General features: G+C 43.3%; 4 protein-coding genes, 1 long non-coding RNA gene and 1 pseudogene across 5 annotated transcripts; 3 read left to right on the top strand and 3 right to left on the bottom strand.

Moving 5' to 3' along the window:
- Positions 1 to 9,598: 9,598 nt before the first annotated feature.
- On the top strand, positions 9,599 to 10,531 carry LOC100346789 (olfactory receptor 2A25). Its single transcript, XM_089329607.1, is given in 3 exon segments — positions 9,599 to 10,195; positions 10,197 to 10,401; positions 10,404 to 10,531. Coding segments are annotated over 3 exon segments (930 nt in total).
- A 21,298-nt stretch (positions 10,532 to 31,829) lies between these two features.
- On the top strand, positions 31,830 to 32,756 carry LOC100346530 (olfactory receptor 2A12). The gene has a single exon (XM_051849807.3). The coding sequence runs from the start codon at positions 31,830 to 31,832 to the stop codon at positions 32,754 to 32,756; it is 927 nt and encodes a 308-aa protein (XP_051705767.1).
- A 6,208-nt stretch (positions 32,757 to 38,964) lies between these two features.
- On the bottom strand, positions 38,965 to 47,390 carry LOC103348625 (NBPF family member NBPF6). The gene is made up of 5 exons (XM_070071368.2): positions 47,344 to 47,390; positions 46,104 to 46,273; positions 45,598 to 45,837; positions 42,465 to 42,669; positions 38,965 to 39,684 (listed from the first exon to the last, which is right to left on the bottom strand). The coding sequence occupies exons 1-5, from the start codon at positions 47,388 to 47,390 to the stop codon at positions 39,618 to 39,620; spliced, it is 729 nt and encodes a 242-aa protein (XP_069927469.2). The 3' UTR covers positions 38,965 to 39,617.
- A 1,574-nt stretch (positions 47,391 to 48,964) lies between these two features.
- LOC149127625 (uncharacterized) lies at positions 48,965 to 50,924 on the bottom strand. Its single transcript, XR_016231296.1, has 3 exons — positions 50,750 to 50,924; positions 49,899 to 49,953; positions 48,965 to 49,114 (listed from the first exon to the last, which is right to left on the bottom strand). It is a non-coding gene; the product is annotated as an uncharacterized LOC149127625 (long non-coding RNA).
- A 918-nt stretch (positions 50,925 to 51,842) lies between these two features.
- LOC149127624 (putative NBPF family member NBPF5) lies at positions 51,843 to 61,869 on the bottom strand. The gene is made up of 4 exons (XM_089328723.1): positions 61,779 to 61,869; positions 54,488 to 54,590; positions 53,522 to 53,727; positions 51,843 to 51,901 (listed from the first exon to the last, which is right to left on the bottom strand). Exons 1-4 carry the CDS (start codon positions 61,867 to 61,869, stop codon positions 51,843 to 51,845), a joined length of 459 nt encoding a protein of 152 aa, XP_089184849.1.
- A 3,915-nt stretch (positions 61,870 to 65,784) lies between these two features.
- On the top strand, positions 65,785 to 66,571 carry LOC138849083 (kinetochore protein Spc25 pseudogene; annotated as a pseudogene).
- The last annotated feature ends 5,037 nt before the right edge of the window (positions 66,572 to 71,608 follow it).

The raw sequence follows: 71,608 nt of genomic DNA, 5'->3' as shown, positions 1-71,608 counted from the left end.
AATGTGATTCACCACATTAACAAACTGCAAAAGAAAAACCATATGATTATCTAAATTGATGCAGAGAAAGCATTTGATAAAATTCAACACCCTTTCATGATGAAAACTCTAAGTAAATGGGGTATAGAAGGAACATTCCTCAATATAATCAAAGCAATTTATAAAAAACCCATGGCCAGCATCCTATTGAATGGGGAAAAGTTGGAAGCATTTCCACTGAGATCTGGCACCAGGCAGGGATGCCCACTCTCACCACTGCTATTTAACATAGTTCTGGAAGTTTTAGCCAGAGCCATCCGACAAGAAAAAGAAATCCAAGGAATACAAATTGAGAAGGAAGAAGTCAAACTATCCCTCTTTGCACATGATATGATTCTTTACTTAGAGGATCCAAAGAACTCTACTAAGAGACTATTGGAACTCATAGAGGAGTTTGGCAAAGTGTCAGGATATAAAAAAAAGCACAAAAATCAACAGCCTTTGTATATACAAGCAATGCCATGGCTGAGAAAGAACTGCTAAGATCAATCCCATTCACAATAGCTACAAAAACAATCAAATACCTTGGAATAAACTTAACCAAGGACGTAAAAAACTTCTACGATGAGAATTACAAAATCTTAAAGAAAGAAATAGAAGAGGATACCAAGAAATGGAAAAATCTTCCATGCTCATGGATTGGAAGAATCAACATCATCAAAATGCCCATTCTCCCAAAAGCAATTTATAGATTCAATGCAATTCCAATCAGGATACCAAAGACATTCTTCTTAGATCTAGAAAAAATGATGCTGAAATTCATATGGAGGCACAAGAGACCTCGAATAGCTAAAGCAATCTTGTACAACAAAAACAAAGCCGGAGGCATCACAATACCAGATTTCAGGACATACTACAGGGCAGTTGTAATCAAAACAGCATGGTACTAGTACAGAAACAGATGGATAGACCAATGGAACAGAATTGAAACACCAGAAATCAACCCAAACATCTACAGCCAACTTATATTTGACCAAGGATCTAAGCCAATTCCTGGAGCAAGGACAGTCTATTCAATAAATGGTGCTGGGAAAACTGGATTTCCACATGCAGAAGCATGAAGCAAGACCCCTACCTTACACCTTACACAAAAATCCACTCAACATGGATTAAAGACCTAAATCTACGACCTGACACCATCAAGGTATTAGAGAATATTGGAGAAACCCTTCAAGATATTGGCACAGGCAAAGAGTTTCTGGAAAAGACCCGGGAGGCACAGGCAGTTAAAGCCAAAATCAACTAATGGGATTGCATCAAATTGAGAAGTTTCTGTACTGAAAAAGAAACAGTCAGGAGAGTGAGGAGACAACTGACAGAATGGGAAAAAATATTTGCAAACTATGCAACAGATAAAGGGTTAATAACCAGAATCTACAAAGAGATCAAGAAACTCCTCAAAAACAAAACAAACAACCCACTTAAGAGATGGACCAAGGACTTAAACAGACGTTTTTCAAAGGAGGAAATCCAAATGGCCAACAGGCACGTGAAAAAATGTTCAAGGTCACTAGCCATTTAGGAAATGCAAATCAAAACCACAATGAGGTTTCACCTCACCCCGGTTAGAATGGCTCACATACAGAAATCTACCAACAACAGATGCTGGCGAGGATGCGGGGAAAAAGGGACACTAACCCACTGTTGGTGGGAATGCAAATTGGTGAAGCCACTATGGAAGTCAGTCTGGAGATTCCTCAGAAACCTGAATATAACCCTAACATTCGACCCAGCCATCCCACTCCTTGGAATTTATCCAAAGGAATTTAAATTGGCAAACAAAAAAGTGGTCTGTACCCTAATGTTTATCGCAGCACAATTCACAATATCCAAGACCTGGAACCAACCTAAATGCCCATCAACGGTAGACTGGATAAAGAAATTATGGGATATGTATTCTTTAGAATACTATACCGCAGTAAGAAACAACGAAATCCAGTCATTTGCAACAAAATGGAGGAATCTGGAACACATAATGCTGAGTGAAGTAAGCCAGTCCCAAAGGGACAAATACCATATGTTCTCCCTGATCGGTGACAACTGGCTGAACACCAAAAAGGAAACCTGTTGAAGTGAAATGGACACTATGAGAAATGGTGACTTGATTAGCATAGCCCTGACTGTTAATGAACAACTTAATACGTTATCCCTCTTAGTATTTTTTTTGTCTGTTCTACTTAATATGACTGGTTTAATTCTGTAATTATCACACAGTTATTCTTAAGTGTTGAAAATTAACTGAAATGTGATCCCTGTTAAACATAAGAGTGGGAATAAGAGAGGGAAGAGATGTATAATTTGGGACATGCTGAAGCTGACTTGCCCCAAATGGTAGAGTTAGAAACATACCAGGGGATTCCAATTCAATCCCATCAAGGTGGCATGTACCAATGCCATCTCACTATTCCAAGTGATCCATTTCAGTTCACAATTGATCATAATGAAAGGACTAAGAGTCAAAGGGAGCACATAAACAAGTCTAGTACCTGTTAACACTAACCGATAGAATAAATAGAGGGGAGAGTGACCCAACATGGGAAGGGAGATACTCAGCAGACTCATAGAATGGCAGATGTCCTAAACAGCACTCTGGCCTCAGAATCTGCCCTAAAGGCATTCGGATCTGGCTGAAAAGCCCATGAGAGTATTTCAGGCATGGAAAGCCAAGACACTCTGGCAAAAAGATCTCTGTGTGTGAGATCCCAGTGGAAAGAACAGGTCTTCAAAGAAGGAGGTACCTTTCTCTGAAGGGAGGAGAGAACCTCCACTTTGACTATGACCTTGTCTAAACAAGATAAGAGTCGGAGAACTCAGAGGGCTTCCATAGCCTTGGAAACTCATGACTGGAGCATAGGGAGATTACTGATGCCATAGACAGGAGTGTCAATTTGTAAAGTCAACAACAGGAGTCACTGTGCACTTACTCCTCATGTAGGATCTCTGTCCTTAGTGTGCTGTACATTGATATTTAATACTATAACGAGTACTCAAACAGTATATTTCACTTTGTGTTTCTATGGGGGTGCAAACTGTTGAAATCTTTACTTAATGCATACTAAACTGATCTTCTGTAAAAAAAAAAAAAGAAATTAGCAATTCCCAACTTGACTCTCACTGGGATTAAACATGACAATAGGTCTGATCTGATTTCATCATCATTTAAAAAATCATCTATCATTTTTCACTTTATGTTTCTGTGTGGGAGCAAACTGTTGAAATCCTTATTTAATGTATACTAAGCTGATCTTCTGTATATTAAGATAATCGAAAATGAATCTTGATGTGAATGGAAGGGGAGAGGGATTGGGAAAGGGGAGGGTTGTGGGTGGGAGGGACGTTATGGGGGGAAGCCATTGTAATCCATAAGCCATACTTTGGAAATTTATACTCATTAAATAAAAGTTAAAAAGAAAAAAGAAAAAAAAGCTATAACTAGTACTCAAACAGTATTTTACACTTTGTGTTTCTATTTGGTTGCAAACTGTTGCAATCTTTACTTAATATATGCTAAACTGATCTATGTATATAAAGAGAATTGAAAATGAATCTTGATGTGAATGGAAGAGGAGAGGGAGCTGGAAAGGGGAGGGTTGCGGGTGGGAGAGAAATTATGGGCGGGAAGCCATTGTAATCCATAAGCTGTACTTTGGAAATTTATATTCATTAAATAAAAGTTAAAAAAAAATATGTACACACAGCACTGTAGTCTTCTTTTTTTTTCTTCACAGGCAGGGTGGACAGTGAGAGACAGAGACAGAGAGAAAGGTCTTCCTTTGCCGTTGGTTCACCCTCCAATGGCCGCCACGGCTGGCGCGCTGCGGCCAGTGCACCGCTCTGATCCGATGGCAGGAGCCAGGTACTTATCCTGGTCTCCCATGGGGTGCAGGGCTCAAGCACTTGGGCCATCCTCCACTGCATTCCCTGGCCACAGCAGAGAGCTGGCCTGGAAGAGGGGCAACCGGGACAGAATCCGGCACCCCGACCGGGACTGGAATCCTGTGTGCCGGCGCTGCAAGGCGGAGGATTAGCCTAGTGAGCCGCGGCGCCGGCCCAAGCACTGTAGTCTTAATGCTGAATTTAAAAAAAAGCATTTAAATAAAAAGATTAGCAAGCCCAACTTTCACAGTGGGACATAGAAAAATGCTCTCTGCTTCCTATCATGTTTCTTGCCAATATATTTTATGAGGCAGCAGATAATGGCCCAAGTGCTTGGGCTCCTGGCACCGATGTGGGAGACCCAAATGAAGCTGTGGCTGCTGGTTTTTGCCTGGCCTAAGTTTGTCTGCTCAGGTATTTGTGGAGTGAACCAGTGGATGAAAGATGATATGTATGCGTGTGCGTCTGTTTCTCCCTCTATTCCCTCCTAGCTCTCTTTCCGATAAATGAACATTTTTTGAAAAGTGATGGCAATAAAATAGATGACTCACCAGACTAAAAGAGGAGAAAGGTCTGTAAATACAGTGCTAGTAACAAAAAGCTATATAACCGAAACATAGGGCTTTAAAAATAATAATAGAGGGGCCAGCGCCGTGGCTCACTTGGCTAATCCTCTGCCTGCGGCACGGAATCCCATATGGGCCCCAGGTTCTAGTCCTGGTTGCTCCTCTTCCAGTCCAGCTCTCTGCTGTGGCCCGGGAAGGCAGTGGATGATGGCCCAAGTGCTTGGGCACCTGCACCCACGTGGGAAACCAGGAAGAAGCACCTGGTTCCTGGCTTCAGATCGGTGTAGCTCCGGCCGTAGCCGCCATTTGGAGGGTGAACCAACGGAAGGAAGACCTTTCTCTCTGTCTCTCCTTCTCACTGTCTGTAACTCTACCTGTCAAATAAATAAATAAAAAATGTTTTAAAAATAATAATAGAATACTATGAATAAAATTTATCTCAAGATATTACTTACTGTTTATGATTTAATTTATTGTAAAGGCAGAGAGAGAGAGCAAGTGAGCTACCATCTGCTGGTTCATTCCCCAAATATTTGCAACAACGAGGGCTGGCTGAAACTGAAGCAAGCAGCTGGGACCTCCGTGTGGTTCTCCCACATAGGTAGCAGAGGCCTAACTACCCAGGCCATAATCTGCTGCCTTGCAGGGTGTACATTATTAGGAAATGGGAACTGAGAGTGGATCCAGCACTTGACCCAGGCAGTCTGATATGGGATGTAGGGGTCCCAAGTGGTATCTTAACCTCTAGGTTAAATGCCCACACCAGCACATATTAAACTTCCTTCTGAAAAATATAAAATCCAAATAATAATAAACATTCAAAAATATCAAATTGATGACCATAGTTCTCCTATAACCAGAGAACACCGAGCCATATATTTTTAGAGGAAATCTTATTGGTGTTCAAATGACTGCTAATTTTCATATTATGTAAAACCTTTTGAGAACAAAAGGGACAGCTATCTGGTTGGTTGTATAATACTGATACTAAGAGCATAAATGGAAAGAAGAAATATAATTCATTGTATAAGTCTGGAAGTAGACATAAATACAAACATTTCAATAAAAAACTAATAAACCAAATGTAGCATTTTAAATAGCAAATAAAACAGAAATTCAGGTAAAATATTATGAGATAAATGGGAACCTTATATACTTTAAAATGAGACATGGAAGAAAGTTTAGCCAATGGGTTTGTATGTTTAATAAGTTGGGACATCAGGTAATAGTAATGGTTCCTGTGAGGTCACCGTGCCCTTGGACATCAGTATGAAGGAGTAGCATCACTCCAGTACTTAAGAGTACAGTTTGAACTCTAACAATCATCCTACCCAATAGGTGGGAGAAGGAAAAGTTCATTTCAGATTGTCTGTGAGTGAACTCTCTCAGGGCAAAAAATAATTGATTTATTAATTCTCAACTGGTTGTTACATAAATTAAGATAGATAACTTTAGGAAATTACACTCTGCTTCCTTTATATTTGTATATGAAAATGGATTTAGATAAAAGAATTAAAAATCAATGCATAAAATGACCATCAAGTGATCTCAGTTGTAGTCCCTGAAATTAAAATACAGTGTCAGTTCTTTTCAGAAGGAAGAAAAAATAGTTGTAGTCATAGGCCTTAGGGGATCTTGAGCTCTCTTTGCCCCCTTGGGCTCAAAATCACTGGAAATTAAAGAACAGAGATTGTTTTCTGATGAGAATATTCCTTCTTTGTTTTGACTCTAGTTACATCCTACAAAATAGGACTTAACAAGCCCCTTTGGGACGACTGATCCACTTTTCTGACTTCTTAATCTGTTCCTACAACTTCTTGCTACCTGGTCTTATTTTGTGAATTGTATTTCTTAAGGAGACTTGATTTTCAAAAAAAAAATGTATCAGATACATGTTCAGGTAAGGTATAACAAAACTCAAACAAACCTGAGGAGGGTGGGAATAATGATTGGGCTACACCTACACTAAATACCAATTAATCTATCAAAGGGTTAGTAAGTGGGGAAATGTTGGAGTTCTTACAACTATAGTTAATCTGAGTTTGTGGCCACTATAATGCATGAAGAGGTTAATAGAAGTCATTCTACTGCTTCTTAAATTTGCAGACACGGCTCCTATGGTGAGTGAAGAAGTCATCAGCTTGGGTCTCTTTCTTTGAGTCTCCCTCCCAGGAAAATCAGAGGGAAGAATAGGGAGAGCCCCTTCTCCAGGGCAGGGGCAGGTAGCAGCGTGTATGTGGTGGAATTTCCTCCACCTCAGCCAGACTTTCAGGGCATTCTGAGAGGCATCTGAGCCAAGCAGAGGATAAAATCAACGTTCAGCCTCCGTTGGCCAATTTTCTTCCAAGGATTTTCTTGGAGAAGGGTTTCAACACTAACTTACAGGTGTTCTTTACATCTTCATGAAGTGTCACCCAACTCACATCATTTCTCATTTTTAGTTGTAAGCCACGAGTAAGTTTCCTGTCATATCCAATCTTTGTTCATCATGCATCTTCAGCTAGACTAAAACTACCATGCAAATTGCAGTTGTTCTTGTTTTTTAATGTCAAGTTTCTGTGATTTATAGACTGATGCTTTCATGATAATTTAAAATTACAATTTCCCTTAGATACACCTATTATGGATAATTTAATTCGATGCCTCTTGTGTTGAATTTCTTGTCTGGATTTTAGGATTAAGAACTGTTTGAGAGATTTGCTTAATAGTTTCTATTGCCTCATGATATTCAGATGTGATTTCATAAAGTAATTGGCCTAATCAGCTACAAAATGGATGTTTGTTTATGGAAGAATAATTTCCTGATGGCTTTACTTTTGAACATGAAATTCCTTTTTCTAAAATGAATATGAAAATTAACATATTTGTGAGCCCTTGAACAGTATTATCAATCCCAGCAAGTTAAATGTATCAGCAAGCATGAAGTGTTCTATACACACATATTTAGCAGGATAAAACATGTGTTCAGTAATACCTGTCTGTTTTGTCTTTTGTGTTTTAGCTTCCTGGAGATAGGAAGAAGGTGAGTGGATACTCATTGCCATTACTCTGTGCCTTTATCATATGAAATTCTAGAAATAGCATTACTATCTTCATTGGCCCCAGATACTGAAAGAATGCTGAATGGACATCAGAGCCCATTGAATCCTACACTGGGAAAGGACCTTAGAATTTTTCTAGATCAATTCTTCACCCAAGCAGGAATCACATGCTGAATAGATGGCTAATCAATTTATGATTTACAACATTTGCTGACATAAATTTCATTCCTATGAAAAGGATCAATTTTCAAGGAAGTGATTCCAGTTGTTAGAGTTGTTTCTTGGACAAAGATAATATAATTTATCAATAATTCCTGCTATCAATTCTGAAACCTCCTGTGGAGACTTACCTTCTGAAACCTTCCAAATATTCATTCATCAGAAAATTTGAATGAGGAATTCACTGATAGCAACACAAGTATAAATTTTTCTGACATTTTATTTTGATGAAATTCAAATGGATTCTGGAGTGAAGAAAGATATAGAGTGAAAGAGACAAGAAAACAAAATCAATAGTTTAAAAATTACAATGATTTGAGTCCCCAACATGCTTTGTTGGGGAAGCACTTTATAACATTGATAAGCCACAAAAAATCTAAAGATTCATCATAATTAATAACTATTTTACATTATGGCTAAGAAGCTATAAAACCTGTTAAACATTATATGAGTCTATACTTAGACATTGAGTTCTAACCTTGAATATAATATTGTTTAGATTACAGGCTATGACCCATCATGAAAACATTCCAGCATTTGTATTAATGAATTAGATTAAAATGGACCAGAGTAAAATAGAAAGTAACAGGGCATTATGCAGAGTAAACCTTTACATATTTAAAATATGTGTATATGTACTGGGTAGACATTTCTTCCTGTAGGATATGACCAAAAAAAATGGAAATTGCCAAGTATTGGGAAATTTTAAAAGTTTGTGGGAAAAAAATGGATTTAAAAGCCAGGCACTTCATGTTCTCTCTCATATGTGGAAGTTAAAAATAATAATAATTGTTGAACTGAAATTAAGATAGTTATTACCAGAGGCTAGGAATGAAATAAGCTGGATACTGGGCACTAAAACACACTCAAATAGAAGTAACATGTTCTGCTGTTCCCTAGCACAGTGGGGTAGTTGTGGTTCACAGCAGTGTATTTTATATTGTATAAAGAACTGGTGGAGAGAAGTTGATGGGCTCCAAACACAAATAAAAAATAAGGACTATGATTGGCTTATGATAGGTATATATGTATAAGCATTATATGTTTTTAAAAAGAAAGAAAATGAGAGAGACAATATTTTTTAAAAATCCACATTCCATGAATGTTTGTGGACCATTTGTGTAGATAAATAAATGGATATATGTAAAAATAAAAATGTACATACAAAGAATAAGTAGGTGGCCAAAAAGTACATTCAGGTCATGAGATAACACTAGTAAAGTAGAACAACTGTGGCACAAAAACTAAAAAAAAAAAAAAAAAACTCTTTAAGTCCAACCAAAGTTATGGCTAACTGTCATTGCTGTCATTGTATTATTCAAGATCAGTAAAGATCATAAGTCACACTCCTCTTCCCTCTTTTCATTCTTATATCTAGCTATAAAAAACCCCAGCACACATTCAAACCATGGACCCAGGATTGCAAGGCAGGAATACACACAGCAGAGGTCTGATACAACTATCACCAACTGAGAAAATTGTCCACTGCTATGAATGGCAATTTAACATTAACAAAGTTTGAACTGTGGTAAAAGTTGCTTTGAAAAAAGAAGTGAAATTTACTAAGCACTGTAATATATTAACATTTAATTTGTCATAGGTCACACAACTTCCTTCTATTTCATGTGTAAATCATTACTTTCACATAGTAAGTCATTAAGAGATCAAAATGTCTATATTTAATAATTTTAAATACTTTTAATATTTTAATGATTTTATAATAATCATTTGTAATATCAACATGAAAAGTGTTTTCTTAGGAAATATTCAAATAGTGTGACACATGGTTGTAGCATGTTTCAGCACTTGGTCCAGACGTTCTGACTTGGTGAGCTCCCTTGTGTCTTCCACAGGATAATGGCAGGAAATCAGACCATGATCACAGAGTTCATCCTACTGGGTTTTCCCCTTGGCCCAAGGACTCAGGTATGCCTCTTTGGGCTCTTCTTGCTGTTCTACACCCTCACGCTGCTAGGGAATGGGATCATTCTGGGACTCATCTGGCTGGACTCCAGACTGCACACCACCATGTACTTCTTCCTCTCACACTTGGCTGTTGTTGACATTGCCTACGCCTGCAACACGGTGCCCCAGATGCTGGCGAACCTCCTGAATCCAGCCAGGCCCATCTCCTTTGCTGGCTGCCTAACACAAACCTTTCTTGTTTTGACTTTCGCTCACACTGAATGTCTTCTCCTGGTACTGATGTCCTATGATCGGTATGTGGCCATCTGCCAGCCTCTCCGATATTCTGCCATCATGAGCTGGAGAGTGTGTGTCACCCTGGCTGTGACTTCCTGGATGTTAGGAGTCTTTTTGGCCCTGGTACATCTGGTGTTACTTCTACCATTGCCCTTCTGTGGACCGCAGAAAGTTCATCACTTTTTCTGTGAAATTAGAGCTGTTCTCAAACTTGCCTGTAAAGACACCCACATCAATGAGGTCATGGTTTTGGGCAGGGGCAGTCTCTGTGCTAGTGGGACCCTTTTCTGCAATTGTGGCATCCTACATTCATATTCTGTGGGCCATCCTATAGATACAGTCAGGGGAGGGGCGCCAGAAAGCCTTTTCCACCTGCTCCTCCCACCTCAGTGTGGTTGGGCTTTTTTATGGCACAGCCATTATTATGTATGTTGGGCCCCAACATGGGAATGCAAAGGAGAAAAGAAGTACCTGCTGCTATTCCACAGCCTCTTCAATCCCATGCTCAACCCCATGATCTATAGTCTACGGAATAAAGAAGTCAAAGTCGCACTGAAGAGAATGCTTGGAAATGAGAGAACTTCCTAAAAGCTTGATACAACAAAAAGATAACTTGGTTTACAGGGCTCTTACAAGCTTCTCATTCCATACTTACAAAGGATACAGACATGCTTTAGGGCATCCTTTCCCTCTTCTTGATATTTCCTGTTGAGCAGCTCCCAAGAAAGTCTGCTCGGTTCTCCTCACTCTAGCACTGAATGTCAATCCTGCACAAGTAACAAAAATATCTCCATACTAGATGTATTGTGGGCACAGTTTTAATGTGGTTATGTGAAATGTTATGAGTAAGAGGAAATAAATTTGTATAGTTTTATATCTGTACATAAGATGTGTTATCAAAATTATATGGACTAAAGCAAGTCATTGGTATAGTATTTATGATATAGGAATTGAGAGAGAAAGGGTTTTCAGATCACACCCATGGGGGCCAACTTTGTGGCCCGCAGGTTAAACTGCCATCCCTGTGCATGCATCACCCAGGAGCATGGGTTCAGATTCTGCTTGCTCCACTTCAAATCCAGCTCCCTGCTAATGGACCTGGGAACTCTGTCAATGATGACCCAAGTGTTTGGCCTCTTCAAGCCACATGGGAAACCTGGAGTAAGTTCCAGGCTCCTGGCATCAGGCTTGCCCAGCCCCACCTTTGCAGCAACATAGGAAATGAACGAGTGGATGGAAGATTCTCTCTCCATCTGTTGGTCTCTTCATCTTTTGGTATAACACTGCCTTTCAAATAAAATAAATAGACTTTTAAAATAAATAAAATATTAATTATACATATAATTAGGAGCCTAGATCCAGGTGTTGAATGAACACAGACAACTGACTCACAAGGGAAGAAATCAATTGTTTAAGTGTAGTGACTGATAAGGTGGGTGACAGGAGCAGCACTGAAGTTAGCATGTGGGGTTCCTGCATCCCATATCAGGATGCTTAGTGTTGTGTCCTAGTTTTGTTCCAGTTTCAGATTCCTGCCTAAGCACACTCTGGGAGGCCTTAGGTGAAATTCCAAGTACTCCTATGTGGGAGACCTGGACAGAATTCCAAGCACCTTGCTGTCAGCTACCAGCTGAAGCTTTTGTAGCCACCCAGGAGGTGACACAGGAGTTGGAAGATCACTGTCGGTCTCAGTCTCTTAGAATGAGTATTATCAGACATACCAGAGCTGACAAGACTTATGGAGATAGAGAGAGATTATAACCCTGGTATAAGGATGGGGTCAGGTAAATTAGTAAAACCATTACAGAAAATAACAAAAACAAATAGAATTACTACAGGATCATCAAACACCATTGCCTGGTAAAAGGAATATGAAATCCCAGGGAGGTGTGCATGGGATCCACAGTCACCGTTGCAAACACATCTGCAGTTCCACTTTCAACTTAAGCAGTGTCATTCAAAGAGTTCACACATATAATCCAGTTAAATTTTCATGGAAGAAGGAATCAGTAATGGAAGAAATGGACCAGGAACAAAGGAGACGTTGGATCAAGGTCAGAGTTTCAGTCTGACAGGATCCACATGTTGAAGGATCTACTGTACAGCACAGTGACAGCAGTTAAGAGAATGTTGTGTCTACAGAATTCCAAAACAGGAGACAAATGACATTCTACCATGGAAACGTGGATTTTGTGATGATAATGACAATAAGTCTGACTTCATCATTTAACTCAATATACATTTTTGTCAACACATATCATTGTACCTCATATGTCTATATACAATTATTATTTATCAAATATTTATGAAAATGAAATGGCAACAATGGAAATCATGAAGATTCAGTTCTCTGAATACTGGTGTTGTGTTTGCCAATGTTTTATGGAGATGATAAATAAAGGCCAGTGTACTTAAGGCTAGGCAGCTGAAACCCAGGAGCATGGAACTGCATCAGTGTTCCCACCTTGGTGACGGGGCCTCCTAACGGATCCATCATCTACTGTCCTCCAGGGTACATTGTCAGTTACAAGTAGGGGAAACTGTATAAAGCTGGCTCTATCCAGCAATCTGATATGCAGCCTGGTGTCTCCCTATCTAATACCGATGAAAGACTACAAATGGATTGATGACGCCAGTCAGCATAGACATGGAGTGAAGAGCAGGGACTCTGGACAAATGGTCTTTGGGACAGGCTCTTCATGCAGCTGTGATTCAGCCTTAGGACACTGGTCATCATGCTGGAGCCACAGATACATCTCCCCGTGAAGTGGACTCCAGTCCCAGGATGCACAGCCACTGAGTGTCCCACTTTCTGCTCTGCTGAACCACAGCAGGTGCAGAGGCTCCCACAAAACTCAAGCAAAACTAAATCACCTGGACGTGCACACCCAATACTTTCCATTCAATTATTACCTGACTGCTAATGTCCAGCGCATTTCCCTTCTGAGTTCAAGCAGGGAGCCCCACAGGAGGGCCCCAGGAGCTAGAGAATAAGGAAGTCCCTGTAGGCTTCCCAGGTGCCTGCTCAAGCTGAGACACAGCTGAGCTGCAAGTACATTCCTGAGTGCTGTGACATTCACCAGAGGAACCACAAACTGTTTCAGGATTAAAGGGAAAATGGAGATCTGGTACAATGTCTGTAGAAAGTGAGTCTGGATCATTCACAGTTTAAAATAAGACAGTTGGTTCAGTTTGGCACACAGGCTACTTTGACAAGAGGAGAGGGATGACTAAATAATTGAGGTTAACAAATCAAGACTCTGGCTCGGCTGTCTCTGGGTTTGAAGGGAAAACTAAAATTGTTCTAAAGTCAGCGGTGCCCTGAGAATGCTATCCTGGGTCAGGCTGGATATTATTTCTTTACATATAGTTGAACATAAGCATAGTATTTCAACTTACTGGCCCATGCAAGAATCTTAAATTGTGGGAGTATGAAACCACAGTCCTAGTTGTTGGAAAGTAAATAAAAAGATTTTAATTAGTGTTGGTACAAGATGGTTGGTGGGAGAGAAGATCAGCAGGAAGGCGTCTGGTGTTAGGTGACTGGCGCCCTTCACCCAAAAAGAATGAACAGCACAGGCCAAAGCCAGGTTGTACTGGATGTTGAAGGCCAGACTAAGAATCCAGAGACCATGATGTCACCAACACAGGGCCCTCTGGTGGCCTACAAAAATGGAATGGAGCACAGACCATCCACTATCTCATTTCTCCAGGGGAGACAAACTGAACCTAATAGTCTTCCCTGGTGGGGACAGATAAGCAGGAGGCCACAGCCTCCCCATGAACACTACAGACACCTGAAGTCCCAGCTGATAGAGAAGCTCACAATCCTCACAGACCCTCGGCTCAGTGGGACAATCTCTCAGGGGATCCTTGCCAAATATTTCACAGAAGCAGCAAAACCGTGAAATAGCTTGAAGGAAATTTAGCAATGGGGTGAGTGATGTCTACATGAAAATTCCAAATTGAGTTTCAAGATCCTGTCTCTGACCTGGCTTACTTGGGCATTGTGACCATTTGGGGGAGTGAACCAGCAGATGGAAGGTCACTCTCTGTCTCTCTGACTCATCCCCATGTCTTATTGCTTATGTACAATAAGGATGTTGAACCCATACAAGTGGGAAGTACAGTGGTGATCATCAGAGGCTGATCATGAAAAGGAAAAGGGGCGATGTTAGGGAAAGGTCCCCAGGTTTCAGGCTGAGAGCAGAAACTTGGTTAGTGACCTATTGCACAGTATAGTGACAATAGTTAAGACACACCATTGGCCCAACTACCAAAAAATTAAAGATGGTCATGGAAATGTAACAACAGACACAACAGAAATAAAAGGAATCACAAGAAACCACTACAAAGAGCTGTATGCCAACAAATTGGGAAACCTGGAAGAAATAGATTCCTGGACACATACAACCTTCTGAAACTGATCCATGAAAACATAGAAAACCTAAACAGAGCCATAACCAAGAAATAAATTGAATCAATAATAAACGCGCTACTGAAAAAGAAGAGCCTAGGACCGGATGGCTTCACCGCTGAATTCTACCAGATTCTACCAAATATTTAAAGAACAGCTAACCCCAGTTCCTCTCAAATTATTCAAAACAATTCAAAGAGAAGGAATCCTCCCAAATTCTTTATATGAAGCCAATATCTCCTTAATTCCTAAGCCTGGAAAAGATGCAGCAGAGAAAGAAAATTATAGACCTATCTCTCTGATGAATATAGATGCAAAAATACTCAACAAAATCCTGGCCAACTGAATCCAACTACACATCAGAAAGATCATTCACCAAGACCAAGGGGGATTTATCCCTGGTATGCAGAGATGGTTCAACATTCGAAAATCAATCAATGTGATACATCACATGAACAAATTGAGAAACAAAAATCATATGATTATCTCAATAGATGCAGAGAAAGCATTTGACAAAATACAACACTCTTTCATGATGAAAACTCTAAGCAAACTGGGTTTAGAAAGAACATTCCTCAACACAATTAAGGCAATTTTTGACAGGCCCATGGCCAGCATCATATTGAATGGGGGAAAGTTGGAGGCATTTCCATTGCAAACTGGCACCAGACAGGGATGCCCACTCTCACCATTGCTATTCAATATAGTCCTAGAAGTTTCAGCCAGAGCCATCAGGCAAGAAAAATTAAAGGGATACAAATATGGGAAAGGAGGAACTCAAACTGTCCCTATTTGCAGATGACATGATTCTATATTTAGAGGATCCAAAAGATTTCTCTAAGAAACTCTTGGAGCTCATAGAAGAGTTTGGTAAAGTAGAAGCATACAAAGTCAATGCACAGAAATCAACAGCCTTTGTATACACAGAAAATGCTATGGCCGAAGAAGAACTTCTAAGATCAATCCCATTCACAATAGCCACAAAAACAATCAAGTACCTTGGAATAAATTTAACCAAGGATGTCAAAGATCTCTATGATGAGAATTACAAAATATTAAAGAAAGAAATAAAAGAAGACACAAAAAAATTGAAAAATCTGCCACGTTCATGGATTGGAAGAATTAATATCATGAAAATGTCCATTCTTCTAAAAGCAATTTACAGGTTCAACGCCATAGCAATCAAAATACCAAACACATTCTTCACAGACCTGGAAAAAATGATGCTAAAATTTATATGGAGGATCAGGAGACCACGAATAGCTAAAGCAATCCTATACAATAAAAACAAACCAGAGGCATCACAATTCCAGACTTCAAGACATACTATAGGTCAGTTATAATCAAAACAGCGTGTACTGGTACAAAAACAGATGGATAGAGACATGGAACACAATAGAAACACCAGAAATCAATCCAAACATTTATAACCAACTCATATTTGACAAAGGAGCTAAAACCAACCGCTGGAACATGGACAGCCTCTTCAACAAATGGTGCTCGGAAAACTGGATGTGCACATGTCGAAGTATGAAACAACACCCCTATCTTACACCATATACAAAAATCCACTCAATATGGATTAAAGATCTAAATCCATGCCATGACACCATAAAATTAATCGAGAGTGTGGGGAGCAACTGAGACTAGACTAAGTTACTGGAATTAAGACTTATTCTGTGCATCTGCTCTCCCACTATATGGCGCTGAGAGAGACCAAACAACCTCTACGCAGTTGCCTCTCGCCAATTTGACTGATGAGCTGCAGGAGCTGATCCTGCTCCTGATTGGAGGAGAGCAGCGTACTCAGCGTGTGGGTAGCAGAGTTGGGATTGGTGGAAGAGGACTATAAAGGAGGAGAGAGACAACATGCACCAGGAACATCTGAAGGAACATCTGAGGAACCCCTGAGGAACCCCTGAGAGCCGGCCGGCGGTGTGCACTCCTCCGCGGAAGCGGGGAAAGTGGCAGGGGTACCGCCCCTCCATGGAGGTGGAGGGGTTGGCAGCCAACCCGGGAAGGACCAGCAGCAAACCCGGGAAGGGCAGAGCAGACAAAAGAACAGCGCAGGGTCCTGTGTCGTTCCTCCGCGAATGGGGGAGCGACAGAGAGCATAGGAGAAACCCTTCAAGACATTGGAACAGGCAAAGAATTCCTGGAAAAGACCCCAGAGACACGGGTAATCAAAGCCAAAATGAAGAATTGGGATTACCTCAAATTGAGAAGTTTCTTTATAGCAAAAGAAACAGTCAGGAAAGTGAAGAGGCAACCAACAGAATGGGAGAAATTATTTGCCAACTACACAACTGATAAAGGATTAACAACTAGAATACATAAAATGATCAAGAAACTCCACAGCAACAAAACAAACAACCCAATAAAAAGATGGGTCAAGGACCTTAACAGACATTTTTCAAAAGAGGAAATCCAAATGGCCAACATGCACATGAAAAAATGCTCAGGATCTCTAGCCATCAGGGAAATGCAAATCAAAACCACAATGAGGTTTCACCTTTTCCCAGTTAGAGTGACCCTCATACAGAAATCAACAAACAACAAATGCTGGAGAGGATGTGGGGAAAAGGGCACCCTAACCCACTGTTGGTGGGAATGTAAACTGGTAAAGCCACTGTGGAACACAGTATGGAGATACCTCAAAAACCTGAATATAAACCTACCATATGACCCAGCCATTTCACTACTGGGAGTTTACCCAAGGGAAAAGAAATCAGTAAACAAAAGAACTATCTGTACCTCCATGTTTATCGCAGCTCAATTCACAATAGCTAAGACATGGAAGCAATCTAAATGTCCATCAACCAAAGACTGCATAAAGAAATTGTGGGATATGTACACGATGGAATACTACAGTAAAAAAAAAAATGAAATCTGCTCCTTTGCAACAAAATGGAGCAAGCTGGAAAACCTCATACTTGGTGAAATAACCCAGTCCCAAAGAGAAAAACACCATATGTTCTCCCTGATTCAGGAGAATTAACAGCGTAGCTAAAATTAAAACTATAGAAGCGAAATAGTCACCTTCAGAACTAATGTCCTCAAGAACCCTTGACCTGATTGTTGAGAGACAGTTAACTATTGTTACTTTTGACTGTGTATATCCTTTTGGTTTGATTTTGTCAGTTTTTTTTTCTTTTTCTCTGTTTTCTTTCTCTCTCTCTCATCTCTCTACCTCACACTATAGGCTGAACTCTCTATGTAACACAGAATTAATTATATGTATTTTAAAGCACCAAACCCATAAGAATCAGTGGTATAAACACCATCTTCACTGTTACAATGAACAACTTAAATGTTAAAGGCAACAGATAAACCAGTTTCAATTTAAAAGGGATGACATAAATAACATCAAATACCCAGTTAAAATAATAGAATTAAAAAAAGGAAGGAAAGGACCAACAACATGGGAAGCAGTCCACAAAACAGACTCCTAGAATGACTTTCGCAGTAATAACAGGCCTAAGCACTTGTGCCATCTTTTGCTGATCTCGCAGGCACATTAACAGGGAGCTGGATCAGAAGCAGAGCATCCGGAAGTCAAACCAGTGCTCTGACATGGGATGCTGGCCTTGGTATAAACCATTGCCCCACAAGGCTGGCTCTACCATATGATTTTAATGTAACATTGAAATTCTTGGAATAAAAACTTAACAATATAGTCTGAAAGTAAATATATATTTGGGGAAGGAGGTGGCAAAGATATGCTTTTACTGTTTTTTTTTTTTTTTTGACAGGCAGAGTGGACAGTGAGACAGAGAGAGACAGAGAGAAAGGTCTTCCTTTTCCGTTGGTTCACACCCCAATGGCCAGTGTGGCCAGTGCACCGCGCTGATCCTAAGCCAGGAGCAGGTGCTTCTCCTGGTCTCCCATGCGGTTGCAGGGCCCAAGGACTTGAGCCATCCTCCACTGCACTCCCGGGCCACAGCAGAGAGCTGGACAGGAAGAGAAGTAACCAGGACAGAATCTGGCACCCCGACCGGGACTAGAACCTGGTGTGCTGGTGCCACAGGCAGAGGATTATCCTATTGAGCTGCAGCTCCAGCCAAAGATATGCTTTACAGTGGGAGAAGTATAGAGTGGCTTGCAATTGAAGAAGCCAGGATAGCGCTGAGTAAATAGTATTCAATTCCATGAGCTTCCAAATTAAACATTACATTTACAATGGAAATATTTGGTAACTCATTTCAGGAAAACAGTCTGTAATAGATCAACATTGTTTTCTCCCTAGGGAGGATAGAGCCTTGGAGGTTCTGCCTGAATAAATTCCATGGGGGTCAAATTGTCACATCATGAACGTTCAGCCATTCCAAGGGGGAGGGTGGAGACAGGCACAATTCCCAGATCAAGTACACAGTTGGTGCAAATCCTTGGATGCTGCACTCTGTGACATAATCCTTAATGTTGGGACATAGGACTGGAAGTTTCCCTGACCCCTGCTGTGGGGAGCAACTCGGACTATACTGTTACTGGAATTAAGACTTATTCTGTGCATCTGCTCTCCCACAATATGGCGCTGGGAGAGAAGAAAGAGGCTTCTACACAGCTGCCTCCAGTTCAGCCAATAAACTGTAGGACTTGCTCCTGATTGGAGAGCAGCGTACTCGGCGTGTGGGTAGCAGAGTTGGGATTGGTGGAAGAGGACTATAAAGGAGGAGAGAGACGGCATGCACCAGGAACATCTAAGGGGAACATCTAAGGGGAACACCTGTGCAGCCCCCGAGAGAACCGGCCGGCGGTGTGCTGCTCCCCTGCGGAAGTGGGGAATGTGGCCAGGGGGAACTGCCCTTCCACGGAGGTGGAAGGGACAGTAGCCAACCCGGGAAGAACCAGCAGCAAACCCGGGAAGGGCCGAGCAGACAGAAAGAACAGCGCAGGGTCCTGTGTTGCTCCTCCACGAAGAGGGGGAGCGACATAATGGTGCCGTGACTCGGATATGAAGCCTAGGCAGGGTTTAGTGTCGTTCCTCCACGAAGAGGGGGAGCGACACCCTGCCAGTCTTGCTGAGCTCTCACTGCTCTGCATTAATACATGTTTGTGCACGTGCACACACACACATACACACACAGAGAGAGAAAGAGAGAGAGAGAGAGGATGACAGAGCTGGAGAGCCAGAGGTAGAGGGGAAGCAGTCACACCGCTCTACAGGGAAGACAGATTGGTGGATAGAAACTTCAGATTTTGTTCCCTGCACTCCACAGGTGTGTCTCCAGGAAGTGTGCTGTGTTCAAGTGATCAGAGGGTAAAGCTCTCCCATCTAGAAGACTCCTGAGTAGTGCTGTGTCCTGTCCCAAACCTCAGGGCAGAAAGAATAACGGACTCATCGTCCACAAACCTGCTTCAGGGGCAGGTGATTCAGCATCAACCTTTCCCCATCTCTGAGTTTTTCTGTACACTGCATTTGAGGGAACGACCAGGAATTCCACCTTACTCTGTAAGAATCATTATCTATACACTGATTGACAGTTTACATGAAACCAGGAAAGATGGCTGGTAGAAATTATCTGGTTTAGAGAGGGAGAAATAGAGACCCCCAGTTCCAAAACCAGACAAGAAAAGAAAAACTATGAACCAATAACCCAACGAAAAAAAGAAAACTATAAACCAATAACCCAATGAAAAGCATGCAAAAGTCCTCAATAAAACATTAGCAAATAGAATCCGAAAACATCATTCAACATGATCACATGTGATTTATCCCTTGATGTATGAATGTTTCAACATAAGCCAATCAATAAATTTAATATATCAACATATTGAAGGATAAGCATGATATAATTATTCCTATCAATGCAAAATATCATTCTATGAAATTCAACACCCATTCCTCTTTCATAAAAGAAGAAACATTCCTCAATATAATAATGTTATATATGTGACAACTCTCAGTGTCAGATTGAATGGGGGAAAATCGAATGCATTTCCTCTAAGATCTGGAACCACACAAGGATATTTATTGTTACTGCTCTTATTCAATATAGTACTGGAATTTTTAGGAGAGAGAAAGAAATAAAAGGAATACAGATAAAAAGGAGAAAGTCAAACTATCCATTCTCAGATGATATGCTTCTATATACAGAGAAACATAAAGACTCCTCCAAAACACATTACAACTGACAAATTCAGTAAAGTCACAGGATACAAAATCAGTAGCATTTTTATACACCAGTAATTAACTCCCTGAGGAAAGAATGATAAAAGCAATCCCATTCACAAGAACTAACAAAAAAATGCCTTGGAGCAAATGAAACCAAGGAAGTGAATGATCTCTACAATGCACATTACAAAACACTAAAGAAAGAAATAGAAAAGACACAGAAAATACAAAGACTACTCATATTTATGGATTACAAGAAGTAATATGAAAATGTCCATATTACCCAAAGCAATTTACAGATTCAATGCAATCCTCATGAAAATATTTATGACATTTTTCACAAGTGTATTTAAAAAATACTAAAATTCATGTATAAGCACAGAAGATTCAAAAAAGCCAGAACAATCTTGAACAAAAAGAACAAAGCTGGAGGAATCACAATACAAGATTTCAAGGTACACTCCAGGGCTATTGTAAACAAAACAGCACAGTCCTCGCATGAAAACAGACACAAAGATGAATAGAATAGGTCAGAACAGGAGATTCCAGAAATTAATCCATGCATCTACAAATAATTGATCTCTGACAAAAGTGCTCAAAGCAAGTATACTGTTTCTTCAATAAATGGTGCTGGGGAAACTGGATCTCCATATACAGAAGATTAATATTGACCCCTACTTTTCATCCTATACAAAAATGAACTTAAATGGATTATAGATCTAAATGTACGGCCTTAAGTTTTTCAACTACAAGAAATAACAGTGGACATAGGTCAAGCTTTGGCAAAGGCAATAACTTTATATAAGGCACCAAAAGCCATCATTTAAAGCGAAGTAGACAAATGGCATTACAAACTAAGAAATTTTTTCTGGTAAATTAAACAATCGACAGAGTGAAGAGAGAGCCAACAGAATGAGAACAATTGCTTGCAAATAATACATCTGACAAAGTATTAATATCCACAACATATAAGAAACTCAAAAAACTCAACAGTAAAGAAATCGTTAAAATCCAGTTAGAATTAGGAAAAGTATCTGAATAGATTTTTCTCAGAAGAGGAAATACAAATGGCTATAAAATAGATGAACAAAAATCCTCAGTATCACTAGTCATCAGGGAAATTTAAATCAAAACCATGATGTGAGATTACCTCCGTAGTGTAAGAAAGACTATTGACTAAATAAATAAAGTAACAAATTCTGGTGAGGATGTAGAGAAAAGAGAAGAAATGCAAGTTAGTGTAGCCATAGGAAAAACAGTATGGAGGTTCCTCAAACAAATTAAAAAGAGATCTACCATATAGCCCTGCTGTCTCAGTTTTGGGCATATATTTGAAGGAAATGAAAGCAGCATATGAAAGCGCCCCAGTGTTCATGGCAACACTCTTCACAATAGACAAGATATGGAATCCATTTCGATTTCCATTAATGGATATGAGCATAAAGAAAATATGGTATATATACACAATCATATAATATTCAAGCATAAAGCAGAAAAAAATTCTGACATTTGCAGGAAAATGGAAGGAACTGACATCATCATGAAAAGTGAAATAAGTCACACAGAGAAAGACGAATGCTATATGCTCTATTTCATATGTGGAAGCTAAAAAAATAAACTATTGATCTGAACTTAGAATGGTGATTACTAGATATTGGAAAGAGTAAGGATAGGGGACATAGAGGAAGTTATATAATAGGTACCAAAACCCAGTTGGGTAGCAGCAGCAAGTTCTTGCATTCTGTAGTACCATGTGGCAACTATAGTTCACAATAATGTGTTATATCCTGTGTAAGGAACTAGCAAAGAAGATATGATGAGAAGGAAGTGAAAACCTTAGTTGCTTAGTTTGATTGGTTTACATTGCATCTATGTGTTGAAATCCCATACTGTACCCCAATTAAAATGTATAAGTATTGCATGTTAAACATTTAAAATATAAAACAATTTTTGCAAGTTATTTAAGCAAAACATAGAAGCAAGCTAAGAGGAATTGTTTTGATCTATCATAGAAGGAAACCAATTTGGGTCAGCATGTTGAAGATGGCTCTTTGGGTGTTTTTGTAGGATGGATATCATGTTTGAAGTCAAATAGGTAAAACAATTAAAATTTACTTTAAAAACAGGAGTAAGAATTTCAAGAGAATGAGCTCATAAGGAGTAGTACCTGCAGGAAGTATACCATGTGCTGCAGAATGAAGAGGTAAGTGAAGTGAAGCTCTCCTTCTTATGCATCATTGTAGAAGAGAAATAGCCCAAATTCACCTCCTAATGAATATATATTTTATTTATATGCGCAATGAATTAAATACAGTACTATTATTCAGAAGAGTTCCTTCTACTACAGTTTAAGAATTAAGACTATACAACAATATATAAAATTAATATAAAAATACAATATATATATAAAATACATCTGTAATGACATCACTCACAGATTATTACTGTTTACTATTTTGGCAATACCCTTCTATTTTTCCTCATATATTTGTTATTATTATAGTTCAAATGATATTGCATTTACAGTATTTAAAAATGGATTTTACGTTTCCCATGGAAATAAATGTTTGACATATTTCTAGATAAAAGAATGCCAATCTATGTGATTGTACTGCTACATAATGTTTTATTTTTCTATATCTTTAGACATGTTTGATTGTACTGACATTTATTGTTTCCAAAGGCATTAACCATTTAGCTGTTTCTAATTATTTCCTGATATTTAAATAAAATGAATACACTTTTTTTTCTTAAAAAAAAGAATTAAGACTATAGTTTAAGAATCGATCTCATAGATGTTTTGATTAGACACTTAGGAAGAAAAAAATGGAAGGATTTTATACTCATTAAGCATTATCCATTAATGGAGGAGAAAGAGGTGAATGGGTGGGGGAAGGAGGGGGAGGAGGGAGAGGGAGAAAGAGAGAGAGAAATTTGTTCTAAGCATAGGCACTAACAAAGCTAGGAAAGAAAAATGTGGCTAAGAAACCTGGAGATGTTTGGAAAGGAGGGCATACTCAAGACAAGAGAGAATATGAAGTCTCTCCCTATTTGCCAAGTGAAAAGTATTTATGAGAAACTTGGAGTGAATATTTTGAACAGCCTCTTCTTCACTGGGACCTATAGCTACAAGAGATCAAGAAATTTCAGCATTTCTTCTACAGTCAAAGAAGAAGAATTGGAGAGTGGAGCAATTTTAAGAGTAATTAAATAAATAAGTATAGAAAAATATCAATTGGTGGGGCCGACACTGTGGTGCAGTGGGTTAACGCCCTGGCCTGAAGCGTCGGCATCCCATATGGGTGCCAGTTCGAGACCTGGCTGCTCCACTTCCGTTCCAGCTCTCTGCTATGGCCTGGGAAAGCAGTAGCAGATGGCCCAAGTCCTTGGGCACCTGCCCCACATGGGAGGCCCAGAGGAGGCTCCTGGCTCCTGGCTTTGGATCGGTGCAGCTCCGGCCGTTGTGGCCAATTAGGGAGTGAACCAGCAGATGGAAGACCTCTCTGTCTCTGCTTCTCCTCTCTCTGTGTAACTCTCACTTTCAAATAAATAAATAAATCTTAAAAATAAATATTTATTGGTGGCAAAACATTGAATTTCTTTTTTCTGTGCCATGGTTTTCCTTTTAACAGAAATCTTGTTGCCTTACAATGCCAAGCAAATACACGTAACACCTGTCTTGGGAATATTGAAAGAACAAAATGAATAAACATGGGAGATGCACTCAATAGTTCATCTGCTGATAGGTAAGTAACAAAATCTTCAGCTGTCTCTAGAGAGATTGTGATTAGATATATTACCACAAGGTTATTTCCCTTGAATCATTATTTTTGTCTTCAGGGAAGGAGTTGCATTCCAAGAATGATAGAAAAAGCCTTGTTTTGTTTTGCAGAAACAACTCCTTCATCAAGTCCAGGGGAGCCCTGACTGAGTTTGACCTCCCAGTGAGGCCCCTTAGAGAGGCGTGTCAGTCCCAGCCTGTACCTTCTCACCTCTCTGTGAGGCTTCTTCTAAGACTAAGTTTGATGAAAAGGCCACAGATTGCACTTGTGTAAGTAAAAGTGGTTCCTGTGCATTTGCAGACAACAAAAGGTAATGAGCAATGAATGGCATAGCTGTCTCTGGGTCTTTGTGAGAGGATGGCCCCACTGTGTGTTTTCATCTAGGGTTCTGAGAAGAGCTCTGGGGATCATCACCTCTTTCATGGTCTGAACTTCTTGGCCCCTCCATCCACATCCTCCAACTGACCTTGTGCCAGCTCTTGGCTTTGTCATGACTGTGCTGAGAAGAGAAAAGAATAACCATCCTTGTAGACTACAGTAGAATCTGGCTAAAGGGCTACAAAGAATGTCATGGGCTGTGCAGCCCCGTTGCTGCTTCTTTCTCATGAAAACCTTAAATCAGAGGTGACAAGTGGTTTGACTGCCCTGAGACTGATTTTCCTCTCTGCTACCTGCCTACCCTGCCCATTCTCAGAAGCAGTCTCAGCAAATAGGACCTATTCCCCAAATGTTCAGGAGCCAGATGTCACTCTCTCACAGGGATGCCCAGCGCTGGCTGGGGCCAAGATTTTGGATGTGTTGCTTATTTTAGCAGAAGCATTTTTGGACACATTACAGCCTCCTTATGAGTATTGGATCCAGAAATTACCCCTGAATGGTAGAAGTCAAGAGTCTAAATTAATCTATCTTGAAGCACTTGTTGTATGTCTTACTCATTCAATCCTCATGATTATATTAGGAGGCAGAGTGAACTACCTCATTTTTCAGTTGGTGCAGCTGAGGCAGAGAGACATAGCAAAGTCACAAAGCTAATGTGTAGCAACACAAATGGTTGAACCAGAGAGAAGGACTCTAGAATCTGTGTTTATTTTTAAAAACACGTATTCATTAGGATCAGCTTAGTTTCAAGTTAACTTACCAGAGATAGTAAATCATTTCTAAGCCAAGTACAAAGACTGAACAAACCCTGCTGCCCCAGAATCCCATCTTGGATGACCCCAGGGCTCTCGTTTTGGTTAGTTCTAAATCTCCTATGTTCCCCTTTTCCTTCACTACAACCCATTCTCTCTCCTGTGGGGATATTTGGCTTGGACGAACTGCCTTTTGAGATTTTAGTATTTTCTTTTCTTTTTTTTTTATTTTTTTGACAGGCAGAGTGGACAGTGAGAGAGAGAGACAGAGAGAAAGGTCTTCCTTTGCCGTTGGTTCACCCTCCAATGGCCGCTGCAGCCGGCGCACTGCGCTGATCCGATGGCAGGAGCCAGGAGCCAGGTGCTTTTCCTGGTCTCCCATGGGGTGCAGGGCCCAAGCACCTGGGCCATCCTCCACTGCACTCCCTGGCCACAGCAGAGAGCTGGCCTGGAAGAGGGGCAACCGGGACAGAATCCGGCGCCCCATCCGGGACTAGAACCCGGTGTGCCGGCGCCGCTAGGTGGAGGATTAGCCTAGTGAGCCATGGCGCCAGCCAGTATTTTATTTTCTTCCTCAATAAATGAGTGAAGTTAATTTAAATGTTTCTTCTATTTAATTTCATTTTAAAACTTAATTTGAAAAATCAAAACAAAAAGCAGTAATAGGATGAAAACAAAATGTGTGTTTTTTATTTAAACTCCAAAACAACCAAAAGTTTCAGATAAATGTGGAGGTGTTTCTAGTACCAAGACGACTGTGTTGGATTTCAAATCCCAATGACTCAGATCCTTCCTTCCATTTGGTGATGTCTGTAGTTGTATTAATAACAAATAGTATTACTAAACTGGTCAGTAGGTGCCAGTCTGATGGCACTTATTGTTTAGAGCAGCCCTTAACTACATGTTGTGATCACTTTATTGGGTGTAAATAGTGATGCTCAGCATAAGTTGTTCAAGTTCACATACTGGGTTGAGAATCAAAGATTAGAATGAGTTCATTGCATTCAGCAAATCATCCATGTTTATTTCATTCTTCTTCAGGGACTTTGTTTTCTGCAGTCACTGCTTGCTTTGCCATTTGACCAATGAACAGAGAAATGTATCCATGAAGTTTTATACCTCCTTCTGGCTACTGAAGGTCTCTAATGTGCAGCAAGAGTGGCACTCACAGAAGTTCTTGTCTCAGGTATCTGCATCATTATTATGTTTGCTTCGGGCTTTTTCAAAGAGAAATAAAAATTCCTAAAAGGCAATATATAGGAGTGAAAACAACACTTTGAGATCCGATATTTTTAACACCCCTTGTCTCAACTGTTGAGGAACAGTGCTTTTTTTTTTTTCTCTTCATACTATTTTTGAACTCTTTACTAGTGTAGGGTTAACTTTATAAAGTTAACTTAAAATACGAATGGGTATTGAGGAGGGAGGAGGAAGAAGGGTGAGAGTATGGGTAGGTTGCAGGGTAGGGTGGAAAATATCACTATGTTCCTGAATCTGTATATATGAAATTTGTATACCTTAAATGAAATTTTTAAAAATCCAACTTTTAAGTTGTAGAATCCAAAATGTAAAACCATACCAATCAAAGAACAACAAGTGTTTTCACCTTATCCAATACTGTTCTTTTGACCTTCCTTGGTTTCACAATAGCTGATAAAAACATGAATATGTAAATAGTCACCTCTTTAGAGTTGTTTTATTATAACCTTGAATGGGAAACATTATACGTATAGTCAATATCTAGGGTTACATACAGTCAGGGTGTAGATTATATTTGATGAAAAGTTGTTTCACTAAGAATTCTACTTGTGTCCATATTTGTTCCTTTCTGTCATAAATAGTTTATTCTAGCCTATTCCTTTCTACCATAAATTTCATTCAAAAACATATAAAACTATAATTTCAGATTGTTTTGTTATAAACAATTCAAATCATTTTTGAAAAGGAAGCTAATGATTTACATTTGTGATTGCTGAAGCATCCAAGTGCCTCCTGTCCTATATCCCTGGCTGGGTGCAACACAGAGTGTGCATCACAGGTGACAGCCATGGAGGCTTGTCCCTTGTGCTTTTGCAGGATTTGATCGCAGGCTAAGATGGGCTTCCCTGGCCACCAGCCTGGCACTCACCTTGCGGCCTTTCTCCTTATGCCCTGATCTCCACGACACCCCCAGCAGATATCCTGTCTCATCAAAATACTATCTTGCAAAGAAATTTAGTATTTCTGACTTTCTACACCTATTTTAACTTGAATTAAACAGAAGATATGTTACAGATATGAAAATGTAAAGACATTAAAATGTTTGTGTGATAAAGTTCAGTTTCTTAGATTTGTCCAATATTGAACTTTGTTGTACTTATTCACAATTTGGTGGATGTCACAATAGTTTTCAACCTTGTTTAACGCATTATGCCCCATCATCCTATGTATAGCACACCAGTAAAACAAATTGAGCAATAAATGTACCACTTATGATATCTTTGAGCTAAATATATATCATTGAAATATTTTCAGAATTGAAAGCTCGAGACTCAGGTTAAAATCCACTTCTACTTTTAGCTAATTGATTTTATTTTTTTATCTTTTATTTAATAAATATAAATTTCCAAAGTACAGCTTTTAGATTACAGTGGCTTCCCACCCAACCTCCCTCCCACCCACAACCTTCTCATCTCCCATTCCCTCTCCCATTTCATTCACATTGAGATTCATTTTCAATTATCATTATATACAGAAGATCAATTTAGATATACTAAGTAAAGATTTCAACAGTTTGCACCCACACAGAAACACAAAGTGTAAAGTACTGTTTGAGTACTAGTTATAGCATTAATTCACATAATACAACACATTAAGGACAGAGATTCTACATGTGGAGTAAGTGCAGAGTGAGTCCTGATGTTGACTTAACAATCTCTTGTTTATGGCATCAGTCATCACCTGAGGCTCTTGTCATGAGTTGCCAAGGCTATGGAAGCCTTTTGATTTCGCCAACTCCGATCTTCTTTAGACAAGAGCATAGTAAAAGTGGAAATTCTCTCCTCCCTTCAGAGAAAGGTACCTCCTTCTTTGATGGCCTGTTCTTTCCACTGGGATCTCACTCACAGAGATCTTTCATTCAGGTCATTGTTTTTTCTGCCACAGTGTCTTTGGCCTTCCATGCCTAAAATACTCTCATGAGCTCTTCAGCCAAATCAGAATGCCTTAAGGGCTGATTCTGAGGCCAGAGTGCTGTTTAGAACATGCTAATAGATTTTCTTGATCTTTGTTTTTGTTTAAGACAAACAAGAAAAGTGTGTCTTTAAACAAAAAATGAAATTGAGCTTTTTTTATTTCAACTTTCTTTTTTAATGCTCTCCTTTTCATACTTCAGTGACTTTTTTCCAATTTATTTCTAAGAAAATCTACTCAATCTGTTGCAACTTCAGAAGAAAATCAGTATAAATAATGTACAACTTCAATTCTGTAATACATTGTTGCTTTTTCCAAATTATAATTTCTTTTTTCCATGATACTGCATAAGGCTTGCTAAAACATGAACAAAAGTGCAGCCAGTTTATGAAAAAGGAAAGTCCCTGCATATTCTTACTTTGGAGACATGATCATTAGTATAGTTTTATTTCTACCTGAATTACCCTGCATGTGTATAAATAGGTACAAAAAATATGTCTGTAAATATTTATATTATAAAATATAAAACATCATTCAATATATACCTACACTGATGTCTAGTCACAAACTAAAGTTCCATAAAATCTGCTATAACAGTAGCCAAATACATTTAATCTCTCACCAAGTGATAAATCTTCATGTAACTTCCAAATTTAAAAAAATACATAAAGTTTACCAAAAAATGTGAAGACTTCAAAAATTTTTTGGAAAACAGAATGAAAACCTAAGTTCAAAAACATTTGAAATCCATGCATAATTTCTTGTAATATGCATTTCCACTAAATTTTTGAAGACTCCTCATGTGCACAACCTCTTGCCCCTATGGTCAGGAGCACTGGTTGCTTTCTTTTCCCAGAACTCCCCAGGTGCTTCTGGCTCAGTGACTGGACTTACTCTTCCTCTACCATTCCTCACACAAGGACCCTTCCTCCTGGGGCTCTGGTCAGGGCGACTTCCTTCATTGTCAAGCTCTACACATGCCTTGTCTTGTGAGAGACCTTTCCCTAGAGCCCATCTAAAGGAGCCCCTTTAAACCACCTAACTTCCTATCATTGCAGACACTTCTGCAAATTCTTCTCACAATCTACAGCTGCCTTGTTTACTCATGCACCCCTGGTGTTTTACAGGTGGTAATGAGCCATGCCCTCTCTCTGCTCCAGGTCTAGAAAAATTAAATTGAGAAACACAATCAATAATCAGCTAGAAATAATAGCTATATTTTTGTTACTGAGGTTTTCTAGAAAACATGGTTTATACCTTCAGCAACATTTATCTCCAAATTAAAATCACACAGCCCAGTGAAACAGAACTGGATCCTGTGTGCTCTGTGCCCAAAGGGGTAAAAATGCACATGAACTAAAAAAAGAGCATGGACAAGGGACAACCTCAGGTTCTTTTTCCTGTTTCATAGTTATACACATCGGGGGAAGGAGGGGGAGGTATGTGCTAAAGCGTTTCTCTGTGGGAGTAGAGAGCTTTTCTCCTCTGAACGGCAAGGTGAAGAGTGGAAAAGAAGCATTTCAGCCAGCAGTCACTTCTTCACTATGTGTTTCTTGTTCAAAACATGACTACCTTACACCCTGCTACACCTCCAGAGCGTGAGACAAAGGTTGGGACAGATATGCATTAAAGAACATTTCAAAAGAGTTTGTTGAAATACAAATTGAAACTATATAGAATTGTTTATGTAGCGAATTAGAAAAAAATACTGGCAATACTTTGTACTGATGACTCTTTGGGAAGGCAGCACAATGCATAGTGTCAGTGATATTTATATTGTTACAGTTACATAAAATTTTTATTGGTTTGAATTTATTAAATTTATATTGTGTAAATTTTCTGGAGGGCAGCTGGCAACAGGTAGCAAAATTTTGAAATGTCTCTATATTCAGCATCAGCCATTTTATTTTTACACTTTATCCTAAAGAAATATTGTTGAACATGTGCAAAATTTAAGTATATAAGAATATTGCTCTCAATGATATTAAATGGGAACTAATTAATAGGAACTAAGAATATCTGACAATATATATTAAATTATAAGAGTATTTGCTGCTTTTATGTTATATATTGCTTTATACTTTTATGTATATGTATTTGTCATATGCAATATTATACAAGATATACTTCAAAAGTTCATGGAAATGTAACGAAAAGATAAGTTGAGGGTGAGCATTTGGCCTAGCCGAGAACATACCAATTACAATACCCTCACCCCATTTCAGAGAACCTGGGTTCAATACCCACCTCCAGCTGTGACTCTGGCATCCTGCTAACGCAGATACAGGGATTAGTGTCGATCCTTCAAGTAATCAGGTTCCAGCCACCTACATGAGACACCTGGATTGAGCTCCTGGCTTCTGGCTTTAGCCCAGCTCAGTCTCTGCTGTTGTGGATATTTGGGAAATGAACCAGCAAATGGGCACGCTCTCTATCTCTGCTGAAGGGCTTGAGGCATCACCTGCTGCCTCTCAGGGTGTGCATTAGCAGGAAACAGGAATGAAAAGTGGAAACAAATACAGAATGTGGGGTCCAAATGGCACCATAACAGCTTTGCCAAATGTCTGTCCCTGCAATAATTATTTTTAAGATTTTGTTGGATTTGAACATTTGAGGAAGGAAGAGAATTGACGGAGGGAGAGACAGAGAGAGGAAAATACGGTTCTCTTCTTAAAGTTGTACCTATGAAATTCATGAAATCTGTTCTCTTTATATTAATAAAAATTTTTAAAAATACAGGTAGGTCTCATGGTGCTAATGAAAAAATGTGAATAAAGCACCAGGTCACAAGGTTTCTAGAAATGTTTCCATCTGTCCCTGTCTTGATTTTCTGTCTTCTTGCTGGCTAGACAGATCCACAGACATTCCAGGAAGAGCCCCCTAGAAATCAACCAGTGCTCAAACCTTCCACCCATGAAGCCTGCCCAGATACATATGAACGGCAACAGACTCTGAGCATGACAACAGGTGGTGAGGAAAATAAGGTAACTTCTGAGATGTCACTATATTGTGAAAGGCAAAAGAATAAAGAACCAAACATACTCAAACACAATATAAATATTTATCCAATTATTCTTTTGGTGAATTTTCTCACATTTTAATAAGCAGATGTATTAAGTTTATCAAACATATCTGAAAATAAATTTTGGATCCCTCATGCAAAGTGATACATTTCTAGACGCCTGCTCTTTAACACTAAATAATTTGTGTCTTTGTTCTGCAGCCTTGACCTTTGTGTCATAGATGAGGATTTGTCTTTCTCAGTCACAGGAGCATGGGAGGCAACCAGACATGGATTGTAGAAGTCACGTTGCTCGGGTTCCTGGTGGATCCAGCACTGGAGTTTCTCCTCTTCTGCCTTTTCTCTCTCTTGTATATGATTACCCTGCTGGGGAACGGTGTCATCCTTGGGACAATCTGCCTGGACCCTAGACTCCACACTCCCATGTGCTTCTTCCTCTCTCATCTGGCCGTCCTTGACATGTCCTATGCTTCCAACAACGTCCCCAAGATGCTGGCAAACCTAGTGAGCCAGAAAAGAACCATCTCCTTCGTTCCATGCATAATACAGACATTCTTGTATTTGGTCTTTGCTGCCACAGAGTGTCTGATTTTGGTAGTGATGTCCTATGATAGGTATGTGGCCATTTGCCACCCTCTCCATTACACTGTCATCATGAGCTGGAGAGTGTGCACTGTCCTGGCTGTCATGTGCTGGGCATTTAGCTTCCTCTTGGATGTGGTCCATTTAGTTCTCCTCCTGAGGCTGCCCTTCTGCGGGCCTCATGAAATCAACCACTTCTTCTGTGAAATCCTGTCTGTCCTCAAGCTGGCCTGTGCTGACACAACGCTCAACCAAGTGGTCATCTTTGCAGCCTGTGTGTTCATCTTGGTGGGGCCCCTGTGCCTGGTGCTGGTCTCCTACACCTGCATCCTGGTTGCTATCCTGAGGATCCAGTCCAGGGAGGGCCGCACAAAGGCCTTCTCCACGTGCTCCTCCCACCTCTGTGTGGTGGGGCTCTTCTTTGGCAGTGCCATTGTCATGTACATGGCCCCCAGATCCAGCCACCCTGAGGAGCAGCAGAAGATCCTTTCCCTGTTTTATAGCCTTTTCAACCCTATGCTGAACCCCCTGATCTACAGCCTGAGGAATTCGGAGGTCAAGGGTGCCCTGAGGAGGGCGCTGTGGAGGAGAGGCTGATGTGAGAGAGATCAAAGGGCAACAAGGGGAAGAGGTTCTGCTCCCTGTAAAAGATGGAAATTTTCTGTCCTGTGCTAGAGTATCTTCTACTGAAAGATGGAATATTATAGACCTATACATATAAACTGCAATCTTAACCATTTGAGATGAAAATAGGCTAATGCCTTCCTGACCATGGGGAGGATTAGGTTTGTTAAGAATACATTGAAAGCAGTAGTCATAAAATGTGGCAGTTTGAGAGTATTAGATCTCTCCAAAATAATTCCCTCTGTTCATCACAGTCACCACTAAGAAGCAGGAAATGTAGCCATAGACTAAGTGATAAAATTCACACTGCTTGTATCCAGCAGATAAACTGAACAGTTCATATAAAGAACGTGACAAGGGTCTGGCTCTGTGGCGCAGCAGGTTAAAGCCCTGTTTGGATATGAATGTCTCCAATAAAACTTTATTTAAAAAAATAAGTGGCTGATCAAATGGTGTCTGGGGGTACTGGCACTGTGGCATAGCGGGTTCAGCTGTAGCTTACAGCGCCAGTATCCCATATGAGTGCTGGTTCATTCCCCGGCTGCTCCTCTTCGGATCTAGCTCTCTGCTTATGGCCAGGGAAAGCAGTGGAAAGATGGCCCAAGTGCTTGGGCCCCTGCACCCATGTAGGGGACCCAGCAGAGCTCCTGGTTCCTGGCTTCAGCCTGGCCCAGCCCCAGCCATTGTGGCCATTGGTGAGTGAATAGCAGATGGAAGATTCTCTCTCTCTCCCTCTTTCTCTGTAACTCTGACTTTCAAATAAATAAAATAAATCTTTAAAATAAAAAATGATGTCCTTGGACCATAGTTTTCCAACCCTTCTTCTAGATCTAGAAGATAATCCATTTCCAAGTAATAAACAGAGATCTTCACTGGGAGTGGGGGATAGGGCTCACGCATCACATACTCAGATGTGTTTGATTTACAAGTATTACTGGACACTTTGGAGCCATTCTATAGTAAGATTTTTTCTTCTGATAACTTTTTTTTTTTTTGACAGGCAGAGTGGACAGTGAGAGAGAGAGAGACAGACAGAAAGGTCTTCCTTTTGCCATTCGTTCACCCTCCAATGGCCGCCACAGCTGGCGCATTGCGCTAATCCGATGGCAGGAGCCAGGTGCTTATCCTGGTCTCCCATGGGGTGCAGGGCCCAAGCACTTGGGCCATCCTCCACTGCAGTCCCGGGCCACAGCAGAGAGCTGGCCTGGAAGATGGGCAACCGGTACAGAATCCGGCACCCCGACCGGGACTAGAACCCGGTGTGCCGGCGCCGCAAGGCGGAGGATTAGCCTATTGAGCCGCGGCGCCGGCCTCTTCTGATAACTTCTAAAACATACCACGACATAATTGCCTTTGGACTGTAGATAAACGTGACTGCTCCTTCACATTTAGATAACAATATTAGCAATCCAATGAAAACAAGCATAGAAGCATCCTGTAAAATTAGTTTTTTTTAAATAGTAGATTTTTTACAACCTTGAAATTTTAGTTGTTTTATTTTTAATTCTATACCAATTTTATTAGAAACTCTTTATACAATGATGGTTCAAATGGTTCTTGTTATAATTATATATTCAGAAGTTGCAGGTTTTTTTCCTATGATTCATAGGATTATAGTAAATTTTCTACTTTGTGAAGGTTCTTTTTTCATTGATGGAATGCAGAGGTTATTATTGGAAATGGCCAACTTTTATTAAAATGTTTCTGGAAATAAAGCTAATGTGTAGTGAGCATTTACTAGGTGAAAGGCACAATATCAGTATTTTACCTGCACATCTCATTTAAACTGTGTGACAATCTATGTAGGATGCAATCCTATTTGACCTATTGTGTAATAAGGAAGGGAGCCACAGAAAATTTCAGAAACCTCAGTACCATCATCTCATGGCCAGTTAGGTTTTCTACTCAGAGCCTTCTGAGTCACCTGCATCTGCTGAAATCAATGTTCTCCCTTCTTTGACTCCATTTTAAATACTTCCAAGGAGAAAGAAAAATGCCTTGAATGGATCTGATACTCGCAGCCACATGCTTTTAATCCTGTGCTAGAAATAAACCATCTGAGACACAGTGCACTAACCTCAGATGAGATTGATAGAGACAGGAGATTTTAATTTTTTTTACCAGGGGAGGGGTCACGAGAGTGGGAATAACTAGCCAGCAACAAAGTGTCTAAGTTCAGACACAGGTCTTGCAAAAGCCCTGGTAACCTTGTCCAGAGGCTCTGAAGGCTCGGCAGGCTGTCCACTCTCCTGCCATGGTGCAGGGCCCTACCCTCTCTTACCCTTTCCTGGAAACAGAGCCTACTCCCATCATATTTTCCCTGAGGAAGGTGATTTCTGAGCAGTCATAAAGCCCAATTTTTAAATTTTTCTGGAAAGCCTGTTCATATCTGGACTTACCTTCTGGCTGATCTTCCTTTTGGGCCTGGCAATTGGCACAGGGTTAGATTGCTGCTTGGGATGCCTGCATCCCATATGGGAGTACCCTGGCTCCACATCCACTTGATGCTTGCAGATTCAGGGAGGCAGAAGGTGATGCCACAAGTTCTTGGTGACCATCTATCCATATTCCTGCACTGAATTCTAGACTCCTTGGCCTGGCTCTGCCCTGTCTATCGTGGGCATTTGGGAAGTGACCCAGTAATTGGAAGCTCTCTCTCTGTCTCTGTCTCTCTGCCTTTCAAATAAATAATAGAGAAAAACTAAGGAAATGAAAATATATTGTCCCCTTTTGTTCCCTTGCAAATGTTCTGATTTCTAGACTGCATCTCTAACATGACCCTGAAGCCCTTTTTCTCTCTTTTTTAATCCCTGCTCTTGTGTTTTTCACTCTTTAGGGTTCTTTTTTAAAGCTGATGTCTGTATAAAAGAGTAGCAAGCGGGACTAGGCCACCAATGCCTCTTGTCACATAAATGGGAGGGCATGAATAATGTCACTTCTCATCAGTCTGCTGGCCTGCAGTTTAATCAGTGGGTTCAATGGCACAACATGAGTTTCACAGAAGGAAACAGCTAGTGGCATTACCCAAGGGTTCTGGTTTCGACAGAAGAGGCCCTGCCAAGGGCTGATATTTAGGCACCTACTGCTTACATGTTATAGAAATTCCTGGTTGTGGGAATGAGTTCAGAATGGTCACGTGAATGTGAGTGCAAGTTCTGTGTAGAGGGACGTGGTGCCTTGTGGCTGAGGGAGTCCTGGAGCCAAGTGCATGGCAGGTGAGGAATGAGGAGACTATAGGGGAGGTAGGAAACGCATGTGCTCACATGTTCAGATGGCTGTGCTCAAAGGCAGAGTGACATGCCCGGGTGAGGCTGCTCTCCTGTCTTCCATCTGTTCTTGCTCCCATCAGGTTCCTCACTATGCAGAGCTTGACCACATGGTTTGTGAGTGAGGCAGTGAGTCTGTCCTGTATGCTCTGGTGTGTGACCTAATGCAGCTGGGCTGATCTTGCTCATGGAGCTCCTTCTGCCCTTGAGTCTTCACCTTCTTCCCTCCTGCACACTCACTCCTTCCACTCCTGCTTCTCTCTGCTCAGATCCTGAGGCTGCCCCACACTCCAGAGAAGCAGCAGTTTTTCCAGGTGGTCTCTCCTTACTGCCTGTTGCTCACTATTGCTTCACTGCTGTTACTCTCAACTCATTTCTGTCTGTAGTTGGGGTGCGTGTGTGTCAATGTCTCCTCATGAGTCTGCAGGTGAACTTGGGAGGACACATTAGAAAGTGGAGGAAGGAACCTCAGGCATCTTCTGTGGGTTCTCCCCCACGTCTGGCTTTCTGTCCTCTGCAAGACTGCTGGACCCTGTTGGAGGCCACCAACCTCTTGCCTCTGCATTTGGGTATCCTTTCATGCATCTTGGAGATATTTGGAGCTCTGTGACTACCCTACATCCAAGAACTCTACTTTCTGGACCCACAAAATTCTCAGGATAATGCCAAGTACTGCCCCGGCCATGGTCACAACAGTTTCTGTCTTGAAGGGTCTCAGCCGTAAGGAAGATTCTCTCAGTTCCAGGGAGGTGCTTGATACTGCAGTCTGTCTACAGCTATAAAACACAGAGTCCAGGCTACTCAGGGGGGTTGGTGTCAGCTCAGAGGTATTAGGTGAGGTCTGCAATGCCAGCACCATCTCCGAATGGAGCCCCCCTCAGTCCTGGCACCATCGTTTGTCTGTTTGGGACCTGGGCTGCCTCCTATTCTTTCCCCAGGTGTTAGGTGGAAAATGTCCCATTAGTCATTGTGCTGTGTAGAAGGAAATGATCCGGCAGCAAGGTTAACAGTGTAATTCCTGTGATGATACGCTGTGAGGAAGTAATCGCTTTTGCTGGTTTGTAAAAAGCCATCTAGACAAAGGGCCATGAAATATGAATAGACACATCCATGAACTGCCTCAGATTAACAATCCACCACCTAGACCAACATCTAGAGCCCATCTGGCTTCCAGAAGTTTCCCAAATACACTTCCTAATGACACTTGTCTCCCTGCCTTGAGCAGTTCCCACACACTCATCTGCACTAGGTTCTTATCCTTGTTAACCCTGTAACTGTTCGCTGTGCACACCTAGAGGGTTGAAATAAACCTGTAAATGTACTGTGTACACTCAATGGCTTTTTCACTCATAGTGTTGAATGTAATAATTATCAAGTATTCAACCATTTTCATTGCTAATTACATATGCCACAGCATCATTTTGATTCTACTAATTGTGGGTATTTAGGTTGTTTCCAGGTTTTGACCCCTGGACACAATATGCCACTGGTCTTCATTGTTTGGGCATAGGAGCAATCATGTCCATAGATTATACCAGGACTGGAATTCTAGGTTCCTGGGTTAGAACAGTGCAAGCATTGTTGTTAGGGTTAAAAAAATACGTAAAGCCACATATGCATTCTATGCAGTGATGATGAGAAAAATGAAACAAATTGGAATAAGGTGACGTATTGTATTAATAGATTCAAGGTTCAGTGTCAAGGACATAATCAGTGTGGTTTCTAAACACATCCTGCACACCTCACGCGATCTTGATATCTTCACACCTCTCATCAGGAAAGAACTGGCACAGCTGGCTTCCAGCTAGGCACTCCATCTGTATGTGCATTTCACAGGGAAATTCTTGTGCTTTGAGCCCTCTAAAACCACAAGACAAAGGTTTAGAAATAAAGGTGTGGAGAGTTGGGGTGGGAGGGTAGAGTTCTCAGGAGCTAGGCACTGGGCCTCCATTTTGGGAGAATCAGTAAAAACGCAGAGCCTGCAGCACCAGGGGAAGACAGCAGGCTGCATGGCTATTTTGTGCAAAGGAAGGCTGAGGGATGGAGACCAGAGTGAGGGGTGGTCACAGAATTGGATGAGATGGAGGTCAGAAAGAGGGACGGCCACTTTTGGCCAAGGAAGAAAATATTTGATATTTAGCTCACCATCCTTATCCCCAATTCCATATCCTGTCTCTCCACCCTCCTTCTGCTTTCCCCTCCAGCTCCTCATATCATAGAGGGGTGGCACGATCCAAGCATGTGTGTGGATTCTTGTATGAATAGGTGCAAATATTAACCTCCAAAGTTTTAGTATAAGGAAGTGGCATCTTTTGAGAGTTCATCAAATCATCAGGGCAGAGCCCTCATTGGTTCCCTTAAAAAAGTAGGCCTCCGGGAAGCTACCTTGACCTTCTATCATGTGAGGATATACACCGAAGAGACCATGTATAGACCAGGAAAGGAGCCCTTCTCAGATACCACAGACCTCCCAGCATGCACAACTACAAGAAACAAGTTTCTGTGTCTTATAAGCTAAGTAGAGTGTGGCGTTTTGTTCTAGCAGCTGGAATGTGCTGAGATGTGACGCAGGCATCTAAACAGTAGCTCACACATATGTGTTAGCTCATTTTGATGTCATAGGAAAAATATTTCTCTATTGAAGGAAAAGATAGGATAATAAGAAACTCCTAATATTTTAAATAGAGCACACTATTGGGAAGAGTTTATAATATCACCTAAATATTGAAATAATATTTAGTTCAGTTCAGTTTATATCCATATTCACCAAAAGCAATCATGTTAGTAATAGACTGATCATAATACTTAATTTAAAAAATTACCAGGACCACAATGATAGCAAATAAAACAAACATTTAATGGTATGGAATAATAAAAGGTATGTTCATTTACACTGTAGAAAGTCAATAGATATTAGGATATAAAAATAATTAATATAGAAAATTTCCAATGGGCACAAATGAATATAAGAAGTAATCCAGGCAGAGATGAGCAATTGGTGGTAAAATTTCTGCAGAAAGATCAATACAGAACAGGGAATCTATACATTCTTCAATCGCCACTCTCCACATTTTTGATAATAAAAAAGTAAAGTATCTTTTGGATACAGATGAAGGTGACTATTTAACTTAATATCCAATCCCAGTGTGACTATAATGTTGATGGACAAACTGTCCATGCTTTGCCTCCTGATGTGATGTAACAGGAAGTTATAGCACAGCATTAACTATCTGGTGAAATGTTTAGGGTAAAGTAAATCATGATGAAACTGTCAAATTCCTGAGACCAGAAACTGATGTGTCCTCCAAAACACATTGCATCTATCTGGAGGCAAAACTTGCCTGGCTTAGTGTGTTACTTACTTCTGTTTTTTTGCCAGATCTTATTCTTTATGTGATAAGAATTGAGACGTGCCCAAGTTAAGGTCTCAGGCCTAGGTGTCCTTAGGTAGTAACCATAATATGAGACTGAAACAATGTCTTCCATCCTGTTGGAGAACAAATCTTGAGTGGATAGGGTAGGACATGACTGGATTTTCTATCAAGGTGTTGCTCATCAAAGAGGAAAGCTACTTTTCCTGGCACACTTTCATTGTATCCAGCACAGGTCCCCATATCTCCATCAGTTCCTGGTATCTGATAGAGAGAGAGAGAAATTCAATAAGAGGTCAGGCCTTGCTGATAGCTGAGTCTGTTGGGATTGCCCAGTAGTGACAGAGGCCAGAGACAAAGAGACAAACATGTGAAGATGAGCTTCAGGTTGACTGAAGTGGGAAAGTGATACCTACAAGGTAGAATGCCTCCCTAAACCTACAGTTCAGCCTGTGTGAAGAATATGGAAGTCCTGTACTCTTCTAACCAGAAGCTGGTCATATCACCCATTTTCCTCCTAAGCCTCTTCCATGGTCTTGAGCAAAAAAATGTCTTTTCCCATCTCCTAAGGATAGGTATTCCTAGCACCAATCATGCACATTCAGAAAGACAGATGAAAGAGAAAGGACCTCTTTCAGTGAAATAAACTATTACAATTCTGTGTCCCGGAGGGAAGAATAGGTGACTATGGGAATAGCCGTAGACATGTGACCCAATGGTAATCTCAGAAATATCCAAGTCCAGTCTGTCCTTTAACAAAAGAGATGTAAATAAAGGCATAAGACTTGTTTTTGACAACTATGGCACTAGAATCCATGTCTCCAGCTCTTTTTTTAAAATTTGAAGGATGGAGAGCAAAAAAATCCAATCTGGAAGCTTCCACAGTCATAAGAGGCCGCTGAGTCACCTTGAGTAGATAGGAATATGGCCTTCCAGAGAAATCTGGTAAGTGATTTTACCCAGGAGAAAAAGGAGTAAAATCAAACTCAAAAGGGAGTTAACCAAGAGGATAGGAAATTGAACCTTGGCCTTGCCCTGTCCATTAAAGGCAGAATCTCCGGTATTGGGTCAAAGCATCCAAGCTAGTTCAAAGGTCACCCAGAGTTTCCTAAAAAGCGTGATTTAAAACTGCTCTGTAGTCCTCATCTGTTTTTTACCATTCCTTTCCTTTCCTTCCACCTATTCAAACATGAACTTCATTCCCCCTGGCCTTCAATAGTCTCATCTTCCCTCTGACAGTCTGAGGGAGGTCACTCTCCCTTCTCACTTTAACTTGCCCAGGGCAAGGAGTCTCCTTCTCAGTTTGAATCACCTGGACCTTATCTATCTTCTTGGATCTTCAGGGTTTGCCTGAGTTAACTCACTACAAAAGCTGCTCAGTTTGGTGCTCTTATGTTCAATAACTAACTCATTCCCTTTTTTATTCTATTTTATTCAAAGTATACATGTTTCATGTATACAAATTTAGGAACATGGTGAGACTTCCCAATCTACCCTCCCTCCAACCCACACTCCTATACTTTCTCCTCCTTCTTCTCTTAATCCCTCTCTTACGTTTTATAATTATCTACTTTCAGTTTACTTTATACTCATAAGATTAATCCTACACCAAGGAAGAATTCAACAAACAGTAAGAAGAAAAAAACACTGTTTCTCAACAATAGACACAAGGGCTATAAACAATCATCAAACCACAAAATGCCAAAAAAATTCATTTTCTAGATTTTTACCTGAATATTTGAAATTGGCATTGGGAGACCAAAAAGACAAGTCAGAATGTCTACGCATGTCATGCTCTACACAGTTTTGACCTGTCCTTTATGTCTATTTTTGAAAATAATATTTTGTGTGAATATTAGAGGGTTGTCTTTTTTAAAACATTCATTTATTTATTTGAAAGACAAAGTGACAGAGAGAGGGAAAGACAGAGAGAGGGAGAGACAGAGACAGAAACAGAAACAGAGGGAGAGAGAACAAATCTACTGATTCACTACTCAGGAGTGCAGAACTGGGTGGCAGGGACCCAAATATTTGGGTTATCATCCATGTCTATCCCAGAGCCATTACTATGAAGCTGATTGCAAGCACAGTAGCCAGGATTTGAAGCAGCACACCAATAAGGATGCAGGCATCCCAAGCAGTGGCTTGACTTGATGCACCACAATGCCCTCCCTATGTTTACTTTATGACCAGTGTCTCCTTATTGGTCCCTCTAATGAACTCTGCCTAACTGCAGCTTGAGTGTGTCCCTGAAGTGTGGCCACTGGGTCATGGTAATCCCTTGAACATTGGATCTGAAGACAAACTTGACTCTAGGTCTATAAGAGGGATAATGAGGACAGCAGCTATGGGAAAAGAGCAGAGCTCAGAGTGCAGCCAAGGAGATGGAGATGACAGTGACTGGTTGGCAACCCATGTGTAGTGACAGGAGGATTTAGGCAGGGCAGGCATGCTCTGGGAAGCTGGTGAATTTCCCTTCTTCTCTCCCATTTACGACACTTCCCATTTTGCTTGTTCACCAAGACCCTACCAATCGTGCACCTTCAACACTCAAAAAGTGCCCAGAATGGCTGGACCCCTCCTGCTGCAGTCCCTTCCCAGGTAGATCACAGCCCAATCGATGACTCCCACACCCCATGTCCTGGCGGCCACACCAGGTGACGCAGAAGAAACTGAAGTTAGGATACCTATTAGAGACCCAGGACCCACTCCCCTACTGGACATCTAGCTCTGCAGCTTTCTCCACCTCCCTTTGTTCTCTCATTGGCCTAATAGAAAACTGTGACTTTGCATCTTGGACTCTTCCCCTATTTCTATATTGAAAGAAGTCAAGAACCAGGACACATTACCCTGCCACTGCAAGTGGAAAATAGAGGGAAGACCAGACAGAGGTTACAGCAGATGATGGAAAGACCAAGTTGGGGAGAGAAAAAACGGGGGGAAATGAGGTAAAGCACTCACATATACAGCAATACAGAACAAATGCACACTCACATATACAGCAGTACAGAATAAATGCATCTAAGAGTGACAGCTGTGATTACCTCTGCACCTCAAGTTGAAAACCAGGGATACGGTATGATAGTCTCCATTTGGTAAAATGACGTTTTCTTTGGATCATCTTTTTCAGGACATCGGAGCCCTCAGGGTGGCCACTGACTTGACTTGCATGGCTGCTGGTAGTTGACCCCTCAATAGTATTAGCCCTCTGCTTGGGACTGCTCCCAAGACAGCCATCAGTAACGGGCTCTGAAAGTGAAACCATAGACAACAATATCCACTATTACATATGACCTTACTGTGACACACTCTTCTACCAAGGTGGGCACCGAATAAGCAAAGTGACCCTGTACAAGAAAGTCCAAGGGGTAAGAGAAGCCAATAGAGATGCTTTTGCGTTTCCTTATCATTGGTCTTCCTTACAAATGCATTCAGGATAAGACTGCCAGTAGGCAAACCTACTGCTGTCTGACAAAAAACATTGAAGCAAATTGGAGCAAATGAAAACAAAGAGTTCTCAGATTCGTAGGACAAAAGCGAGGGCTAATCATACTATACAGAGGCATGCCACTAGGAGTAGAGATGTCACCTTAAAATCAAGTCATATCAAAGTCATAAGGAAAACCCATCAGAGCAAAAATATAAGGAAAATTGGAGATTAAAAACGTGTATCATTATATACTTCATATGAGCATACTATATATAAAATTACTGAAAAGAACATGGTATATATCATGGAATACAGGAACATACATGTATAATTTGGAGTGTTCTTTAAAAAGGTTATGAAAATACATATTGTGACCAAACAGTGCATGGATTTCAAAATGTTTCTGTGACATACAGAACTCATTTTTAATTCCATTTTCCATGAACACCTTTTTAAACATTTTCATTTCATGGAAAAGCCAAGAGAGACAGATAGACAAGAATGTCAGAGGGAGAAGGAGGAATCACCCATGTGCTTTTTCACTCCACAAATACCTGCAACAACTGAGAATGGGCTAGGCCAAACCCAGGAGCCAGGAATATTATCCTAGCCTCTCACATCAAGGGCAGGCAGCCAACCGAGTCATCACATGCTGCCTCCCAGGGTACACAGGAGCAAGGAGCTGGATCAGAGGCAGAAGACAGATTTGTACCAGGTACACTGACAAAGGATATGGACATCCCCAGGGGGTAGGTACCCACTATGTCACAACACCCATGACATTCCATGAACTCCCTGAAGTACTCTCGTGTCACATGTGTGCGCATGTCTGTGTGCACACATACTATATGGAAATATGACCTTAACTGGGGATTTTGGAAATTTGGACTCCAATATTCTGACAGCTTTGACAATTGGTTGGAAATAAAAGAAAAACAAGAAATTTAGTAAGAGTGAGAGAAATGTATGTTGTCAGTAACACAACCTGCTACATGCCATGTGGAAAGCACAGTGTGGTTGGTGTGAAAATCTGCAAAGCCCTTTCAAAGTTCCCTAGACTACAGAGTGTTGCCTGGAGCCTGCAGGTGCTTAGTCAAGCACTCCTGGAACTGAGCAGGAAGAGAGTGACTGAGCCAGTGCATGAGCTATGGCTGGTACTGTGGGAGTCCAAGGAGAAAGAAAAGATCAGGGGAAGAGAAGAGGACCTGGGAGGGACAAGGTATCATGGCACGGGGCAGGTAGTACGCATGCCTGCCTCCACTGAGGCACTGAGCATGCCCAGGAGCCCTCCACAAGGTGTCAACTGGTCATCATTGTCTCATGAGACATATTCCTCCTCCTGAGCACACCGGTCCCTTCCTTTCTAGAAGGTGGGTTTCAGCAGACATCAGCCACAGGCAACCACAAGGGCTCCAGGAGGAGAAATTAAGAGAGGCAGGGAAAAGGATGGACAGGATCCAGGTAGAATGGGCAGGAGGGGCTCAATTTTAAGGAAATCAGAGCAGAAGTGGATCCTTGTGGTAAACCGAGGACGTGGCCATGGAGATGAGTGGAGCTGATAAATTCCATGGAGTCACAAAGGAGCCTGATGTGGCCACTTCATGTATGAAGGCTCCTGTTCATTTCAAAAAGAAAGGGAACCAGAAAAATAAGTTGAATCAATCAGAAGACCAAGGTGAGGGCCAAGGATGTACACTGAAAAAAATAGCCTCACACCCTATGGCTGCAAGTGTCTGACAGAGGAAAAGTGGCTTAGAGGGGAATGTTGAGGAAGCAAGAATGACAGGAGAAGGCCGGCGCCGTAGCTCAATAGGCTAATCCTCCACCTTGCGGCGCCGGCACACCGGGTTCTAGTCCCGGTTGGGGTGCCGGATTCTGTCCCGGTTGCCCCTCTTCCAGGCCAGCTCTCTGCTATGGCCAGGGAGTGCAGTGGAGGATGGCCCAGGTGCTTGGGCCCTGCACCCCATGGGAGACCAGGAAAAGCACCTGGATCCTGGCTCCTGCCATCGGATCAGCACGGTGCGCCGGCTGCAGCGGCGGCCATTGGAGGGTGAACCAACGGCAAAAGGAAGACCTTTCTCTCTCTGTCTCTCTCTCTCACTGTCCACTCTGCCTGTCAAAAAAAAAAAAAAAAAAAAAAGAATGACAGGAGAAAGAGAAAGAAGGAAAGAAAAAGTGGAAGGGAGGGAGGGAGTGGGGAGGGAAGAAAGGAAGGAAGGGAGGAAGGGAAGGAGGAAAGGGAGGGAGGAGGGAGGCAAGGAGGAAAGAAAACAAAGAAAGAGAAAAAGAAAGAGTAAGTCACCCTCTTAGTCCCTAGAAAGTGACACCAAAAACATGGCTGATCTACAGGTGGAACGTATGTACAAGCTCACTTTGTTACTGTTCAACTATATGCAAACTGAAACAATGGGTCACTAAACACCTAAAGAGGATGCTGAGCTATTCTAAGCCAGTCACTCTGGAAATTATGTTGATTAAGAACAACACAATCTGAAATGGGGTATGAGATACAGATGCCTATGATAAGTACCGTGGACAAGTTCAACATAAAGTATTTGGGAAGCCAGAGACCTGGAGGCAGAGCTGGTGCACAGAATCAGGCATTGACTCACCTCACTATGTCACAGCACTGCAGATTTCAACTTGACCCTGAGAGAACACAGCGAGGGCTGAGATGCCTCCTTTATCCATGACACAGTGAAAATCCATGCAACAATGGAAGCTTCCTGTGCCCTTTTCTTTCTTACCTTTGTGGAGCAGCCACTGGTTTCTTGAATCCATGTTTTCAGCAAAGCTGCAGGTGCTGGAGGAATCACTAAGCCTGGCCTCGTTGCTACCAGAGGCTAACTGCAGATCCACTGGCACTTGAGGACAGGCGTATCCCTGTAGTCTCGCCCACAATTCTGCATGTGAGATCGGCACCTTTGACAGGTGACAACCTAGTACTCCATGTAAGTGTTTCTGAGGACAAGCCTTCAATGTGCCACCTGAAAGGGGAGGAGGGTCTTAAGTACAGACATGAGAGTCAACGCTGGGTGATGTGCACATGAATTTGGACAAACAGGAAGCAATGGCTGCAGACTAAATGATGATGGTGTCTCAACTCTATTGTACAACTCCCTGATCACATGTGCTTTAGGCTTGATGTACAAAACTATACTGAATGACAGGGGAGCACTGTGTACAGTACATGTCCTGTTTTCACACAGGGAGATCATTAAGAACTTGACCAAATTACCATGGGAATACTCACTGGCAGAAACAAACAGGCGGAAGTGTGGCACCTGCACATGACCCCAGTCACTGCCCACAGTGGGGCAGGTGCAATCCACAAGTGATGGCATGGTTAAAGGTGGATATGGACATGCCACTGGGCTGAGCAGGAACTCCGGCTGTTCTGGTTTGGGCAGCCTCAGACAGACCCTGGAGGTGCAGAAAGGAATGAGAAGTAATAAAAGGAGAAATCTTTCCAAGACTTTGCTGGCTTAAGTAGTAGGGTAAAGGTTGTCCAAAGACAAGGGAGCCCATCCAGTGGCCCACTGTTCACCAAGGCGAAGCCTCACAGAGGGAGTGCAGACGGAGCCCGAGACTGAGGGTCAGGGGCAGTAAGAGTGAAAAGGTACTCAGGAAAAAGCTGTGCCACCCACCACTAGCACTCTCACCACTGATATAATGAGCCCAACAGAAGCTACTACTGGTCCTGTGAGAAACCAGCGATGGCGTGGAGTGTGCAGGCTTCAGTCACAAAGATGCACCTGCTGAGGAGGTGCTTTAGCACCCCAGGCTTCTCACCCCAGCCTGTTGCTCACCATCTGATGCTATGCTCAAGGGTTGGTTCTCATCCCGTTTTGTGTTATCAGCGGAAGGCAAAAACACACATGCACAACAAGCTGAGGACAGAAAGGGCCGATCTACAGGCCCTTGAGTGTGGCAGGGTAGTGGCCAGGACCAACCAAATTCCCTGAGTAGGCTGGTTGACTTGCGCTGGCCCTGAGGTTAATCCAAGGGAGAGAGTGGGGAAAATAATGGAAACTTGCAGGTTGCTCTTGTGTTAAGAAATAGCTTTGTTCCTATAAACATAGGGTATGGGCTTGAGGGTTATGGGTACTGTGGCTGACGCACCGCCCATGTCACAACTGCCAGCAGCTCCAGCGGCCTCCGGGAGACAAGGCTGAAATCCAGTCCTCTCCCATCCAGTGTTCAGGTATAGGTGGCACACCATTGTGTGTGTGTGTGTGTGTGTGTGCTGCCACTGAACACAGACATGAAATCTACAGCGCATCTAGTCCACTGGGACTTCTGGAGCCGCCCAGAAGCCTTCTATATCAGCAGGCCCTCTCAGCATGGGGCTTAAACCCAGAACCTGGTGGTGGAACACTGAAGATGGAGTAAGCTTTCTAGAGGACTCATGTCCCCAACACATGCTGTTTTCTCCCTGGATTTAGATTCCCCCAAGTGTTGAAAGAAAGTAGCCACACATGTTGGTGACTTACTTGGGTATTGGAGGACCAAGATAACCTGCTACCTTCTCTTCATACATTGGATACCCTAAAAATAAAAATCAGACAGTAAAAGGCACCTTGAGATCCCAGCACAAACAACTGTGTCACATAGTGTCTGATTGGAATGCTATAGCCAAGTTTATATGCATTGGGAGAGTGAGTATCTGACTCAGGAATATCACGGGAGGCAAAAGGGTAAGTCTTTTTGTTTTTTAAAGATTTATTTATTTATTTGAAATGCAGAGTAAGAGGGGGGGGGATTTCCATCCATGGGTTTACCTCCCAAATAGTCACAATAGACAGGGTTGGACCAGGCTGAAGCCAGGAGCCAGGAGCTTCATCTAGTTCTCCCGCATGGGTGGCAGGCTCCCAAATACATGGGCAATCTTCTGTTGCTTTCCCAGGCCATGAGTAGGTAGCAGAATTGGAAGCTGGAGCAGCTGGGACACAAACTGATACCCATGTGGGATGCAGGTGTTGCAGGTGATGGCTTAACCTGTTATACCACAATGAGGACTACAAAAGGATAAACCATACGGACACGGACCAGTCTACCTTCCCCGGGAGCCAGGAGACCCCACTCTCTCTCTTTCTCTGTGTTTTGGCAGGACATCATCCACACTCACTGTGTCCTGGGTCTGTGACTACCTTAATCACCCCCTACCCGAGCATGTCACAACCACCAGTAGCTCCAGTGGCGTCCGGGAGACAAGGCTGAAATCCAGTCCTCTCCCATCCAGTGTTCAGGTGTAGGTGGCACACCATTGTGTGTGTGTGTGTGTGTGTGTGTGCTGCCACTGAACACAGACATGAAATCTACAGAGCCTCTAGTCCACTGACTAGAAGCTTAGAAGCCTTCTACATCAGCAGGTGCTCTCAGGCTGGAGGCTTAAACCCAGAACCCGGTGATGGCACACTGAAGATGGAGTAGCTTTCTAGAGGACTCGTGAGCTTAGTCATCCACGTGGCTTGCTTCAGGGATGTCTAGGAGCCAGAGGTGGATGAGGACACCTGGGACCATGGCCAGAAGGGAGTGCCAACCAGGACATGAATCTCATAGGGGAGACAGCAATTGGCACATGTGTCCTTTGCTCCCACACCGGAGTCCAGACAGGAACCTCACCAGTGGGAGGCACAGAGGCCAGCATGATGTCGCTCCACCTGCCTTGGGAAATATGACCTGAGAACAGATCAAGTGGACCCAGGCAAGACCCAAGAATCAAGAGATCAACAAAGTGAGAGTCACCAGCGCGTGAATGTCACACAGGAGATGGCCACGGGCCTCACAACTCCTTAACTCTCAATGGAGGAGGTACTTATTATGATATGAACTCAGGAGATGAACTCATGATGAAAGATCTCAGGGGACACAGGTATAACTCAAAGCCCAGGGGCAGAACCAACCAGTAGACCCATGCTGACCAGAGATACTCCAGACTGGGGACTCACACCACTGAGCCCAGTGCCTGGCTTCAGCCAATCACATTCTCCCATGCTGATTCAGGACAAGTGGCAGCAGGGTGGACACACGGCTATGAGCTAGACAGACCCTGAGGCTCAAAGGAGCACCTTTGCATGGGAGTACTCACCACCATGGCCAACGGCACGGCACAGCTGGTCCTCATGCTTGAAGTCCCAGATACCAGAACAAACCTGGTGGCTGACCAGGAGACTGACCATAGGACACAACCAACAGGGTCCTGCGTTGGCTGCACATGGGACATTGAAGTGCTCCATCTGGGGCACCACGAGTTCTGGCCTGCTGGGGTGGAAAGGCATACCAGGCTCACAAATTCAGAAAGCTGACTATGGCTGACCCGTGCCCGCCCTCCATGGGAGGCTAGGTGCATCCACGGCTAACGTAAAAATGAGGGCCCTCTAGAGGAGTCCTTCCGTCTGATCACAGAGCAGCTCCATGAGGGCTGGCAGAGAGAAGCTGGAAAATGAATCATAGGGAGCGAGAGGATCAGGGCGGCCAGAAATTTGGAAACCAGAGCTTTGATGCCCAAACTCCCAAATGAAACACAGGACCTCCTTCACAGCAGCTGTGGGTCACAAGAGGGGAAAAGGATCAAGTCCAAGGCTACAAAATGACAAATCCAGCCACTGAGGAGTAAGTGCGCCCTGGGCTAACCGCCTTCCGTTCCCACACACATCATGGACTGCTTTCCCAGCTTTTGTACTGGAACAAGAATCTCCCAGTGTGCAAAGCAGCATCCTTGGAAGGAATGCAGTGATGGCAACTGGAAGTGACTGAAGGCCAGAAGAAGCTCAGTCTCCACGTTCAAACTACGACAGTCACCCACATGGAGGAATTCCCCAGCCGACACTGAGTCTGAGACCCAGGACCACCTCCACGAGAGGCAAGGAAACAAAGGAACCTCAGTGGAGAGAGCCAACAAGGAAGAAATGCTGCCAACCGACACAAAAACATGTGGCAAAGCAGGGTTTGATCAAAATGCAGAACAAATCTATGTGCCTCACAGGAAATACAGGAAGTCTGCTGGGATCCCAGACACATCTGGGTACAAACAATGGTAACCTACCTGGGCAGGGCAGGACATAGGAAAGGCTGAACCGGGTCCAGAACTGTTGGGCAGACTGCAATAAAATCAAACAAGGAAGCTAACATTGAGGAATCCCAACTCTGCCTTGGCAAGTGAAAACCTGAAATCGAGAACTGACCCACACAACTCAAATTGGCAAGCGAAGGTGGGACACCGACCTCTCCCTGCCCTGCCAGCCCTGCCAGTCACTGGGAGGGTGACATCCACAGGCCCCCTGGGTCTCTAGAGAGCCAGGGCTTCCCAGAATGCTGTGGTGGGAGGGAGAGGTGTGAAGGCCAGGAATTCAGGCCTGACTCCGCCCTCGGAACACCAAGAGCACACAGAGCGCCCTAGAGTGCTCTGGCGCTCGTTCAGTTAGCAGACCAGAGAGGCAGAGACCAGGCGTCTGCATAGTGGGAACTCTGAAGCAGCGCGCAAAGCCACAGGAACAGGAGAGTGCTGGGAGCTGTGGCTTTCAGGGGATGGCAGCACATTGCAAATGAAGCCGGGAGTTGGGGGGGAGGGAGGCCACTGGCCTGCCCCTTTCCTCCTAGCCAGCCTGAGGCTTGCTCTCAAGGCACCTGCCCCAGAATCCCCACTGGGGCCGGCACGATGTGCCTGGACCTGGGAGGGTGTGTCAGGCCCCACAGTGTCACCCGCACTCTGGAGGCAGGACCAACCTGGACACCTCAGTGACCATGGATGTGCCTCACACCCTCTGCCCGGGGGGTCTCAACACCTGGGCCCTGTGGGCCGCCGCCCTCCCCCGCCCCACTGCGAAAGAAGGCCTTGCCTTGACCCAGGAACAGCCCCGCTGGTCAAGGGCGGCACCTGGCCCTGGGAGGACTCACCGCACATGGCTTTGGCCCAGAAGATGGGGCATTCCTCACGCTGGAGGCACCTGCTGCCTGCGGCACAGTCCTGGAGGTAAGTCACAGCCGAGGGCCCGGCCGGAGGACACGGCCAACAGGGTCCCGCGTTGGCTTCATGTGAGATAGGGAACTGCCCCAGCTGGGGCAGCTTGAGTTCGGGCCCGCTGGGGGTGGGAAGGAAACCACAGCAGGTTCACAATGGCGGCAGGGGCACTAACACCCACCCCTCCCTGCCTGCCGTCCCAGGGAAGCCAGGGCACGCGCAGCTATGGGCACGACGGGCCCCAGCGGCCGTCCTCACACCGGCCACAGGCCAGCGCCCTCCATGGGGGCTGCTCCAGACAAGTCGGGGATTGAGCCAGTGGGACACATACACCAGGTCCAGGGAGATCCCGGATGCGGGACTGACCCAGAGTTCGCACCCCGCCCACCAACATCCAGGACCCACGCAAGAGCTGGGGGCCACGCCGCACAGGCACTAAGGCACCAACTCCCCAGGCCTCACAACTGCAAAGCACCTGCCCTGCCCGAGGGGTGAGAGCCCACCTGCCCAGCACCACCCCACCCGAAGTCCGCTAAATCTGCCATCCATACCCCAGATATTTTGATGAGTTAAATACACCTGCCTAGGAGTAACTGTACCCCTGCACTGTTGCTCGCTCACCCCCACAGCTCAGGTTTCATCCTATGACTTCTCATGGCTGGCTCTGGGATATCAATGTGTCACTTTTCGGGCCATCCCGAAATAGAATATCCTAACATGGGTGGGAAGTGAATGCAGTCCGGAGGGTGACCCCCTCCTGTTGTAAGCCAGCAAAACTGCAATGACTTCAGGAACTCTGCATAAGACTGCTTGGTGAGTTGACCCTAGCACTCCCTCTAGGGCACCGAGTGGAGGAGTTGATGGGAACCCCTTTGGCAGCTCCACGACAAGATGTAGTGTTATCTTTGAGACATGAGGGCATGGACCTGTGGGAGTGCGATGGCCCCCTCAGCCTGTTTTTTCTCTCACAAGATCCAATGTGACATTTCAGGTATCCCTGCAAAGTCAAAGTCCACAGGGCTGGCAGACCTACCTGGTATGGGGAGAGTCCACGTAAGGTTCCTCCTGGTTCCCAGATTTCTGGTCAACTGCAAATCAAGTCAGAAATGGAAGGGCACCTTCAGGAAGTTGTCCAATGCCACAGCTACCACCACCAGGACTGCTACATTCTCCATGGGAGCCATCTGGTACTTTGGCAACAGCCTCAGAGGCTAGACTGTGAGTCTCCAGGCCACCAGCCCGGCCTGACCACATGTCCTTAGCATGGGGGATCCCATTTTCTCCATTGAAACAGGACGTTACCCACACCTCCTGTGGCCTCATTTTCTGGAAACCCTAAGATCATTTTGCCCCCAACAACATCATCTCCATCAATAAGCCATCTGGCTGCTGGGTTGAGAACAGCCAAATGCAGAATTCACTCTTCAAAGTCTTGGAGATTGGAAGGGCACGGAACTCTGTGCACTGCTACTAGGTGGAGGTGTGAAGTCTACCAAGCCTCTGATCCAGCAGGATCGCTGGGGCCACCCAGGAAGTCTTGTACATTAGTGGCTCCTGTCAGACCTAATGCCCCAAGTTGGAAACTGAGGACTATGGCAGAGTATTATAGAGACCTCGGGGGCTCAGTCAACTCATCAGGGAAGAGAAAGGCCACATGGTTTGCTAGGCTGAAATCCAGAGGTAGTTGCAAAATGCTGGGGGCTCTGGCTGTCAGGGAGTGTCACTGGGGTGTGACTATCCCACAAGAGATGGCCATAGTGCTACATCCACCATGAAACAGATTATCTGACACACTCCACAGACAAGGAGATTGAAATCCAGAACACATCAGTCACATGTGTGTGAAAACATGCTGAGGACACAGCGGAGACTTTCCACTCTTACACTGTGGCTTTTGTCCCTCTAACAAGCTGCCTCCAGTCACATCCTCTCTCCTGTGTTTTGAAACTAGAGGGAATATATTGGTTCTTTCCCCCATACCCGCCCTCCCACCCCACCTCTTCTCTCTCCCATTCCCAGTCCCAAAAGAGTTTCTTTAGGAAAAAAAAAGAAAAGAAAATCTCAGATCTGGGTTTGGAAAAATCTGTATATACTATCAATTCAACAGTAAATTTCTCTTTCTCTCTCTCTCTCTATTCCATCTGTAAATCCGCCTATTAAATAAAAAATAAAACTTTTTAAAAATTTAAGTGTTCCAGTTGCCCCTCTTCCAGTCCAGCTCTCTGCTGTGGCCCGGGAGTGCAGTGCAGGATGGCCCAAGTGCTTGGGCCCTGCACCCCATGGGAGACCAGGAGAAGCACCTGGCTCCTGGCTTCGGATCAGCGCGGTGCGCCAGCCACAGCGGCCATTGGGGGGTGAACCAACGGAAAAGGAAGACTCTCTCTCTCTCTCTCACTGTCCACTCTGCCGGTCAAAAAAAAAAAAAAGTTCACTGTATTTAATGCAAATAAAATCGAGCCTCCTGCTCCAAAGCCAATTTCATCAGGGAGGGGGGAGATCTTCGCAGCACTGGGACCTTCAAAGCTCTGCATTTCCCACTCTTTCTTCCTACACAAGCACCTCTGACCACAACATGGCCACAAATGTTTAGAGACATGTTTACAGAATTGCTTACACAAACGTAGACTGTTGGTGATTGCTCTTTGAAGAAGTGTGGAGCTGATGCCAGCCCGAGACTACCTTGAGTCTCTGAGCCTTGGCCACCTTACCTGTGCTGAGTGTGCCAGCAAGGTGCTCTGTCAGCCTGAGTAGCTCAGCGAGTAGTTGCTGCCTCCGGCAGCTGTCAGGGTCCTGCTGGGTGAGGAGGGCCTGGAGATTTTGATGGGTGAGCTGAGAAAGAGCTCTCCCTTCCCGTGACTTCCGCGGTAACTGGGTCAGCTCCTGGGCCTGCTCTTGAATTTGAACGCCACGTTTCCTAAGGTGAGACAGGAAAAAATACGTGAAGGTGGAAAGGGACCCATGATGTGTTCTCTGTGTCTCTGCAGAGATTTGGTGAGAACGTGCTCACATGGCCCTCCAAGCAGCGTCACTGCCCGTGTGGGAAAATGCCCACAGCAGGGAAGAGGAAAGGGGGAGCAAGAGATTCCTCGCTGTGAGAGACAGACCTTGCGAGGTTACTGGACATTGGGTTAAACTTTGGTTCCGTGAACAACACCAAGGTTCTTCCTCAGCTCCCTCATCAACACGTTCCTTCAGTCCCTCACTTCAGACCTTTCCTTACAAAGATGCAGTGTGCAGTGCGTGGACACAAAGGTACACACAGAACTACGCCAGGCACAGCGGCTTTCATCAGAAATAACGACTGACCGGGAGAACCGAAGACAGCGTCCACGGTCAGGAGGTGATGGAGATACAGTAAATGAGAAGGGGACCCTACAGCATTGTGTGGATACAGAATGTCTCTGTGTGGTTCACCTTGTTCAGTTTTGTATGTGAATTTCAAGTCAATAAGTGCCTTGTCTTTAAAGTCGAAAAGAGGTTCTCAGTAACCATTGCAGCCCACAGTTTGGTGTTTTTTGTGGTCTGCCTGCTTTATCAATCTGTTTGAGGTGTCAGCCCACCAAGTACATCCCTGCCCTTCTCCAGGCCACATCAGCTCTGCTTCCCCCAGCTGAGCTGCCCCACCTCAGAGATGCATTCACCTTTCCACCTGCCTAGCCCGAGAGCCTCCTTACTTGTGATGCCTCACAGGTCTCAGCTCCGCTGCCAGCTGCCCCTCCAGGAACTGCGGCTTCTTCCTCAGCACTGGTTCAATTAGATGTTTATGCTCTTCACAGTCTGAGAAAAGACACACGTGCACACACGTCTGCCTCAGTGGAAAGGTGGGCGGGCTGCTAAGGTCGGTGTCTTTGAGGAGGAGGAGCTACACCACCCTGCTCTTGGTGTGGATTTCCTCATCTTTGTTTCTCTGTTTCCCGGGGACAGGACACTTGATAATTTCCATTTTATTTATTTTTGTACAGGAAATTTTTTCTAATCCCTTCTTTTTATAAAAAAATAATGTTTTATTTCTTATTTTTTCAGATAATATTTTTGAAGATTTAGTATTTATTTGAAATGCAGAGTTATAGAGAGGCAGAGGCAGAGAGAGAGAGAGATAATCCATCCACTGGCTCACTCCCCAAATGGCCACAATGGCTGGCGCTGTGCCAATCTGAAGCCAGGAGCCAGGCTCTTCCTGCAGGTCTTCCACACAGGTGCAGAAGCCCAAGAACTTGGGCCATCTTCCACAGCTTTCCCAGGCCACTGCAGAGACCTGGATTGGAAGTGGAGCAGCCGGGTTCAAACCAGTGCCCATGTGGGATGCTGGCACTGAAGGTGGTAGTTTTACCCACTACACCACAGTGCCAGCTCCAGATAACACATTTTTCATTTACACTACTGTCAAAGGCTTAGGGGCTCTACTTAATAAAGAGTTCAAGAAATAAAGCATAAGTGGGCCATAATCAGCCAGAGAACAGACAAGGGCTATATACAATAATCAAATGAAAAGATGTTCAACTTTACTTATGTTAAGAAAACTCTAAAGTAGTCACAAAAACATTAAAACTATAGTAGTATATAATTCCCACCAATTTATTGGTAAAAATTTAAAACAAAGTTTGAGAAAACACTATATTTGCAGCAAATAAGCGAAGAAGAATTCCCACCCTACAGCTCAGTGAAAACGTGGAAGATTTTCTGAACTTGTGTCTCAGTTATTCCATGCTCAACCAACTGATGTTAAAAATACTAATTTTAATCCTTCTCAGAGCATGGTAGCAATGTAACTTATTTGGTGGAAAGAAGAGAAGAATCAGGGTTAGAAAACAGGTCATTTCTCCAAGAGTTGAAATCAAATACTCAACATTTTGGTGACACTGAACCTATAGAACTTATTGTAGGATGGAAACATGAATGCTGGTGTGCTTCCCATTCAATCCATATTAACAAATTTCTGTATTTTATTCATATTTCTTTCTTAGAAATAAAACATTAAAAATAGGGAAAAAAGAAAAAAAAAAGAACTTACTGTGTTCCCGAAGGTGGTTTGCCAGGAGGTAGGACATAGCCTCAGATCTAAGAAGTTTCTCCTTCAGTTCTTTTGATTTTTGTTGGCTCCTGGCCAGTTGAGAACGCAATTGCTCCCTGGTTTCTACCCTCATGTCACGTGAGGGACCGGGAGTCAGTGCCATACTGAGGCTTGTAGCAAAATAAGTATATCCAGGAACTAGGAAGAAGACACCCAAGAAAAGGATGAGTTAAACAAAGAAAACGAAACCATGTTCAGTAGGATTGACAGATGACGGTAACTGTGGTGGGACTTAGTGTTAGGAAACACCCCACAACACTTCAATGCCTTTAATCTCGATTCGGTCAGGTGCTCAGAGCAGAAGCTCCTGCTAATTGCTCAACATCTGACAGAGTGAGAGAAGTAGGGCTTCGCTTCCAGGTAACTTGGCAGTTACTGTCACAGAATCAGAACACGGGGGGTGTCATGGAATCCAGGGAGCCACTGCCTTCCAGTTGCCTAGGCCACCTGGCTGATACACAAGGCTGACTGGTCCTCTTAAAGTCTCCTCTTAAGGGGACCTCTCACTAACCACAGTCTCCAGAGTTGTGTACCCCTGCGCTGAAACCATAGTGCCATTTTTCCCCAAAAACTTCTAAGCATGTTTCTCATGGTCCATTCCTCTGTGTCTAAGGAAAGATTAAGGCAGAACTAATTTCCTAACAATTTTTACTTTAAGGTTGTCATAAAGTCACCCCACCTTTTCTCTATGTCACAACGGATCAGAAGGCTTTTCCACCACTGAGAGATGTTGAATTATGAAGTGCCGTATGTTGTTCTCAGACCCTTCAGCAGTTTCTTTCTAGATCCAGTGATATGTTAGGACCAAAAGCACAATGCAACACTAAGTGAAGGATTCATTTGTAAATGTTTTGTATTCCATCTCAATAGACTTCTTGTTGCACTCCAGGGTTGTGCTGGCTTCTTTGCCCTGACACAGGCAACACATGGGCATTTCATTCAACTGAAAGCCAGTCAGATGCCCTTACGTCTTCAGTCTTCCTCTAAGTAAGGTTTCCCTGTTTTGTTATCACTTGACATGCCATTTTACACTTGTCACTTACGGGTTTCATTCTAGCCCCACAAGAGCCTTTTCAAGATATCAAGTGACACAAATTGTTGATGTGAACCCCTCACATATACACAGTGACCATCCATTTGGGAAGACTTGAAAACCTGATGGTACCTTTTTCATATTTGCATTCAGCTTATCTACAAATTGAACAGGGTCTATCTGCAGTTTTTATGCAACATTGCCTGACAAATTTTCTTATTGGCTAAGCCCTACTGAATGGTAGCTGAGTTCCACTAAATGAAGCTGGTCCTGCATCCCACAGCATCTTCCCACTACACTGTGTAACATATCAGTTTCTGAGATGAATCAAAGGTATTAAGAAATTTATTTTCAGCTGTCTGTGAACTTCATATTCTGTGGCAGAAATAGTTTTACATCAAATTCTTAATCTTAAAAATCATAAACTAAAACTTCACAAGGTTACATGTCCTACTTGACATTACACAAGGATGAACTTGGGGCAGTGTTAATAAAAGCAATCAAAGTAACAGTGACAGCTCCTTGGTGAATTTATTCCCAGCATTTGGCAAAGCACTGTACAAATGACAGCATTTCACTTTCATCACAATCCTTGAGATAATCATGAAAGTACAATATCCCAAAGAAGAGGGACAGGAAATAACTCATCTGGTCATATTTAAATGAACATGTTCTCAGGATGGTGCTACGGCTCACTAGGCTAATCATCCGCCTGCGAAACCCGCACCTGGGATTTAGCCCCGGTTGGGGCAACGGTTCTGTTCCGGTTGCTCCTCTTCAGTCCAGCTCTCTGCTGTGGCCCAGGAAGGCAGTGGAGGATGGCCCAAGTGCTTGGGCCCTGCACCTGCATGGGAGACCAGGAGGAAGCATCTGGCTCCTGGCTTCGGATCAGCACAGCATGCCGGCCGACGCAACCATTTGGGGGGTGAACCAATGGAAGGAAGACTTTTCTCTCAGTCTCTCTCTCTCTCTCACTAACTCTGCCTGTCAAAAAAATTAAAAAATTAAAAATAAATTAAAAAATAAAAAATGAACATGTTCTCTGGTTCTGGCAGAGTGGTCAGTGAATAAAGGGAGCAGCACTCTTATAGCATCATTTTCCAGGGCAGATATGTGCCTCATGGCTTACTAGGACCAAAGTTCGGAGGCATCTGCAAAGGCTTTCTTTCCTGATAAGCAACACAACACCCATCATCAAGGATTTCACTGGTCACATGGAAGAATAGAAGACAGACACCTTAGAGCACAGATCCTAAGTGAAATGTTCACCTTCTACATGTTTTGCACCTCTGCTCACCATTTATGGAAGTGTAAAGCTTCATGGCCACAATGTTATATCTGAAAATCTGAAAGTCAAATGTATTTCAAAGGACAGATCTTCTTGGTCTTTAGCAAGGCAATAGGATATAAATACCACATAAGCCATGCAGTACTTGTACCTCATTACATCAGAGCCAGAAAACTTACCCAAACACAACGTCAGCAAGGAGCTATATGAACATTATCACAATGCAGATAAATGAAGACAATGAATAGTCTCTCGCCATTTCTGTAAGTTTTTGTCACTGAATGAGAATATGAAATATCTTCAATTCAGCTATCTTTTTAGAGCTTAGAACTAAAAATGAAATTATGGAGGTTTAGGGGTCATAGTTTGAAATGAATACAGGCAGGGAGAATGATATGGAAGGGAATATGGTTTAGGATGCAGTTGTTTCAGAGAACAACCCCAGTGTACCAAGATACTATACCCTTTTTTCTTCCCTAAACCCAAATTCTCATTGTCCCTTGTTTTTAGAAACATTATTGATTCCATTCACTCCCCTTTATTCTACCAATAGCATATTATCGTTCACTTTTCTCTCCTAAGGCCCAGAATAACACTAGACTCATTCAATAGGCTTCTGGATTCTAATGTCTTCCAACCTAGTGTAATCAGCTGAGTTTCAGGTTTACCTGCCAGAGATGGGAAATCATTCCTAAGGAAGTACAAAGATTGAACAAAACTCTGCTGCTCAGAATCCCATCTTCAATGACCCCAGGGCTCTCGTCTGGGTTAGTGTCAAATCTCCTAACTATGTTCCCCTTTTCCTTCACTATGACCCATTCTCTCTCCCTTGGGCATATCTGGCTTAGAAGTTTTGAGTTTTTATTATCTATATTTTCTTCCTCTATACATGAATGAGGTGACTTAAATTTTTCTTCTATCTATTTAAATTCCTTTGAAAACTTAATTTGAAACATCAAAAGAGAAAGCAGTAACAGAATGAAAATAAAATGTGTGCTTTTCATTTAAAATCCAAAACAACTAAAAAGAAGTTTGAAATAAATGTGGAGGTGTTTCAGTACCATGACAACTGTGCTGGATTTCTAATCCCAATGACTTAGATTTTTCATTCTATTTTGTGATGTCTGTAACTGTATTAGTAACAACTAATGTTACTGACCTGGTTAATAGGTATTACCAGGTATTACCAGGCCTTCAGATACAGTGTTTCTTAGCTTTTCAACAGCCCTGCAAGTTAGGTGCAGTTGCCTACTTTTTATTGATGGTGAAACCTACACTCAGGGCAAGGGAAGCTGGCTTGTTCTAGATCACTCAGACTAGCAAAGACAGATCCAGAATTCAAATCCTCCAATGTCCTGTGTCTTTTCCACACAGGTCCATGTCTCTTAAGTAAGAGAGTGACATGGGCCTTCTATACCAAGGAAGGCCATAGGAGCAGTGGGACAAGATGTTCTTTCATTCTGAAAGCTCAATGCTCTTCAAACATTACTATGATTTAAAAGTGCATTGGGGGAGGGCAGATGCCATGGTCCAGCAGGTTAAATCACAACTTGGGAAGCCCACATCCCATATCAGAGTCCCTATGCCAGTCATGGCCACTCTGCTTTTGATCTACATCCCTGCTAAAGTTTCTTAGGAAGCAGTGGATGATAGCTCAAGTACTTAGGCCCCTTCTACCCATATCTGGACCAGGCCAAAGCCAGGAACCAAGAACTCCATAGCTCACTCTCTCTCTCTCTCTGCTCTTTTCCTTTCTTTGTTTTCAACTTTTATTTAATAAATATAAATTTCCAAAGTACAACTTTTGGATTACAGCGGCTTTTCCCCCCATAACATCTCCCTCCCACCCACAAACCACCCCATCTCCCACTCCTTATCCCATCCCATTCTTCATCAAGATTCATTTTCAATTATCTTTATATACAGAAGATCAACATAGTATATACTAAATAAAGATTTCAACAGACTACACCCACACAGACACACAAAGTATAGAGTGCTGTTTGAGTACTAGTTATAGCATTAATTCACATAGAACAACACATTAAGGACAGAGATCCTACATGGGGAGTAAGTGCACAGTGACTCCTGTGGTTGATTTAACAATTGACACTCTTGTTTATGATGTCAGTAATCACCCGAGGCTCTTGTCATGAGCTGTCAAGGCTATGGAAGCCTCTTGTGTTCACCAACTCTGAACTTATTTAGACAGGGCCATACTCAAAGTGGAAGTTCTCTCCTCCCTTCAGAGAAAGGTACCTCCTTCTTTGATGGCCCATTCTTTCTGCTGGGATGTCACTTACAGAGATCTTTCATTTAGTTCCATTTTTTTTTTGGACACAGTGCCTTGGCTTTCCATGCCTGCGAAACTCTCATGAGCTTTTTAGCCAGATCCGAATGCCTTAAGGGCTGATTCTGAGGCCAGAGTGCTGTTTAGGACTTTTGCCATTCGATGAGTCTGCTGTGTATCCTGCTTCCCATGTAGGATCATTCTCTCCTTTTTAATTCTATCAATTACTATTTGCAGACACTGGTCTTATTTATGTAATATCTTTAATACTTAATCCCATCAGTATGATCAATTGTGAACTGAAATTGATCACTTGGTCTAGTGAGATAGCACTGGTACATGCCACCTTGATGGGATTGAATTGGAATCCCCTGGCACGTTTCTAATTCTACCATTAGGGTTAAGTCCGAGCGTCTGCTCTTTTTCTTTCTCTCTCTCCCCCTCCATCTCTATATCTCCAACACTCTGTCATATAAAAACATAAATTTTTAAACAGTATTGAATCTACATATTGGGAACAGCAGAAATAGTAGACTAGGACTTCAAAGAACTGCATCAGTGTCCACACACAGAGGTGGACACCCCTCCCGCACCGTGGACTCAAGTCACATGTCTGTCACCACACTTTTCATACCTTTTGGCAGTTTCTTGTTTTCCAGGTAGAGCTCCTGGAGAGCTGGGGTAACATTTCATTTAACTCTACATCAACAGCACCCAACACAGCACCAGTTGCATCTAGGGAGAAGCACTCGGTAACCATGTGCTCAGAGGCTGAAAAGAGAAAACTTCATCTCATGGGCATTCCTGTCCTAGTAGCCTCTCAAATCCTCTGCCTTCTCCATTTTGAAAAATCCTCAGTAAAGTTCCTTCCTGTAGGGGGATCCTGACAACTCCCTCAGAGTGCTGAGCTATGATGACGTGGCAGGGATAAGGAAGCAATGTCACCGCATGCTGCCTCCAAACCAGTGCATCCCCACACGGCAGTTGTCACACCCACTGGAACTGTCTGGTTTGGGGCCATCTTTCCTCACCAACGAGGACACTTCCAGACATAGATCAGGTTTTATTGCCTGTTGCCAATGCCTAGGGCATTACTTGCAAAACTAAGTACACCTAGGAGAAAATGTTGTGGAAACCTTTCTAAAGGCTGAAGATGTGCAGAACATTATTATCACCACTGCTTTGGAGCAAGGGGAACCTTTCTTTTCTATCTCCTGACCTAAAAGGCTGAACTGTGAAGGTAATGATTGGCGTCCCCAGCCCACCTCCAAGGGTTTATATACCATCCATGCCCACATTTACCTGATGGGCATTGTGGGGAGGGCAATCCAGGGTCCAGGCTCTGGGGTCTGGAGCAAGGCCTCCTGTGCACATCCCCTCCTCTTGGAATAGGTCTTCCTTGGGAGACAAGGCAGGTCTGTGTTCCTTCTGTCAGTCTCCTTGTTCAGACATCCAAGGAGTTCTGGAAAAGGGCACTGTTCATTCCTTGCTGCTCAGGACTAGTTGTTCTTTAGGAAGGCTGATGATGCTGTGCACATTCTTTGCTTTTCTCTTGAGCTTCCCGAACTCAGCCTGAAGGTTACGCTCATTCAGACCCACTTTTGTGACCCCAGGATCCACTATCACCTCACTCTTCTCCCGTCTTCCTTGATCTCCCACCCACCACACACTGCATCTCGCATTATGCTCTCTTAGTTCTGCATTCTCTGGCCAAAGGCTCAGCAAGATGTTCATGAAGGAAACAGATACTCAGGGTTGGGTATGCCTTGACCACAGTTATTAATGGTCTCTTTTACAGCATCTATTCCATAAATGACTCGGAGACACCCCAGAGCACGACATGACCTCACAGACCTACAACAGCTTCCTTATTTTTCAATAAGATAGTCAAGGCTCAGGAAGGATTAGACTTGCCTATATCTCCACAGCTACTGGGATACAGCACCATCATTAAAAATCTTGGTCTCAAGACATCCTGAGTCTCAGAGTTTCCTGTGTTCTGATTTTCAGAGGCCTTTGAAAGAAAAGTAAAGTGTCAAGTGTCCTTATACCATTATGAAAATAAAATGAAGCACCATGCCAATAGGAAATGTGTTGTTATGGATTCTACAGCTATGTGAATTATCATCAGGCAGTTTTAAGTCACTAGATGATAAACTGGGACCTGGGAACACAGGAGAAAACAACCACATTCATTAGAATTATCAATTATAATCATAATACACGTATGTTGTTATTTGTGCATGTTTGGCTCACGTGATAGGAGATGGCCTTCAGGAGAGCAAGAACTGCTGTCTCTCCAGGTCATATAGTATCCCCAGTGCCTTCACAAGTGCCTGCCATGAAACATTCACAGCTGTTGAAATAAGATGGACTAAAACAATTACTTTTATGAACTCACAACTCACTCTGAACTCACAACTCCAGAGAATGAATGGGCAAAAGTGGGGAGAGTGGGCAGGAAGCAGATGGAACTAATAGAAGTAGTAAAACAATGTGCAGATCTGCAGGAAAGTGAAATAAGGATACGGGCTAGAGAGGCAGCTGCAACGCTCAGGGAGGTCAGAAAGCCGACTGAGATGTGGCTTATTTAAAAACATGTCGGGCCGGCGCCGCGGCTCACTAGGCTAATCCTCCGCCTAGCGGCGCCGGCACACCGGGTTCTAGTCCCGGTTGGGGCACCGGATTCTGTCCCGGTTGCCCCTCTTCCAGGCCAGCCCTCTGCTGTGGCCCGGGAGTGCAGTGGAGGATGGCCCAGGTGCTTGGGCCCTGCACCCCATGGGAGACCAGGAAAAGCACCTGGCTCCTGGCTCCTGCCATCGGATCAGCGCGGTGCGCCGGCCGCAGCGCGCCGGCCGCGGCGGCCATTGGAGGGTGAACCAACGGCAAAGGAAGACCTTTCTCTCTGTCTCTCTCTCACTGTCCACTCTGCCTGTCAAAAAAAAAAAAAAAAAAAAAAAAAAAAAAAAACATGTCTTGTCATTCTAGGTCCCCATCAGCTGCCAGACCCATCAGACCTCAGAAGGGAACCCCAGAACCTGGCACTGATGTCACTGCAGGTGCTCTTCCACGTGCAGCCTCCTCCTCAACACTGTCAGGGAACTTGCTGCTCTCATCTTCAGTGTCATCCCCACGGCTGCACCTGGAAGTCAGTTCAGAAGACAAAGGTGATTCCCTTCACAGATGGCTTCCAGACAGCAGGTAGAATTACACTCTTTCCCAGCTGCCTCCCCACAGGCATGGCCCCCTGAAAACGGGGCTGGCAAGGAGGGCAAAACTCAACCTTCTCCTTTGACAGGCATTCTGTGTAAACAGAAGCCTACACTTCAAGGTACAAGATGGCTTTGACTGCACAGATCTGTAATTAAGTTGCCAACCTCCAGATAAAGTGGCTACCTTCTTCCTCATTTCAAGACAGCCTGACTTCTACCCATTCCTGCCACTGACTGTTATACAGCGACCTTCCCTTCTTTAACATGGCGCAAGTGACTAACATTTTCCCCAGCACTGAGTTCCGAGAAGGCCCTTCCTTTCTTGGGGCTTAAGACAGCCCTGTTCCCCTCACACTTTTCCACTGTTGGAATCAGTTGTGCGTAGGGTAACAATCTTTATAAGGAACTCCGCTTTTGTGGTCTTGGGTGATCCAGAGCTCCAGGACTGTCAAGATTCAAGGCTCAGAATGGTTCACATGTTTCTTCATCCCTTCCCCAACACCCCATGCTTTCCATATTTCTCAAACTCTTGTCCGGTATAACTACCCTTTGCCTGAAGTGTTTCTTGCACTCCTTTGTCCACAAGGGACTTTCCATCCATTCTTTCATTCCCCAAAGTTGGGCCCGGTCCCCTTAGGGCCAAAACACCTGTACTCTTTTCCAAGGATAGGGAGCCTGTGGTCCAGGCAAAGCTCCAGGGCAGTGCTGAGTGGCAGAAGGAAGCTTGTAAAACAGACACCAGGTATAAGCGGCTCCTAATCACCTGAAATGTGGCCACGTGACTGAGGAACCGCATTTCTTGTTTTATTTTATTTAAATTATTTTGTATTTAAATACTCACATGTGGCTGGTGGCTACCATATTGGACAGCACAAATCTGGGGTCTTTCTTCCTTTTTACATCAGTTAAAATTTGTCCAATCTGAGATCAAGAACTGTTGTTCATATGACTGATTCTTTCTGAAAGTAGAGGTATTAATTATGTTAATTCACGGAACACCAATAAAAATATCTTATGACTGTCTCTGTGTCTTACAGAATCTGTGCAACTTCCAGAATCTCCAGATCTGATTGTGATCCTGGCCTCAACAACTAACTCATTAAACTCCTCTCCTTAGCACTGCATAAGTAGGACTCAAAGAGATTAGGTGACTTGTCCAACATCACCCAGGTATTCCTGACAAGGGTAATGCCAAGAAGTCAAGTCTCTGGGCTCTAAGCAGATGTGACTGTTTCTTCTTGTGACAGATGCAATCTTTATCTTTGTTTCTTCCAAGGTCAAAGCACCTGCCCTTGAGCAGACATCTGTGAATGGAAGGACTCTCACGACAATGAACAGCCACCTTAGTACATGAGGTGACCAGGAGCAGTTCATGTCTCCACTCCAGGTTTTGGTACCTGCAGGTTCACACCAGAATATTTTCAATGGCCCTGGTTGATCCCACCAAGAACTAAGAGGGAGTCAGCATGCTGTTCTAACAACTTGTGTTAAAACTCACCCTGAGAGAGCTGAAGACTGGGTTTTGGCTGGAGGTGACGCAGATTTTAGTGCATGGATGGCGGCGGGGCTAAGGCCTGCCTGCCAAGGTGAGGGAGGGTGGGTGCCGAGCTGGGCCCTCTTGTGACGGTAGGAGACTGTGGGCTTGGGGATGGGACATGTGTACGTATGTTGGGCGGCATTTGTAAAACGTGCGTCCTTTCACTTCCAGACTTTTGGCCTGGAGGGGTGGGTAGCGGCCTCGCCGAACGGTTGCGGGTTTAGCTGAACGAGATGACTCTGCCCCTCCTGGTACACGTCCTGGACTGAGCTGTCTAAGTGCCCACTCGGCCGTCCACTTCCCTGCTCGAGTCGGGGTCGGGGGTGGGAGGGAGAGGCGCCGTAGACTTGTTTTTAGAGGCCGGGCGGGGAGGGGCCTCCCGACTCTCAATGCTGGACTCCGGAGGGGATAGAGTTGGGCGTCACCTTAGATGTCACCAGTTTTACTTGTGATAGAAACGGAGTCGGTGTCGTTTCCCAGGATGCTAGAGTGTCTCGCACACTTACCTACTAACAGGGACTTAGGCCTACTAAGAGGGCCTTAGGAGGTGAAGGCGCCTTGGATTCCTGCTGCCCCTTTAAGCACAGTTAAGCCCGGGGCACTTGATCTACCCTGAATATCTAGAGTTAAAGCATTGCCTTGCAAAATGGTGGAGGACAAGCTGGCACTGTTTGATAAAAACATAAATGAATTTGGGAGCAAATACAGAAGAGCTCTGAGTGACGCTCCTTGTCAGATGGTGGGGCTAAGAGACGCCCACAAAGACTCGGTCAAGTCACTTACAGAAAAACTGTCTGTGAAACTGAAGGAAGAAGAACGAATGATTGAGATGTATCTGGAATATAAAAATCAGGTCAACAGACAGAATGAGTTGATTCCAGAGAAAAAAGATAACTTGTTAAAACTGATTGCTGAAGTAAAAGACAAAAAGCAGAAATTGGAAGACCTTAGAAGAAATATCCAGGATCTTAAGGAAGAGTATTCTAGGAAGAAGGAAACTATCTCCACTGCCAACAAAGCTAATGAAGAGAGGTTGAAAAGGCTGCAGAAATCTGCGGACTTGTATAAAGGTCGCCTTGGACTGGAAATTCGAAAAATATATGGTGACAAATTGCAGTTTATTTTCACTAATATTGACCCTAAGCATCCTGAGAGCCCATTTTTGTTTTCTTGGCGTCTAAATGAAGCAAGGGACTATGAAGTGTCAGATAGTGCTCCTCATCTCAAGTGCCTTGAGGAATTTCAGGAGAATGTGAGAAAGACCAACAATTTTTCGGCTTTTCTTGCCAATGTTTGGAAAGCTTTTACTGCGATGGTTTATACTTAATATGTAAATAGTATATTAAAACAAGTTTGTTTTTTCTGTCATGTATATCTTTAAAAAAAAAATTCACCCTGAGGCCAGTGCTGCAGCTCACTAGGCTAATCCTCCGCCTGCAGCACCAGCACACCGGGTTCTAGTCCCGGTCAGGTGCCGGATTCTGTCCTGGTTGCTCCTCTTCCAGGCCAGCTCTCTGCTGTGGCCTGGCAGTGCAGTGCAGGATGGCCCAAGTTCTTGGACCTTGCACCTGCATGGGAGACCAGGAGAGGTACCTGTCTCCTGGCTTGGGATCAGCAGGGTATGCCACCCACAGCTCGCTGGCCGCAGTGGCAATTGGGGGGCTGAACCAATGGTAAAGGAAGACTTTTCTCTCTGTCTCTCTCTCTCTCTAACTCTACCTGTCAAAAAAAAAAAAAAAACAAACAACAACAACAACAACAAAAAAAAACAACAACAACAACAAAAAACCTCACCCTGGCCAGCACTGTGGTGCAGTGGGTTAACACCATGGCCTGAAGTGCCCGCATCTCATATGGGCGACAGTTTGAGTCCAAGCTGCTCCACTTCTGACCTGGCTCTCTGCTATGGCCTGGGAAACAGTGGAAGATGGCCCAAGTCCTTGGGCTCTTGCACCCGCGTGGGAGACCTGGAAGAAGCTCACTGCTCCTGGCTTCTTCGGATTGGCGCAGCTCAGCCGTTGAGGCCAATTGGGGAGTGAACCATCAGATGGAAGACATCTCTCTCTCTCTTTCTCTCTCTCTGCCTCTCCTCTCTGTTTGCAACTCTGACTTTCAAATAAAAATAAATAAATCTTTAAAGAAAAAAAAAACTCACCCTTGGAGTCTGTGTTGTGGTGTATCATGTAAAGCAGCTGTATGGGTGCCAGTTCCTGTCCTGGCTCCTCTACTTCTTATTTTTAAGATTTATTTATTTATTTGGAAGAGTTACAGAGAGAGGAGAATAGACAGAAAGAGAGAGAAAGAGAGAGAGAAAGAGAGAGAGAGATTCTTCCATCCTCTGGTTTACTCCCCAAATAGTGAAAATGGCCAGGTCTGGGCCAGGCCCATAGCCAGGAACCAGGAGCTTCATCCACGATTCCCACATGGGTGGAGGGGCCCAAGCACTTGAACCATGTTCCACTGCTTTCCCAAGTACATTAGCAGGGAGCTGGATTGGAAGTGGAACAGCTTGGACTTGAACCAGCACTCCTATGGGATGCCAGATGCTTTACCCTCTATGCCTCAATGCTGGCTCTGCTCAACTTCTGATCCACTTCCCTGTTAATGGCCTGGGAAAAGCAACAGAAGATGATCCAAGCATTTGGGCCCCTGCTACCCACATGGAAGAGCTGGATGAAGCTGCTGGCTCTTGACTTCAGCCTGGCCCAGCCCTAGCCTTTGTGGTCATCTGGGGAGTAGGCAAGTAGATGGAAGATCTCTCTGTCTCCCCATATCTCACTCTGTAACCCTGACTTTCAAATCAATAGATAAATCTTAAAAAAAAAAAAAAAAAAAACCTCACCCTGGGTGAGAGTGGGGGTGACAGAGAAAATAATCCAATCCACCGACTTCAGAAAATTATTTTAGAAACTGGCACTTTGGAGGAAAGCCTAACGTGTGCGTGTGTGTGTGTGTGTGTGTGTATGATAGGGTTCTTTAAAATGTGGAAAATGTTACTAAAAGATTGTTTGTAAGGAAAAAATTAAAAACTATGAAGAGATTTTTCATAATATATATTTTCCTACTAAACACACCTCCTATTCATGCACATAAAAATTTTTGTTCCAAAATGAACTTTTAAAAAACTTCATTTATTTGAGAAGCAGAGAGATAAACAGGTAGCTCCTGTCCACTGGTTTACAGCTCAAATGCTCACAACATTTACACAACATTGAGCTTGGAACTCAGCCCAGGCCTTGCTACTTGAGTAGCCGAAACCCAATTATCTGAACCATCACCAATGCTTTCTGTCTGTATTAACAGCTATCAGGAGTCGGGAGTTAGAGATGGGTATAAAAAAATAAGTACTCCAATATGGGATGCAGGATTCTCAACTGGCCTCCTAACCTCTAGGCCAAATGCCCTCCTGTATACTGCTTATATCTGAATTCTATTTTCCATCAACTTTTTGGAAGTACCCATGTATAACCCATATTCTTATAATACATCTTCCTGGAAACTGTCCCCAACTACATGGAAAGATGTTACATGATCAGGGCAACCACTCAATTACCTGCAACTCTGAGATTGCTCTGTACTGAAAACATACACTGAGACACCTCAATGAAATGGCACCAAGATCCTCATAGAAGCTGTCTCTTAATGGGCTCTGAAGGGAAGAATAGAACAAACTTGAAAGATACCTATGATAGTGCCAGCACTGTGCCACAGTGGATAAGGCCACCACCTGTAGCTCTGGCATCCCATATGGGCACCAGTTCGAGTCCCGGCTGCTCCACTTCCCATCCAGCTCTCTGTTGTGGCCTGGAAAAGCAGTGGAAGATGGCCCAGGTCCTTGGGCCCCTGCACCTGCGTGGGAAACCCAGAGGAAGCTCCTGGCTCTGGATCAGTACAGATCAAGCCATTGTGGCCATCTGGGAAGTGAAGCAGCAGATGGAGGACTTCTCTCTCTCTCTCTCTCTCTCTCTCTCTCTCTGCCTCTGGCTCTCTGAAATCTTTTTTTTTAAGATATCTATGATAAAGTAAATTGTTACGGGGTTTCCCATTTCTTCATTGTGTCAATTCTCCTATCATCTACAGCAAGACAGACTTAATTCAATGCATTCATTTGTTTATTCCTTCAGTAAACATTATAACCTACCAATGTGTTTATCAAACCCTTATGGACACAGCACTGAGTGGAATAAACAGTACAGTCCCTGCCTTCATGGAGTTCAGTTTGGAGAGAGGAGATAATAAAGGCAAAAGCAGGACAGAGGGACTAAATGGGGAACGGCAGAGGACCAAAGCTTTTCAAAGCTTTTCACTTTGGTCTCAGGTGAACTAAATATAAACAACACAGAATTAGACACAGACCATCCAGATATTAGAACAACAGCAACACCAAAGACAATTTCCACTTATTTTTATCCCTAATTCCTGACACAGGCTGGCTATTGGGCAGCAGCAGCTGGTAAGATTTCCATCTCTGTCCTTTCCTTGCTGACAAAACCAGCAAACCTGCCATTTGCCCTATGAGAATCCCACCTGAAAACAGTGTCAGCGGGCAGCCTGCCCAGCTGAAGTGAAGGGTGAGGAACACAGCAGAAATCCAGGGCCTGAGCAGGTCGGTTCCTGCATCCCTTATTTGCTCTTTCCCCACTGCCTGCAGCTCCACCATTTATGCAAAATCAGATTCAGCCACATGCCCACTTTTCCAGAGATGATGGGTAGAAAGCAAGGAAATCCCCCTTCCTAGTATCCCAATTTCCTGGAAGAAATGGTTTCTCTGAGAGAAGTAGCTGAAATCTTAGTTAGAAAGGCAAATTCTACAACTAGAGTATGTGGTTAGAATCTCACACTTAATAGCAGTGTGGCTAGTAGACATTATTTCATCTCCCTATGACTTAATTTGCTCATCTGTAAAATAAGGATAATAGTAGTTATTTACTGTTCTTAGTGGGTTCAGTGAATTAACGTATGTAAAGTACTCTGAACAGTGCCTCACACATAACTGCTCTATGTGAGCATAAACCATTGCTAGTCATCCCCACACTATGCTGTAAGCTCTCAGGAACTTCATCTTGCCCTCTGATCATCTTATGGGATACCCCCTAGGCTAAGCCAGCTCCTACAGAGCCCATCTGAACCAACCTCAGTCCTTCTGTGGAAGGCATTGTGTCCCTCAGTACTCACAGTGAAGCTTCAATCCCATTACCTTAGCATTTGCAGAAGGGATCTTTGGGAAGACATATGATTCAGCTATGAAGGTAGGTTCTTCATAATGAGCTTAGTTGCCTTCTAAGAAGAGACACCATAAAGTGCTCTTCTCTCTCTCTCTCTCTCTCTCTCTCTCTCTCTCCCAGATGAGGACACAGCAAGAAAGTGGTTTTCTGCAAGGCAGAAAAAGAGCCCTCACCACACTTTCAAGCCATATTGGTGCCCTGATCTCAGACTCCCAGAATTGTGAGGGAAATAATCTCTGGTCTTTCTGTCATACAGTCTATGATGTTTTGTTATGGTATCCAGAGCTAACCACAACATCCCAGTGCTAGAGGCTGTCATGAGTTACTCTGGTGCTATAAATTCTCCCATTTCTGAGTGCAGAAATTTTGCATAAAGTCTGTGAATAAAAAGGATTTAGGAGTGAACCCCCACTCAATCAAATATCAACTGAAATCTTGATCTCTATTTAATCTTTGAGTTCATCTGTTTTCCGACTGGATGATCACACCTGTTTGCAGTACAAGACAGTTAAATGACAACCCCAAAATGCAGAAGTTGTGACGCGACAGCTCAATGCCTGGAGCAGAGAAGGAGAATCTACTCCATGACCTTGATCCCAAAAGGAAGTTGCGTAATGTGCACTTACAAATGAATTGTCAGCAGATTCACTGTCACCTTCCTCAGGAATTACAAGCTCATGGGGAAGCAGCACTCACTACCTTCAGGGTCCCTCTAGATTTCAGGGCACCCAGGAATCTGCAGAGTGTGCCTATGGCTGATTTTTAGCTTTGCTGACTACCCCCCCCTCCAAGCTACTTTTCTAAATGACACTGAGATGACATCCGTTCAGTCTCAGCACTTTGCTGCTGGGAATTACACACAATGTTGTTATTTGCTAAGCTGTTCCGAGACTGGAATGTCGATCCTTTTATGGCATCCAGTTCTAGAAAAATATCCCAGTCCCCTTACCTGGGAGGGTCCTACTTGACCACAGAGGTTGCCTCAGGGGTACTGAGGGGGAACTGAGCAGCAGCTGGGCCTTCATTATAGCAGCCCTTCCCAGAGCATCCTTCAACCATTCAGGACCCCTGCTCTGCTGTCAGAGCTGATGACTCATGAACGTCACAGACTCCTGCTTACTCAACAGGAGTGACAGCTG

Source organism: Oryctolagus cuniculus, chromosome 3 (genome assembly GCF_051225735.1).
Source record: "Oryctolagus cuniculus isolate XC-2025 breed Fujian yellow rabbit chromosome 3, ASM5122573v1, whole genome shotgun sequence".
Taxonomy (NCBI): Eukaryota; Metazoa; Chordata; class Mammalia; order Lagomorpha; family Leporidae; genus Oryctolagus; species Oryctolagus cuniculus.
The sequence above is the reverse complement of the archived record's forward strand: the minus strand, read 5'-3'. Positions and strand labels throughout refer to the sequence as shown.

What these genes read in the sequence shown, in the direction of transcription:
- LOC149127624 (XM_089328723.1), bottom strand. Translation starts at nt 61,869, where the DNA reads ATGTGCACAGGAGGCCTTGCTCCAGACCCCAGAGCCTGGACCCTGGAT. An exon ending in GGTAAATGTGGGCATGGATG is followed by an intron (nt 54,591 to 61,778) that starts GTATATAAACCC and finishes GTCTTTTCTCAG; the next exon opens with ACTGTGAAGAGCATAAACAT. An exon ending in AGACCTGTGAGGCATCACAA is followed by an intron (nt 53,728 to 54,487) that starts GTAAGGAGGCTC and finishes GTCTCACCTTAG; the next exon opens with GAAACGTGGCGTTCAAATTC.
- LOC100346530 (XM_051849807.3), top strand. Translation starts at nt 31,830, where the DNA reads ATGGGAGGCAACCAGACATGGATTGTAGAAGTCACGTTGCTCGGGTTC.
- LOC103348625 (XM_070071368.2), bottom strand. Translation starts at nt 47,390, where the DNA reads ATGTATGAAGAGAAGGTAGCAGGTTATCTTGGTCCTCCAATACCCAA. An exon ending in CTTGGTCCTCCAATACCCAA is followed by an intron (nt 46,274 to 47,343) that starts GTAAGTCACCAA and finishes CTGCACCTCCAG; the next exon opens with GGTCTGTCTGAGGCTGCCCA. An exon ending in CCGCCTGTTTGTTTCTGCCA is followed by an intron (nt 45,838 to 46,103) that starts GTGAGTATTCCC and finishes CTCCCCTTTCAG; the next exon opens with GTGGCACATTGAAGGCTTGT.